This window comes from Stegastes partitus, unplaced genomic scaffold (assembly GCF_000690725.1).
Source record: "Stegastes partitus isolate 25-593 unplaced genomic scaffold, Stegastes_partitus-1.0.2 Scaffold955, whole genome shotgun sequence".
NCBI lineage: Eukaryota > Metazoa > Chordata > Actinopteri > Pomacentridae > Stegastes > Stegastes partitus.
In genome coordinates this window covers 130,358-192,524 of record NW_007578686.1, presented here as the reverse complement: position 1 = coordinate 192,524, position 62,167 = coordinate 130,358, and the positions used below count along the sequence as shown (strand labels likewise).

Here is a 62,167-nt window from a genome sequence, read left to right as displayed (position 1 = left end):
CTTTCATGACATAAAGTCAAAGACTGTTCAAAGTGAAACAGAAGGTTAAGAAGTGTCCAGAAGTTAGAGGAGCACTCACCAGACGGTAAATGTTCCAGGCCCGGTAGTGGGTTTCCAGAACCACCCTTCACCCTGTAAAGATGTAAAATAAATAAATAAATGTATGTTTGAAATATTTATTTTACAGCTTTAGTCAGTATTTTTAAAATACTAGTAAATATGAATTAAATTACAGAAATAAACTGTGAATTTACATCAATTCCCATTTTTACAAAACATAAATAATAAATAAAAAGACTTTAAAATACATTCACAAATTCATCGTAATTTCATGTATTCCAGTTTTATTTAATAGATAAAACCTTATATTCAAGTTTACTGTCAATATGTTTCTAAAAGTAGATACAACCAGTGACAATAGAAAATAATATATTTTCTATCAGTGTGTTAGATGACAGACATGTTTTCTAATTCCAGATGTTTCACTACAGCTGTTCATCATCACAGATGACTGCATTACATTCTGCAGTATTATTGCTGTTTATGGTACATTCTACATTTAACAGCACGTTGTCAGTTTGGAACCTGGTTTCACTGCAGTAAACAGGATCTTGTTCAGGATGCACGTCTACATAAATGTTCACAATAAAACCAGCTGATGACGACACTTCTCTACAGGGATTATCTGTATTATAGTATTAGAGGTCACTGCAGGCCACAGCTGACTGAGACATACCAAAGCAGAGGCTTATGGGTAAAGGAGGTACATGTAGACCAGCGTGGTTATGAAGCTGGAGAAGCAGCAACAGCTGGACTGTACTATCTGCTCGTGTTCTCACCAAGTGTAATAAATGGTTGAACTCCTTGGAATGAGTGTGTACGCTTCATGACAGTTCTGCTGTTTACAGCATGTGTCTGGCCTCCCAGCTGGTTCCTCCTCCTTCTGCTTCAGTAGTGAGCAGCAGTAATCCAGTATTTTCAAACACAAACTACAGAATGTTCTTGGTCAGAAGCAGCCAGCAGGTTGCTCCACTGAAAGCAGCTAAAAGGTCTGAAGCCACGAAGTCCAATCAGACGGCTGCAGCACAACCTGCAGCTCCTGCAGCAGAAGCAGCTGCAGGACAAACAGCTGATGCAATGTGACGTCATCAACGCTGCACATCAGTCTGATGCATCTGTGAGGAACGTGGTCAGAAACTCTCTCTACCAACCAGCAGACGTTTGTCTGTGTGCAGCTGTGTTTGTGAAGTCACATTAAGGCAGACATCACGCTTCCTACGGGTCGGCTCAAGGCCGCCTGAAAGCTGAAGCACAAAGAGGAAGTGAGCCCCAGATTACAGTCAGGACAAAGGCAGCGCCTCAGACTGAGTCACAGACACAGTTCAGATGTTAATGACAGGAGATGAAGCTCACTGACAGACTGGACNGGTCTCCAAGCAGGAGCTGCTGAGGACGGCTGGCTTATCGGTGAGTGTCACAGAGTGGAGATGTTTCAGCTGGACTTAGTCTGGTTATTAAACATGTCATCTGCAGTGATCAGGGTTATCCACTGGGTGGACGTTGGCATGAACTCGTCCTCCTCCAGTTGCATCAGTTCTCTTTTATGGGCTATGATGCGTTTTTTGGCGCTGAGCTTAACGTCAAAGCACTTTTTTTTTTTTTATGTCTGCCAGCGATCTGTCCTCTGACCAACAGAAATAACTGCGGTGGTTTTCTGGTCTGCAATATTCTTTCTTTCGCTGCGCATCACAACATTTCACGCACCAAACAATATTTTCTGGTTTGCTTCAACCTCGCTGACGAGTACCTCGATCTCAGTTTCATAAAAGTTCCTCTTTTTTTGCCCTTTTTGCCACGATGATGACGACAGGTGAGGAAAATAAACCTTCACTTGCTTATAAAGAGGCGTGTTGTTGCCCTATGTGGTGATGTGGAGGCGTTCCTGAAGGCAACGTGCTCGAGCACGGAGGTTAAGAACAAGTAGGATTTATCAGCACTGATGTACATACGACCCCCGTACGCATGTTTGATAAATAGGGATTTGTTTGTACTTATACACACTCTAAATGTCATTCGTACGACAGAATTTAGAACCTTTTCTACACACTGATGATAAATGAGGCCCCTGGAGTCACATCAGGTGAGAACTTTCCTCCTCAGCTCTCACTGATGATGTTACTTCTTCAACTTGTTCATTAATGGTCTCCCGACTTTTATACTAATTTCTGTGAAACAACAACGTACTTCACTGCTGCTCTGGTTCCTTCATCCATCATTCTCTTCATCTCCTCCAGCTTCTGGACCTTCTCTGTGTCTCCTTTCTCCTTCATCTTCTCAATCAGGAAGTCCAGGTGGACATGAGTGGACACTGAATCAGCTTCCAGAGCGATCTCCTTCAGTCTGACAACATGTTGGTAGGCCTTCTCCAGCCACCGTGTTTTATCTGCTGTCAGCTGGTCCATTTCTTTCTTCAGATTTTCCAAAAGACTCGACTTCTTCTGGTTTTCTGTCTGATTCTCTTCATACTTCAGTTTCATGTCTATCAGAGTCTTCTTCACTCTCCTTGTCTTGGTCACATATCTCCACTTTTCTTTCACATGATCTGATGCAGGACACTTGTTGGTACATGAGGTGCAGCGTCCACCTTTCATGACCTCACAGTCTTCAGGTTTCCAGACCATTGTACATCCAGGATAGTGACAGTTCTCTTCACAGACTGTACAGCAGACAGCTCCTTCATAAAACACCAACCCCCACATCCCACCATCAATAGGTTCTTTATCTTTGTAGGGTTCATCAACTTCCACAGTGAACTTCTGGTTCTTCTTCATCTCTTCTTCATGTTCCTTCAGAGCTTCTTCAGTCTGATTGATTTCTGTCTGCTTTGCTTCAATAAACATGATTCTCTCCTGCAGGTTTTGGATGCAGGCTTCCAGTCTGACTCGTTTATTCAACACTTCAACTGTTGTCACCAGCTTCTGAGGTCCGGTTCTGTTCAGGAAGGCTGTGAACTCACTCATTCCTTCCTTTGTTATGTCCCATGAATGCTTTAAAGCAACTTTAGTTTTCTCTTCTGTGCCTCTCTGTTTTTTCTGTTGGTTATTAAACAGGAAGTAAACAGGCTGATCCTTCTCATTTCTGGCGCATTTGATTTTTGCAGCATCAAGAGCCTCAAGAGCGTTTACAGGTGGCATTCCATCTGAGTGTGTGATCAGAGCTACGATGTTTTCCTCCAGGTTTTTTCCAAACAGAGACATCACTGAACTGAAGACGTACATCAGTCGGTCACTCAGTCGATTAACACTCGCCTTCAGCACCAGACCCACTGCATTGACTTCATGAACTCCATCTTCTGATCTAAACAAGTCCAACAACCTTTTACTGATGACGTCATCTTTTTCAGCTCCTCTGGTGTCTCCAAATCCAGGAGTATCGATGATGGTCAGAGAGTAGGGCAGAGTTTCATCTTCAAAACCAAAAACCTGGTATACGATCACATCTGATGTCTGACTTTCTGTCTGACTTCTTCTCTCCTCCTTCTCATCTACGATCTGAAACCAGACCTCATCCTCCCACTTCACTCCCACGGCGTAGTTGACCAGAGCATTGATCAGAGAAGATTTTCCTGCTCCTGTTTCTCCCACAACTAAGATGGTTTTATTTATCTTGTTCACATTTCTTTCTCCAACAGTTTTTCTTGTCAGAGTTCCAAGGATCTTTTTCTTTGGTCTCAGCTGGTAGACATCAGGAGATCCTTGATGCAGCAGAACACTTCTGGAGATGATGCCCACGTATTTAGATGAGACGTTTGTGTTACTGCAGAGAAAGGGACAGAAATTGTTCAATAAACTGTTAAATACGTTTATTGTGTTGTTATAAATCTTCTTCATCCATCACTGACTTTGTTGAGGTTTTAGAGAGAATCCACCANTGCTGGGGAAACCCCGTTAGAGGAGAGTTGTACGGAGCCCGACAGGTAGCATGGTACTGTTAGTTAGCAGCAGTTCAATAAAAGACTGAAGATCAGCAATCACGCCTCGCCTGCTTATTCTAAGAATAAGCAAGACAACACATGGTGTCAGAAGTGGCCATGAGCAGATTCGGAAGAAAGATTTGTCACAGGGGAGCCACAGGAAAAAATGAGAAGTCTGTGGTCGCGTGAGTGAAACGTGCTAAAAGAGCAACATGCTAACAGACTTCGTTATGGCATGTGATGGCTACGAGCGTCAGTGGAAGTGAGACGGGGGACGAATTGAACACTTAGAAGAGGATTTTGTGCACGGATTGGGGGACAACCAGCGACAGCAGAGGGCTGTGGAAGCCCCCGTACCACGACGTACAGCTATGGATAAGCTAAGTCCGCCCACTTCAATGCAACTGACTGGTAATCTTGCTGAGGACTGGAAACATTTTAAGCAAAGATTCAATATATATCTAACAGCAAGTGGAGCAGGGGGGTGATGATGAAAAGCTGAAAGCTCACATCCTTTTACATGTTATAGGAGAAGATGCTCTGGACATATATAATAGCTTTCAGTTAGATGAAGCTAATCTGATTTTGGCAGAGCTGATGACAAAGTTGAGGAGTACTTTGTGCCTAGTCAGAATGTGACCTTTGAGAGGTAAGTTCTTCACCCATGACCAAAAGCAAGGAGTACCTTTTGATCAGTACCTAGCGGAGTTACACACATTTAGTAAAACATGTGAGTTTGGCATGCTGAGAGACTTGCTTGTAAGAGACAAGATTGTTTGTGGTGCGATGGACAATGCACTCAGAGATAGACTGCTCAGAGAGACTGGACTTACACTGGACAAGTGTGTCAGTATGTGCAGAGCAGCAGAAACCACCCGAGCACAAGCAAAACAGCTTCGGAGAGGTGAAACTACAGTGCCCGCAACACATAAAGAAGGAAAGAAAAACAGAACATTTACCAAACAAAAAGAGAAATCTGCAGAGTTTAAATGTGGTAAATGTGGAGGCAGCCATAAGCCAAAATCATGTCCTGCATTTGGAAAATACTGTAACAGCTGTGGAAAGAGCAGCTACTATGCTAAATGTTGCAAAGCTGCGTCAAAACAGAAAGTTTACACAGTAGACGAGGACAAAGAGGATGATGATGAGTTCATTGTGGATGGGGTGCAGGCTTGTAAAACTGAAAAAGAGGAATGGATTGTGCCAATCCAAGTGAACGAGACTGTGATACCGTTCAAGTTAGATACAGGTGCCCACGTAAACCTGCTATCTTTTGAAGACTATAAAATACTGACTGTAAAGAGCAAAATCCATCCTGTAAAAACAAAAGTGACTTGATACACTGGAGATTGTGTTCCTCTTAAAGGAGGATGCATCGCAACCTTCAAACACAAAGGTCGGCAGATAAGAGCACAGCTACTGATCGTGGATATGAGTGTACAACCAATCCTAGGACTCAGTGCATGTACAAAGCTCGATTTGGTCAAAAGAGTGTTCATAGTGACATCACCAGGTACTGCAAAAGATCAAGACTCACTCACGGAGGAGTATAAAGACTGTTTTGAAGGACTTGGATGTCTGCCTGGAAAACACAAAATACATGTGTATAAAACTGTCCCTCCTGTTGTGCATCCTTGCAGGAAAATCCCATTTGCACTGCCGGACAAACTGAAAGATGAACTGGAAAAATTAGAGGTCATCAAGAAAATAGATGAGCCAACTGAATGGGTCAGCTCGCTAGTTATTCTGCAAAAGAAAACTGGTGCTCTGAGAACATGCTTGGACCCAAGGGACTTAAACAAAGCAACCAAAGAGAACATTTCAAGTTACCAACCAGAGAAGAAATCATGGTACAGTTTGCTGGAGCTAAATGGTTTAGCAAACTAGATGCTTCATCAGGTTTCTGGCAGCTGGCTCGACAAGGAGAGTTCGAGGCTGTGCACGTTCAACACACCTGAGGGCAGGTAGAGGTTTCTTCGTCTGATATATGGTATTTTGTCAGCGCCTGAAGTCTACCATAAGACCATTCACATGATTTTTGAGCACATATCAGGAGTAGAGACAATGATGGATGACATTATAGTCTGGGGGACTACTCGAGAAGAACATGACGAAAGACTGAGACAAGTGCTATAGACAAGACACGAGAGGTGAATCTGAAACTTAATAAAGACAAATGTGAGTTTGGAGTGAAAACACTTACCTTTGTGGGAGATGTTGTCAGTGAAGAAGGGGTGAAGCCAGACCTGAGAAAAAGGTCAGCGATCAACAACATGGAAAGACCAAAGAACAAAGACGAGGTCAGATGATTCCTAGGTATGGTCACTTATCTCGCTAAGTTTGTCCCACAGCTGTCAGCCCAATCAGCACCTCTCAGGAGTCTTCTCGAACAAAAGAATTAATGGATCTGGTCCCATGAGCAAAAACAACGTTTTCTGAAACTGAAAGAGATTCTTACACAAGAGCCTGTGTTAAAGTTCTACGACCCAGAGAAGAGTGCCAGGATATCAGCACATGCACCCCAGTATGGCCTGGGAGCTGTGCTATTGCAGCTACATGACAAGCAGTGGCTTCTTGTAGCCTATGCATCCAGAGCCTTGACAAGCGCCCAATCCAGGTACGCTCAAATTGAAAAGGAACTGCTAGCCAGCATGTATGCATGTGAGCGTTTCCATCAATACATCTATGGCCGAACTTTTGAAGTAGAAACCGACCATAAACCTTTGGTCTCCATCATGTCCAAACCTCTGAATGACTGTCCTGTACGAATACAGTGCATGTTAATCCGGCTGCAAAAGTACAATGTGCACATGATATACACACAAGGAAAATACATGTACACAGCCGATACCTTGTCTAGAGCAGTGGATAAGGAGGAATATGAGGACAGCGAGAAAAGCGCAGAAATACAGGCGTATGTCGACATGATTGTGACATCTCTGCCAGTAACTGCTGACAGAACAGAACAAATACGGAGAGAGACAAACACAGATGAAACAATGAAAGAACTCAAGCACACAATACAGGTAGGATGGCCTGAAAACAAAACGGACTGCCCAGTGAAAATACAAGACTACTGGAATTGCAGAGCAGAGCTCACCGTGGTGGATGGCATAGTGTTGAAGGGGAGCAAATTTGTTATTCCATCCTGACTACGTAAAGAAAGGCTTCAAAAAATACATGGAGGCCACCTCGGAGAACTCAAGTGTAAACGTAGGGCGAGAGAAGTAATGTACTGGCCAAGAATTAATCAAGACATCAGCCAGACAGCAGCGTCATGTGAACTATGTCGCACCCACAGGCCCAAACAACAAGCTGAGCCACTGATGACTCATCCAGTGCCCCACAGACCTTACTACAAGGTAGGAACTGATCTATTTGACTATGAGGGAAAGAGTTACATAGTGGTCACCGACTACTTTTCAAACTATCCTGAAGTTGGAGCACTTCAGTCAACATCTAGCAAAGCAGTCATAAGCTACCTCAAGACTGACTTGGCAAGACATGGCGCTCCATGTGAACTGTTTTCAGACAACGGACCACAGTTTTCCAGCTGTGAGTTTGCTGCCTTTGCCAAAGAGTGGGGGTTTAAACACCTTACATCGAGTCCAACCTATCCAAAGTCCAATGGCTTGGCAGAAAGCTCTGTGAAAACAGTGAAAAACATGATGAAAAAAGCAAAGGACAGAGATGACTTTCAGAAAAGCTCACTGATCTACCGGAGTGCACCTCTACAGAACGGACTGTCACCAGCCCAAATGCTGATGGGTAGGCGCATTCGATCCAACCTACCAGTAAATGAGGACTTGCTGACACCTAAAGGGGCACACAAAGTCAGAAAAGCAAAGAAGGAACAAAAGGTGAAACAAAAACAGCTGTATGACCGAATGGTAAAACACCTGCCTACGCTTAAGCCTGGAGACATCAGGGACAGCAGGGGCAGGTGGAGGAAGAAGTTGCTCCATGCTCCTATAGGATCCAAATGGAGAATGGATTATCTCTGAGGAGAAATCGCACAGATCTTCAGCTACAGCTGGCTGAGAAGGACACTGCAGCTCAGGAGATGGTTCAGCAAGAATCAGCTGATTTCAAAGAGCTACCTAGCAGCAAACCTGATAACACTGACTATGGTCTGACAGCAGCGTCTGTGTCACCAGTTGCTGCTAGACTTTCCAAACTGTCTAAATCTCCAGCTGTTGAAAAACTGTCTAGATCCAAGAGACATGTTCAGCCACCTAAGAGGCGGATTGAGAGTTGTTAAAAACTTTTTGATTTTATAAATGTGTTTATGTACAGGAAAAATGTTGACACGATTTTAAGTTTTATGATGTTCACAAAGATTGCACATTATTGTTTTCCAGACAAGAATTTAAACGATAATTGTTTACAAATTTACAGTGCTTGAAAGAAAAGGCAAAGTTGAAGTAAAAAACACCAAACAAAACAAACATTTTAATATGGCTTAGTTTTAAAGGAGTAAATATTATTTCTTTATAGGGGGAAAGATGTGATGTTATGAGTGTTCTGTGTTTAGAACTTCATTACCCAGAATGCCACAGTAACGGGGGTTGCTGGGGAAACCCCGTTCGAGGAGAGTTGTACGGAGCCCGACAGGTAGCATGGTACTGTTAGTTAGCAGCAGTTCAATAAAAGACTGTAGATCAGCAATCACGCCTCGCCTGCTTATTCTAAGAATAAGCAAGACAACACAGGGATGTAAACACACATCGCGATCCCGTGACTGAACTCTCGTGGCAAGTAATATGGCCGCAGGCTAACAGCTAACAGTTCTAAATCCCGACAACACAGAACCACCTTGACAGAAACGTTTCTTGGGTTACACCAGCGGTTGTTCACGTACATGATGACACCCCCACCTCTGCTTTTTCCACATGCTTTCGTATCTCACTGTAGCGAAGCCCGGCAGGTCCACGTTAGCGTCCGGTGTTAGCTGGGTTAGCCACGATTCCGAGAGGATGAACAAACTGCATTCCCGGTAGACACGCTGGTTGATCAGCACCGACAGCTCGTCCATCTTGTTCTGCAAGGCATTTACGTTTCCCATAATAACCGTCGGGATTGATGGTTTGAAACGCCTCCGGTCTGTAAGCCTATGTCACAGCATGTCTGCACATGTCCTATAGGCAGCCACACAAAGTATGAGCCGAGGCTGCTAGAGCTCATCAACTTTCACGGCTCGCCATTCGAAAACCAGCTGAGAAACGCCAAATCCCTTCAGAACTTTTGTACATCAAGGCCTTGTCTGTCTCTTGTGCGATTTTCAAGTTGGTACGATTTACAGTGTCAGACAAGATAATTTTTTTCCCAAAAGATGTTTTCACAGATTTTCTTACTTTGAAAGGCAAATTGCAGACTTCCTGTTTGAGATAGGTCAGAGGTGTCAGCGTGAGATTTGTGGGTCTCATCGAGACGAACGTTTTGGTGTTGGTTTGATCTCTGTACGACATTCCTACTGGGTGCTAGGACCATTTTAGTGTGTTTTTCTGTAACTAGGTGGCGCTAGAGAGCTTGTTTGTGGTTTTTTTCATTTTATCAAATTTTTCGCCGATTCGGACATACGCATGTCCGAATCGGCCAATTTTGGTGAGTTTTTGAGCGTGTTAAGGGGCGTCAAATTAAGGGTTTTGCGTTCGTCAGAAAAATTAAAGCTGCAAGAAGTGTTGTCGGGTCCTCGGTCTGCGTTGGACCCTCATGCCCGTCTGACCTCCATTTTGACACAATTTAAACCGGCTTTCAGTTGAAGGAGTCATTTTTCTCTCTCTTGTCAGCCTCAGCCTGTCAGTGAGTCACATGACCAGCTGCACTGAGCTGCCAATCAGGATCGAAGCTGCAGGTGATGATGTCATCCTTCTTCATGCCCCTGGCTGAGAGACCTGAGAGTCTTACTCAGTTTCACTCGCTTTCACTCTCCCATACAGCCACAATTTTGACCAAATGTGTGTAAAAACAGCATATTTTTGTGGTAAATCTTGTTTGAAAGCCCTCAATGTCATTTTTTAAAGCTGTAGGTCCTTTGGTTTTTTGTGTAGATGACCAAATGACACAGCATGTCTGCACATGTCCATATACAGCCATACAAAGTATGAGCTGAGGCTGCGACAGCTCATCAACTTTAATGGCAAATCAAAGTCTCCTGCAGCGCCCATTAGAATGTATATTATTAGCCTGTTAGAATGAAAACAAGGGGGGTCTAATAATTTTTTCCATGACTGTATATATTGATTTTTTAAGGTGGGGCTGCATGGCGGTTAGCACCGTCACCTCTCAGCTAGAAGGTTGCCGGGTCACATCCTGGTTAGGACGCTAGGGATCTTTCTGTCTTTCTGTTTTAGTTTGCATGTTCTCCCCGTGCAGCGTGGGTTCTCTCCAGGTTCTCTGGTTCTTCCTCCCACAGTCCAAAAAACATGCTGAGGTTAATTGGTGATTCTAAATTGTCCGTAGGTGTGAATGTGAGTGTGCTTGGTTGTCTGTCTCCAAGTGTAGCCCTGTGATAGACTGGTGACCTGTCCAGGGTTCCTTCGCCCTAAGTCAGCTGGGATAGACTCCAGCCCCCCCGCGACCCTAGTGAGGATTAAGTGGTGTTTTATTCTACATGTGTGGTTAATGTTTATTAGCCAGAGAATCTGAATACATTAAATCAAACATCATAAACTACAGACAATATGTAGTCCTAGTATCTTAACACTGGGCTGATTTAGTTCTTTAGGTATTTAACAACAAACAACAATTCTGCTAAGGACAATGAAGATTGTTAAATTAACATCTATACAGAAATTTCAGCCCTGACAGTCTGAATATCTGATGGATCCGTGGTAAAAGCTGTTGTTCTGTATTTACTACGATTATTTGCCTTTTTAGCGCTGTTTTGTCTGTGTTTACGTAGTTTGAGAGGCACAAGTTTGGTCTCCTGATTTATGTACAATGCCAAAATGATCTGATGCTGATTTGCAAAAGAATTCATGATAAACACGATAAACAGATATCACAGATTACCTGTACAGCATTTTTGAAGGCTGCCCTGTCATACTAAAAACTATTGCAGACTGTGTGAAACACATGTATTCATCTGAGAATATTTTAATAAATCAGTTTGTTTCTATCAGTTCCTGTACAGACTGAAATTTGCTGAAAACTACCTGTCTTTACTGTCGACTTTCAACTCTGAGCCTCCTGCTGCTGTGTACTCTCAGCCACTTTCCAGGCGAGGTGCAGTTCACCTTGAACAAGCCTAACAAAAGTTGACTCTCATGATACCCATTAGCACTGCCTGGGGTTTTAGTTTTTGTCAAGTCATCTAGCTATGCATCCATTTTCTATACACAACTTAATCCTCTGTAGGGTATCAGTCAATCCCAGCTGATTTAGGACAAAGACAATGCACACCCTGGACAGGTCACTGATCCATCACAGTGCTTTTTGAGGCGACTTACTCAAACAAAGTCTGGCTATGTCAGACTTTCTGGTATTTTCCCTAGATTATCCAGCTGTGTCATGTTTTCTCCCCTGCCTTTGTTTACCCTGTTAGGTTTTGGTTAAACTTATATTTTATTACTTTCACCTGCCGACTTGTGGTGTTCACACTTGGGTCCTTATCCGAACGCTATATGATAGTTTTTTGCTGGATCATCAGCAAATAAGTGGCTAAATCAGAACTTTGGGGTCTCTTAATCCCTTTGCTTTTATTAATGATATTGTCTCTTTTGTTTTTCCTGATACACTCAGATGAAAGACATGAATCAAAGGACTTCCATCTCTTGTGATGACATCTCATCTCTATTTAGAGATGAAGCCTGGGACAGTGATCTTGCCCGTAAATCAAGGAGTTTGAACCTAACCATACAGTTCAAGGATCAAAACAAAAAAAACCTGCAAAATGAGTTTGACATTTTGAAAAACTCGACCAAGTTTCCAACTAAATATCACCAACACTCATTCCCTGCTGGAGACACAGGACTTTGCAGGACAAATCACAGCTCAGAAGAGACAGACCAGGTAAGTTTACTTCACATATATAAATACATATAACAGTTTCACATTCGCATAAAAAGGGACCAATACCTAGTTGGACATATTGTATTACAGGAAATAAACTCTGATTTAATCAAACCTTGTGTGTAATTTTGTTTTATTTGTTTTTCCTTTATTTAACCAGGTGGGTTAATTTAGAACAGATTCTTATTTACACTAACGACCTGGCCAAGACGCAGCACAGAGCAGAAAATACAATACATCCATAAAAAACAATACACAAACAAAACATAACAATAAAAGGCTTTGAAGATAAAATACACTAAAAGCAGGTAGAGGACTCAATAAATAGTTCCTTCACCATATTTTTAAAAGAAGATAAAGGTATAAAGACACTGAGTTTGAGTGTTTTTTGTAACTGGTTCCAGTCGAGAGCTGTAGAAAACTGAAACGAATAGCGGCCAAAGACAGTGTGGGCTTTGGGGATGAGGAGGTGGATGAGGTTGCTGTTGCGAAGTGAGCGGCTGATGTGACAGGTGATGAGTAGTGAACGTAGGTATGCCGGAGTTTGACCTATGATAGTTTTATAAATGAACAAATACCAATGGGTTTGCCTGCGGGAGTGAAGAGAGGGCCAGTTAACTAGGCTGTACAGAGTGCAGTGGTGAGTTGTGAAGGGGGCACCATTGACAAAACGGATGTCAGTGTGGTAGATAGTGTCCAGTTTATGGAGGAGGGATTTGGATGTGGATCTATAAAGTATGTCACCATAGTCAAACATCGGAAGTACTGTCATTTTGACCAGGAAGTGTTTGTGTTTGTGTAAATGAGGATTTATTACGATACAGAAAACCAATTCTATTTTTGACTTTAGCGAGCAGAGAGTTGATGTGGGTTTCAAAAGAGAGGCAGGGGTCGAGCCAGATACCTAAATATTTGTAGTTATTGATGAATTCGATTATAGATCCATCCAAGGAGATGATGTTAATTGGGGACTGGATCTGTGGAAGGTTTTTATTGAAGATCATACATTTTGTTTTTTTGTGTTTAGTGATAACAGAAGGTCTGGGAAGGCATGTTGGATGTTACTGAATGCAGTTTGCAGATTGGACAATGCATCATTGAGAGAGGGGCTAGATGTATAAACAATGGTATCGTCGGCTTACAGATGAATGTGGGCGTTGTCTACAGCATGGGTTATGTTGATAATGTAAATGTTGAATAGTGTTGGGCCCAGTATGGAACCTTGGGGGACACCTTTGTGAAGAGGTAGTGGGGCCGAGAGAAGAAGAATATCTCTAATTCATTGATATTTATTGCATTTTAGATTCTAAGAAATGGGTCATTAATACATCTGATAATAGTTAAACATTTGCTTTTATTTCTTAAACTATTAAACTAAATGACTCACCCCCTTCCATGATCCACTCACTGCTCTCCTAATATGATTAATATTCATTTCTTGTTTGCTGCTCAAGACAAAAAACAAAAAAACAAAACTGTGCTGTAATGAGTGTGTGATAGCACATTTTGAGTACATAGAAAAATATTTTTTTGGTCGAGGAAATGAGTGAGTATAAAAATGTAATTTGAAAAACAAACAAACAAAAAACCCAAAACTAATGACATGAAAATAATAGTCTATTTGTTGCTGTTTTTTTTTTTTTTTTTTAAATTAGACTTGCTAACATTGACATGATAAAAGACAACACAATAGCTTGCAACCTTGCTATTTTGAGAGGTGGTTTGTTAAGCTTTGTCAGATTACCAATAGTGAACCAAGCTATAACTTCTTAATTGAAGCTTCACAGTTAAAGTAAATTCCTAAACAATAACAATTGCTAATGCCTTTACATTAAAATACATCTAAATCTAAGATTTGTAGGAAAGACACTTCTACATTTCAGTTTGTAAAAATGCTATAAGATGATTTATGTAAGTACAAAATTAGGTAAACTAGTTATTCTCAAATATTAGTATTAAATCAAGTCTCAGCGCTCTTTGCGACTATTTACATGCAAAGTTAAAATTATGTTTTCAAAAGAACTGCAGGAATAATTATTATGCATTAGCTGAGTAGAAATGATCAAAACTGTGAAGCTTGTTACTGCATGTAAAGCATGACCTACAAACAAAATCTAATGATATTTTTAGAAATTACATCAAGTGAATTGAATAAACTACTTATGGGGTGCAAAAAAGTTGATTACACCTGTTTGGATGTTAACCTCCACATTTTGTCATATGATAATACTGCCCGCAAACTAACTGGGCTACAATGATTGCTTTTTAATAGAAGCAAATCATAAAGTGAGTGAGCCAGGTAAAGCAAAGATCACCAAGTCAGTCATCAACAAGCACCTACAGGCAGTTGGTTCATCTGTGACTGCAGTGTTTCTAATCTGAGAGACACTCATCAGGTCTGTGTACCAGCCTCCATTACAGAACTGTAGAGACTGGAAGACAATTGAAAGAGTCCAGTCCTCGTAGAAAACTCTGCCATGTGAACTTGTGATTGTCAATGAACACAAAACAACTGCAGTTATATTCATGTTACACAGACGTTAAAATCTGTCTCTTACAAAAAAAACTTATCAACAAACAGCTTGTAGGCCATCTAGAAACCTACAAAGCCTTCAACCCTCAACAGTCTGGCTTGAGATCAGGCCACAGTTGCATCATTGCCACAGTGAAAGTGGTTAACCTTGACAACAAGGAATACTGTGCTGCTGTGTTTGTTGATCTATCTAAAGCTTCTGATTCTGTTGACCACCCCATCTTGCTAGAAATGCTAAGAAATATTGGTCTTTCTGAAACCTGTGTCTCCTGGTTCAGTAGCTACTGTTCTGGGCGCTTACAGTCTATAAGGATGGAGGGTCACACACACACACACACACACTCACATACATACATACATACATACATACATACATACATACATACTAAAAGTACCACTTTTCCGCAATATTTGTTTACAGTATAGAATGTTTTGGGTTTCATATGACCTCCTGACTATTGGTCAATGTATTCTTTGCTGAATGGTTTGTTTTTCTACATAGTCCAGTTTTGTGATTATAACCCAAAAGGACAGAAGCAGCACTAGTGATTTAAAAAAAAAAAAAAAAAAANTTTAAACATCAAGATTTGCAATTTCTCAGGTCTGTAAGCCAGCCCTAACACAAGCACACTGAGAAAAATATCTTACAATATATCCAGTCATTTCAGAAAATCTTCAAATGCTTTAACTTTCTTCCAGACTTTACATTTATCTGGATTTATTTTAAACTGAACAAAACTAGCCCCTCCCCCATTAATCTACAGTCACCTACAAAGACAAAGAAGAAACAGTTTTTGTAAATTTTCCACATGTTTACAGAAAATGAAATGTTGAAATCTATCATTTATAAAAGTAAGTAAAACACATCCTGAAATAAGGAGATGATCTCTTAAAAGTATTAGAATTTTTTTCTGCTTTGAACAACAAATATCTGGAATGTGTCTCTGAATCTCGTCGAAATTATTTGATTGCGACAGAGCCACATAAAGAAAACATTGCAAAAAATATATATATATAAAAAACACATGGCTCAGAGCATCTCCCATTGGAAGGCCTTGTGAGTTGATCTTGGTATGACAGGATGCAATAGGTGAAACACTGATAGGGTCATGTCATTAAAGGCTGCTTTGACAACATGAGGGGGACAAACAAAAATATTAGACAGGTGCTTTAAGTTTAGTGGCTGATGGGTGGACATAGCATATGTATAAATATGTATATATGGAAAAATAAATACAGTAGAATGAAGGAATGTTTTAGGAAAGTGACTATACAAAAACAAAAATAATAAATAAAAATGCGTAACTGCAAGAATAAGACTTTATTCTCTCTCTCTCTCTATCTCACCAGAACACCACTGAAACCAGCCAGTCCACAACCTCTGACCAAGCAGACAATGAGTCCAATGATACCACAGTGAATAAGTTTGGAAATGAACTTTGATCTTTTGCTTTCTTCAGTTGCCTGAGATTGATTTGTTTTTGCTCTTGGTTGGAGTATTTTTTTAATCTTTCATTTTCAGTTTTACAAATGTATTGATGGATTATAATCATTTAACATCTAATCAAATATCATATGTTGATATGTCATATATAAAATAACCTGTTACCTATGATTTAATGCATCTTTACAGTTTTATTACATCTATTCAATATCAGAGTATGGTTGTTAAACATTTTATCAAAATGTATGTGAATTTCTGAACATGTTATCCTTAGTCTTAGGTTTGGCAACTTTAATTCATATTTAATCAGATTTGGAAACTTGTTTTTAACTCTTATTTTTAACATCAAGACATGCAGGATTTAATACAATTTTGAAATCAGTATTTGTATTAAAAGACTAAATGCTAAAGTCAAAAATCCTGACAGGTATTGAATGGGAATTAAATTTTGTACATGTATGCAGCTGCTACGTTTTTAATTTTTGTTTCGCCATGTAATGGAATAACTTGGTTTTTTCAATCATCCGGGGTCCGTTTCACAAAGCAGGTTTTGTGAAAACTCTGAGTCTGTTAACCCTGAAATGAGGAAAAGTCAGAGTTTCCTGTTTCTGAGTAGATCAACAGTTTGTTGAACCTGCTTTGTGAAACTGACCCCTGCATTGGTGGCTGGAGATTCTCAATCTTGTTCTTGTTCGTAATTTTTGTTTTTTATATGCCTTTTGTAGTTATTGTGATTTAAGTTTTGATCATATCACGTCTCTACACCATCTCTGTCTGCTTTGCTTTGATTAAATAAAATACACAGCAAACACTCTATTGTTTTTTTTGTTGTTGTTTTTTTTTTTTTTACCTCAATACAAGCAGGTTTACGTAATAGGTTCACAACTGTGTCTGCAACTGGTGTGAAAGTAGATTTGTGTGACTAGGCCATGTCCATCAATGGACAAAAAAGACATCTTATTTAATCTAAACTGGTAAAGACCGTTGAGGTTGGTAAATTCTTTTTCCATGGAAATCTGAGGGCGTGGCTATTTAGCAAAACCTGGTCTTCAGACTCTGTGTACCAGGTTAGTTGTGCAGCATAAAGTACTATAATTTTTAATATAGTATTTATTTTATATTATATTGCTATTTTATTATTTATATCATTTTTAAAACTTTTTTCTTGTGACCATGTTAGCTGCTGCAAAGATAGTGACACACAAAATTTCAATGTAATTTTTGTACAATGACAAAAAAGCTTCTTCTTCTATCGTGATGTCGCAGGTTAAAAAATACTGAAAACTCTGGTTTTAACATACTTTGCTAAACCACTTTTCTTGCTTCATTGTCCACTTCTTAGGTCAAACTTCAGACAAAAAGACACAAAATCAGGCTATAATGAATACCAAAAAACACAAAACTAGGTGATCTTCTAATGATGTAATTGAGGCTCCATCTGGTTTGACTGAGCTACTAACTGGAGCACAGTTGTATTTAGTATTTTAGAAATGTTGAGGCCAGTCTAAAGCCTCCATANTATTTCTCACAAAATGAGCTAATTAACACAGGACTGTTTGTACACTTTTCTTTCACCTGGAATTTTCTTCAAACTTTCAAGTTTTCTGAACCATAATATTGGAGTGTTGAACTTTGTATTGATTGAGTTCAGCTATTATTTCAATGAAAAGCTGTGGGGATGTTGTAAACAGCTGAACATGTTGTAAATGTAGCATGCATTAGTTATTGCTTTCATTTTGTGATGAGAGGACTGTACCTCTCTGGAGGCTCTGTGTTGGATTAGATGATAAAAGCCTCTTCAAACTGATCAGCCATTGCTTGTTCGCCTAAAAATCCCAAATAACAATTTATCAGCTGTGTTTATGCACATATTAATAGAACTCAGAATTTAGAAGTAGTAAAATCTAGCTGTGATACAAAATCATATTTATTTGTGTTGTACAGTGAAACATTTTTACATCAAATGTAAATCTGACATCAGTGGTGTTTCACATTACGTCTCACTAATCCTGTGCCTCTTCCTGAAGGTTCCTCCTACTGTGAAGGCCTGGTCACGCTTCGTTAGAAACATTCGTCGCTTTTTTCACAGTATGTCATTACAACACACTATAATTTGTACAATTTAGGTTGTTTCCCACACTCCATCTCCTTTGTAACTATTTACTGACAGTCAAACAACTACTGTGTGAATGTTAAAGTCACTTGAGCAGGAGTTGTCATTAATCTGACACTGTAGTGTGAGCTGTGGACAAATCTACAACACACTGGAGGGTCACTGTGAAAAGCTGCCAGAAATGTTGGTTTGATTAACAATGTGTCTTTAAAAGAAACACATCAGAAAGTGAGTGAGTTAGGTTTAGCAAAGATCAACATGCAGCTGCAAACAGTCAGCTCATCTGTGACTGCAGTGTTTCTAATCTGAGAGACACCCATCAGGTCTGTGTACCAGCCTCCAATACAGAACTGTAGAATCACTGATTGGATGTCTGGCAGTCAAGGTTGACAGTCTTTTGGGTCTTTAGGAGAAAAATCAGGATTATGTACTTTAAAGTGTAAAAACAAAACTTTAAACTGAAAAATTAGAATGTGATTGTCTCATTCAATGAATCACAAGTAGGATGTTTAAACATCAAGATTTGCAATTTCTCAGGTCTGTAAGTCAGCCCTAACACAAGCACACTGAGAAAAATATCTTACAATATATCCAGTCATTTCAGAAAATCTTCAAATGCTTTAACTTTCTTCCAGACTTTACATTTATCTGGATTTATTTTAAACTGAACAAAACTAGCCCCTCCCCCATTAATCTACAGTCACCTACAAAGACAAAGAAGAAACAGTTTTTGTAAATTTTCCACATGTTTACAGAAAATGAAATGTTGAAATCTATCATTTATAAAAGTAAGTAAAACACATCCTGAAATAAGGAGATGATCTCTTAAAAGTATTAGAATTTTTTTCTGCTTTGAACAACAAATATCTGGAATGTGTCTCTGAATCTCGTCGAAATTATTTGATTGCGACAGAGCCACATAAAGAAAACATTGCAAAAAATATATATATATAAAAAACACATGGCTCAGAGCATCTCCCATTGGAAGGCCTTGTGAGTTGATCTTGGTATGACAGGATGCAATAGGTGAAACACTGATAGGGTCATGTCATTAAAGGCTGCTTTGACAACATGAGGGGGACAAACAAAAATATTAGACAGGTGCTTTAAGTTTAGTGGCTGATGGGTGGACATAGCATATGTATAAATATGTATATATGGAAAAATAAATACAGTAGAATGAAGGAATGTTTTAGGAAAGTGACTATACAAAAACAAAAATAATAAATAAAAATGCGTAACTGCAAGAATAAGACTTTATTCTCTCTCTCTCTCTATCTCACCAGAACACCACTGAAACCAGCCAGTCCACAACCTCTGACCAAGCAGACAATGAGTCCAATGATACCACAGTGAATAAGTTTGGAAATGAACTTTGATCTTTTGCTTTCTTCAGTTGCCTGAGATTGATTTGTTTTTGCTCTTGGTTGGAGTATTTTTTTAATCTTTCATTTTCAGTTTTACAAATGTATTGATGGATTATAATCATTTAACATCTAATCAAATATCATATGTTGATATGTCATATATAAAATAACCTGTTACCTATGATTTAATGCATCTTTACAGTTTTATTACATCTATTCAATATCAGAGTATGGTTGTTAAACATTTTATCAAAATGTATGTGAATTTCTGAACATGTTATCCTTAGTCTTAGGTTTGGCAACTTTAATTCATATTTAATCAGATTTGGAAACTTGTTTTTAACTCTTATTTTTAACATCAAGACATGCAGGATTTAATACAATTTTGAAATCAGTATTTGTATTAAAAGACTAAATGCTAAAGTCAAAAATCCTGACAGGTATTGAATGGGAATTAAATTTTGTACATGTATGCAGCTGCTACGTTTTTAATTTTTGTTTCGCCATGTAATGGAATAACTTGGTTTTTTCAATCATCCGGGGTCCGTTTCACAAAGCAGGTGAGTCTGTTAACCCTGAAATGAAGGAAACTCAGAGTTTCCTGTTTCTGAGTAGATTAACAGTTTATTGAACCTGCTTTGTGAAACTGACCCCTGCATTGGTGGCTGGAGATTCTCAATCTTGTTCTTGTTTGCAATTTTTGTGTTTTATATGCCTTTTGTAGTTATTGTGATTTGAGTTTTGATCATATCACATCTGTACACCATCTCTGTCTGCTTTGCTTTGATTAAATGAAATATACAGTGAACACTCTCAGGTTGACTTAAAAGGTTCACAACGGTGTCTGTGACACAGAAAGTAATTTTATGTGACTAGGACATGCCCATCAATGGACAAAAAATACATCCTATTTAATCTAAACTAAATCTAAAGACCGTTGAGGTTGGTAAATTCTTGTTCCACGGAAATCTGAGGGCATGGCTATTTAGCAAAACCTGGTCTTCAGACTCTGTGTACCAGGTTAGTTGTGCAGCACAAAGTACTATCGTGATGTTGCAGGTCAAAAGATAGAGAGAACTCTGGTTTTAACATACTTTGCTNAGTATTTTAGAAATGTTGAGGCCAGTCTAAAGCCTCCATAAAACTATTATATCCATCTATCTGTGTAACTATATTTTTTTGTAAATAATTCTCCACAGATGAAATTCTGATGTCACTCATGAATATACAGGATATCTTAATGTAATGCTTTCACAAAGAGGACATCTTGTGGACAACTGAAAGTACTCTAGATGTTTTTTGACTTCTGTTTTTATGTCTAACTTTGCCAAGTGTCTGGTTACACTATGATGGTTTCTCAAAGTTAAACTGACTACAGTATCTCAGTAGTGCTAAAATAAAATAAAAGCAAAAGACAGATGAGCTAAAGGCCAAAGCAACCTGGACTTCTGTAACACCTCAGCAGTGCTACAGGCTGACCGTCTCCATGCCACACCGCACTGTATTGTATTTTTTTTTATTTATTTTTTTTTTTAAAGTGATTTTAAGAAATGTTTTAATATTTTTAGAGTCTGGATTTCAAATTTTCATGAGCTAGAAGTCATATTCATCAAAATCAGAGCAAAAAACGGTTTAAAATATTTCACATTATGTGTAATGACAGAAGAATATATTGAATTTTCACTTTATTAAATAACTGATATAAAAATTTAAGTTTCAACTACAAAAAAGAGAACTAAACAAATAAAGACTTGTAAAGCAACTGCACCAATCTCCAGCAAGTTTTCCCTTTTCATTGTCCACAATATTATCAGTAACCAACAAACTCCTTTTGTCAGTTGGTGCTACGTTGCATCACTAGGTTTCACTGAGCATTACCATGGAAACACAGCTCCGCGTTAGCGCTAAGTTAGCCTCAGTGGCTCACTTTTTTACTTTTGAAGCAAATTTAAAGATTATTTCTGTGAAACTGTCTAACCTTCTAACCTTAGAGCAAATTTCATAGTGGTGTAACACTACAGAGCAGTCTAAAACGTCTCGTGAAACCATGCAGCCTATCTGGTTAAATGTTACCTAGCAACACAAACAGCAGACATTTCAAGATTGGATACTTAACTATTTAAAGGAAGAGCAAGATCAAAATTGATTATGTGAGCAAATAAAAACATAAGGCTAAGAAGCCCTAACTTTGTCTTACAGAGCTCATCCAGTAAATGGATCTGCATTCATGCATTATAACTGATTTTAACACATGGTTATTTAAAAGTGACAAGATGGCGGTCAAACGTAAAGAAGAAATGCAAGTAATATTTGTTGTTTTTTTATTTCAGAAAAGCTCACATGCTACATGATTTGGACTCTCTGTAATATAATNGTAAAGAAGAAATGCAAGTAATATTTGTTGTTTTTTTATTTCAGAAAAGCTCACATGCTACATGATTTGGACTCTCTGTAATATAATGCATCCAGCCTTCTTCAGACTAACGCAGCACAGTTCCTTGCATGACCCGACCCGACCACCCCAAACCAGACATTAGCTCCAGAGGTGATGGCTGTTTGTGATTGTGTCAGCTGGCTCGTCTATAAAGCATTTTGCATGGCTAGTTACACCAAACCTACTAGGACCATACCCAACACAGACAGGCGATATGAGGTCACGCTGAAAGGTTTGATCAAAACACAGAATCTGATGCTTTCAGACAGTACAGGTTCACTTCGGAGATTTTCCTCTAGTAATTTGGAGTTGGGTGTGATTTTACAGAGCAGATCTGCAACCGAATAAAGGCACAAATTAAAGAGTACAAGAAGCTCCTCGTTTAGCCATACCACACCCTTACTGACTAAAATTATTCACGGGTATGTGTTAACTTCCTCACGTGATCTCACTTTAATGAGCTCTGCAGGATTATACAGACACAAATAAATGACAAGACCTTCTGAAGACTTCAACACAAAACTCCTTTGATTTCCTAAACCCTCCACCACAGCACGACTCCGAGGAGACAGGAAAACATCAGGTAAACACACAAATTGATTCCCATCTTCAATTTAACTTCTCTCTGTGGCCCAGCTGCTTTAAAATGTGTCTGAAGTGCATGTTTCTCATTTACAGATCTGACACCAGTCAAATGTGTAACCTGTCAGGCCAGTTCAGTAGAATACAGTGTTGTATGTGCAAAGTAAAGTCAACACATTTGTCATTTCTTGCCATGAAGCCTTTTGAAAGGCCACAAAAATACACAGGTGCATGCATGGACTGATTTTACATCTTAAATCTGTAAGTGACAGCTGAACTAAAACATTCGTATCCACTGTGTGAGTGCCTGTGTGTGTGTGTGTGTGTGTGTGTGTGTGTGTGTGTGTGTGTGCATACAGTATGTACTGAAAAACATTCAGTATAATAAGTTTGATTCAGAACAACTAATATATAGATTTCTCCTTTTTTAAAAAAAGTGTCATTTCTGTTAAGACAAGATGCACCAGTTATATACATTTACTTTACAACGGCAACTTTATGAGTTATGAATAAAAAAACAAAACAAAACAAAAAAAGGGACATTTTGTCAAATCAGTCAGGCCTCTGCTGCTCTGTGGTGCTTCATGTCTCTTCTGGATTTTCTCCCACCTGTCAGTTCTTTAATAAAGAAAGAGAAAATCCCAAACCCAAGAGTCATCTACTGACCAACAGCAACATTTTCCTCTGCTCAGCCACAGAGCTTCCTCCATTACAGGGACTGTTCAGTTTTCTTCACTGCTTTTCTTCCTGGTCCTTTACTCGTGGAATGTCAATCCTCCATCTGCTGCTCTGTTCAGTCACAGAGGTCCATGTTCCTCCCTCTCCAGCTCCACCCTCCTCAGTCTAGCTTGCGTGCACCCAGTTTGAGAGGACCTTTAGCAGCTTTACGCTCAGCTCGTTTTGCTTCCAGCTCTTTCCTTCTCTCCTCTCGTTTCTTTTTGGACAGCTCTGCCTTGCTGAGACCTGGGCAACAACAAACAGGTGGTTCAGTGATTTCGTATTACACTTTTATACGATCATATTTAATTTGTGTCCAGCTAACATTACATCACGGTCAATAAAGAAGTTGAAACTATAGATTTTGGTACAGAGAACTGAAAACAAAGTGATGCAGAATGTCTTGATATTACACAGTAAAACATACACAGAACGTTGGATTTGTTTGCTGTGCACGCTGAACAAACAAAGAAATTAGTTTCTGATGAAGTAACCCATCTGAAGGACTTACTCTGGCCTCCATCTACTGACTCCCAGCTCTCCTCAGCTCCCCAGTCTCCTGTTGCCTCTGCACTCCAGCCATCTCCAGCCTGTCAGGGAGTAAATGTAACACAATCATCACTGAACAGGCCTCTGTTCTTCAAAACTAGCTTGGCAATTTTAGGCCAGTGTGCTGTTATTAAGTTTGCATAATCTTGTTTATTACTATAAAGCTAATTTAATTCTTAAAAAGCCATTTGAGGATCGATTTCACCGTTCATGTGAGTGGAGCTAGGTGGTGGAAGCAGAAGACACTGAGTTGTTCTATGGATTCCAGCATTGTTCATTTTGTGCTGCACTGCAGTCCACAATGTGTCCACTGTTCAACAGTCAGACATTACACAGAGTACAAGTAATGCTGGTGTATGAATGGTGTAGTTCTCTCCAATGGATGTGTTAAGATGTCCTGATATTTCATGAAAGGTTTTTCTCTACCTCTAGCCATGGTTGTGCTGTTACAAAGAGGTGAAGGACATTATATTGCAATGGAAATTGAACCCACAGTGAGAAGTAACTGCCCAGATGCTTGAAGTTTTACTGTGAAAATGAAACCTCAATTAAATCTTCCTCAAAAAACAGCTGTCACTTCAAGCAAAACAAGTTTAAGTGATCAAATGAAAAGTAGCCTTTTAAGCAACAAATGAAATGCCATTATGTTCTATTCAAATTTAAAAGTCAGTCTCAGTTGAGTTTTTGTTTTGCTCACTGCGTCTCCAGATCTAGATTGGTTCTAGTTTAGGTTTTAACTTTATTTAGTTTTATCATATTTGATAGGGTCTGAGGATAGGAAGGAAATGGTGATAAACAAATCAAAATGATTCCTGGGTGACCTGAATGTTCTCAACTAAAATCATAATCATAACTACTTTTTCAAACTTAAGGCAGGGAGTCATTCGTATTTTACATTAATCTATGGATTAGATTCACCCAAAAACCTCTTGGTCATGATGGTCAACGCGCATGTACATGTACAGGTTTACAATTAAGGAATTGCTGGTCTAACAACAGCTAGAGATAATACTTTAAATCAGCTTAGAAGAACTAAAAAATCCAGACTCAAAAGAAATCATCAACACTCTAATTGACAGAGACCTGAACGTCTGGTACTTCTAACATATGCCTGACTCTTGCTGACATTTCATCTTCATGTTTGCTTGACCGATAGATCAACTTCTCACAAATAGAACACAGTATTATTCTTGCCCTCACTAGCGTTGACTGCTCTAGAAAGAAAAGCCTCTGTATGTAGAGTTATCACCACTGTTGACTTTTCACAGTGAACAATTGGGCTTGTCAAAGCAAGGAGGTGAACTTAATCATGTCTTAGTTCCATCAAGTGCTCCAATAATGACAGTGAAACACCATGCGCAAAAGCAGACCTCCACTAAGTGGAATGCAGCAATCATCAATACACCTGTGCTTCCACCCGTCTGCAGTGAAAAACATCTATTTCCTCCTTATATATTCCTTAATTTTGTAAATGCGATGGTAACCTGATGTTTAAGTATGCCACATTTTTCACCTCTGTGATGTGTGTTATCACTTTTAAGATTCTTGACACTCCTTTTGTTTCAAATCTAATCAATGCAAACTGGACCCATCTATCTCTTGCTCCTCTGTAGTCTTGCCCCCCTGCTCTCTCACCGTGGCGGCAGCAGTGTTAGCTGTGTTTCTCTGGGACACGCTGGCAAACAGATCGTTCTGACCGGCCCCCTTCGCTGTGTTGCTGCTGTCCCAGTTGTACTCGCTGGCTAATCGCACGCCCTCGGGTAGCGGGAGTGTGTTGTTGGCGGAGGTTGTGTCCGTCTCCTCCTCCCCCCAGTCGTTGCCCCAGCCTTCCTCGCCCGCAGAGCTCTGGCCCTGGCCTTCCTTCTCGTTGGACCAGCTGTCATCGGCGTCCCAGCCTGAGCTGCTCCAGTCAGAGCTCTGTGCCTTCATCGCCATGGAGGTGGACGACCGGCCGACCTACATGTCGAACAAAAAAAAAGGGAAATTAGGACTAATTCCTTTTGTGTCGCTTTTAATATTGTACATAAATCTTAGTGTGTAATGAAAATTTCAAGCCATTAGTATACTAGTAAGAGCAATAGTCAACTAATTAAATAGTGCAATAAACACAAAAAAACAGCATTACATAATGGACTCAAAACAAAGGGATCGTACTCCTCTGTCACTGGCCTTCTTTTTAGATGATGCCATTCCTGACCAGTCGGTGCTCCAGTCATCTGGCTCAGTGGCAGCTTTCTCTGGCTCCTTTCAGGGAAAGAGGCAACAGTTTATAAGATCTAGAATTTCAATTTTGTAAGAACATAATCTCACGTTTGTGACCCATCTGCACAAAATCAGTCACATTGCGCCTGACAGTATTTGACAGCAATATAGAGTGTAATATTATTATGCTCTGTAATATCACATGCTACCTACATGTAGAAAACAACTAAATGGACCGGTCTAAGTAATAAACTCAAAATCAATATTTTATCATGTGTTAACATAATTCGGGCTGTATCTCGGATATAGCCCAAGGCGCAATGCGACTGATGTCGTGCAGATGGGTCACATTTATGTAAATAACAATTCTACCTCCAAACTTCCCCAGTCCTCCTCGTCATCCCAGCGGTCTCCTATTGGCTCATCATTATTTTCTGTTACTTCAAGAGTCTGTGATTGGTTGGCACGACTAGAGGCAGCATGGTGAGGCAGAGAGTCTTGTGGAGTCTTATCTTCAGATCCTGAGATGGAAAGAAATAAGAGATAACGTTTCAGATAGCCTATCTAGAACTTTCTCAGGGCCTTATTTAATAGCAATGAATTTGAATTCCAGACCAATGTAAAGACACGCCGAGTAAAAACAGCGTTTCATACATTTCTGCTTAAAATACGATAATCCTACCAGGTACAAGTGCTCCATCAGGGTCACTCGTGGGGCTGGCGGTGTTGGCAAGCCCGCTATCTTCAGCCGCTGCGCCTCCCTCAGTCCCTGGAGCGTTGCGGATCAGCTTTGAAGTAAGTGAGGACATGCCAGTCACAGCCCAGCCGGCCCAACTCGAAGAGGCGCCTGCAGGCTGAGCACACGACGCTACGTCCTTTTCTGTAGGACGGACAGATAGTGTGTTTACAGTTTGAGGGTTTCCTCTGAAGTCAATCGCAAAAGCATTTATTTCTTTTGCTCAGAAATTTAGCACATTATGGAAAACAAATAAATACATAACATGCAATCACACAGTGGCATGTTTCTTGCAGTCACATTGTCCCTTATGTCAAACAGAAAAACACACAGGGCATGTTTACAGGATACAGCAGCCACTTCACTGTGTCAGTGAATTTTTCCTAAGGAGTGCTGAGCGCAGTGGGCAGACATTGCACAGGATTTCAGGTGAATTAAGAACTGCTCACTGTGTTTTAGGCCCATTCCTTGAAAGCATGTATGATTCAAATCACCTTTGAAGTTCTGCAGTGACTCCTTTAGTGTAACTTTGCTAATGGTGAATTATAGAGGTGTGGATGGTTGAGAATCTCCTCATACATTCTCTGCTCATACCAAACATTTCTTTAAAGCACCACTTGTTTTTCTGGCTCATGCAGTCGGCGCACTTGCAGTGTGGACAGTCTGCAGTTGCAAATTTTGGGATGCACATGGACGGTTCGCCCTGAACCTTGTGGATTTGGGTGGTGGATGAAATTTACATCATGCTTACCACAGCTGCATACACAGAAACCCTAACTTTGGTCTCAGGATATGGATGTTGAAAAGCCACTTGGCAGCTTAGTGACATTACCCACCTATCTCTGCCAGCTTGGTTGGGTCTTCTGACACAGTCTCCAGCTTGGAAAGGAAACTCTTGATGGCTTTGAATGCCTAACAGGAAAAGGCAAAAGAGTACATCCTGATTAAAAAATACATTTCCAGTGACTGCAAAACGTGACAAAACTTTGCCAAGCTGTCAGGGTCATGGGTCAATAATGGCCCACTTCCTTTTTTACGAAAAACATCTTTTTGTTCTTACATATGTTTACTTACAGGTTTTTTATCACTGCTTCAATTGAGCAATAAAATAAAAGTAAATATCTTTTCCTTTTGACTAGTCGTAGCCTGCAACGTAGCAGACAAGGTGGCAGGTGTGTCTCATACAGTGTTCAAATCCTATGTTACGACGAGAGAGCAGTCATATTACTTCTGTATGAGCTATTACTTTGCTGTTGCATGTACTCCACCACTTGTAATAACCTGTCAAACCAGCTTTAGACTGTCTGTCCTCATTACTTTCACAAAAAATAGACACAAAGACAGCCTCTCCTAGTCTTCAACAATGACTTAGCAGTTAAGAGCAAAGGCCCTAAGAAACACCATGAAGTCAGAAATCTCCTGTTGTCATGTACCTGGTCTCTGACGCTCTTATCAGGGTCAACAGTGATGGCACAGAGGGTGGGCAGGATTCGGGCAGCGATCTCCGTTAAGCTGTAGAAGTTGTGTGTAGCGGCGAAGCCCAGCACACCAGCAGAGCGTGAAGCGGGGAAGGGGTCTTTTGTGGCTCGTGAGAAGGCAGAAATCAGAACGCGCTGTCGAGTCTGTGAAGGGAGAGAAATCAAAGTGTTCACTGAAATTTGGTTTCAGAGGTTTGTACATTAAAATATTGCACAGGAATGTAGGTGTGCGTTACCCCAGCGTTGAGGTAGGAGGCAATTTTTCCCAGGCAGACGGTGGTGTTGCACCGTATCGGGCCTTGTTCGTCTCTGGCCTGCAGTCGAGCAAAGTGACGCATCAGTTCCTGATTCAGGTTGGTTTCATTCAGCTTGGGAGCCAGCAGCAACATAGACTGGAGGGGGGGGAGAAAGAGACAGATGATAGTTTTATGTGTACAGCAAGCTCACAACAGCCAGTCCACGAGTCATATATAATAACATCTTCTGACGAGTGGTTACGTTTAAGTGCGCAAACTACCTTAACAGTCTGCTCTCTGATGGCCGGGTTGGTGTCTGTGAAGCCGTGAACAACGTGAGGGAAAATCTGAGAATTGACTGCTGCCTCGTTTAGATACTGAATGAACTGCTCCATCTGATAAAGAGAAATAAGAACAAAGAGAAGAAACATCACAAGAATTAATACAGGTTTTTATCTTTCACCACAGACTTAAAAATAGTTGTGAGAGATATAAACAAATGATTGTCTATTTTGTTTGATCCTACTTTAAGGATAAAACTGGCTATAAAACAGGTGCCTGGAAATTTTAAAAATCAACATAAAGGAAGAATAAATAATTAACAAACATAACAGGAAATTCCTATAGGCATGACTGTGTCTTCTCTTCTCCAAATCACATTCTTTGTAATGAAAAACTTTGCTTCCAGGTGTTTTGGAAATCCAATTCAAGCCCTGCACATGAGGTAAAAGGGTACCTCCTCAAAGATAGATGAAATACAACTACAGCGACAGACCTGCTGCAAAAGTCGTATCCTCATAGCTCGATCTGTGGAGGAAAACATCTTCACGATGACAGGGATGATCTTCTGTTGGTATTCTTCTGCTGACAGGAACTTTCCCACCTTGAAGACAGACAACGAGCAACAAGATCAGTGAGATCAAAATGGGTAAAGATGTAACTTCCAAATAAGGCCTAAGATGAAACGCATACTAAGACATTAACACCAGTACATCTATGTCTTGCTTTTACTTTGTCTGGAGAAGGAGGAGTTAGAAGGATGTTTACTAATGAAATTTACCAGACCGCCCTGTCGTCTCTCTGTAGTATGCTCCCTGATATTTAATAAGGTGTGAGAGTTGCCCAGTGAGGTAAGGATTTACCTTGAAGAGTGGTGTGAGGACGACAGCTCCTGCATTGCCAAACTCAAAAGCAGTGAGCAGTTGAGGGAGAACCTTGTGTTTACAGAAGTCTTCAGGGAAGGAGTCCAGATGGTCACTCAGATCCTGGAAGAATTGCTGCTTCTCTGCAGGCTCCTTGATCTAGAGAGGGCAGTTTTAGGGAGATACATAACATTCTAGGGTAGTTATATCATCTGTTGTACGTTCTAATCATTTATTCTGCTGTAACATTATGGTTTGATTTTCAGAAATGTGTTGTTTGAATAAATGCTGGGGTTGAAGTATAGCATCGTTTCCTTTGCTGTAAGACAGCAAAGGCTGGGTCTTGCTGAACCACATTAAACCACATTCACCCAGGATAGCAGCACAAGATCATTTTTAGGTTCTATTTTGTTACTTAGTACTTTAGGCTGTGACTTCATTAGTGGAGTGTCATTGTAGAACTCTATGAGAGTCTGCGAACCTGGATCTCTTCTAGGAAAAGGTTGCTCTCCACAAAGCTGTTACTGAGGAATCCACCAGGGGCCCTACAGTTCTGGAGAAAGCGGGCTGGGTTTGGTCGAGCACGGGGGTTGGCTCCAACCAGCTCACAGTAATGAGGGACCAGGGCCTTGGGAATCTGTGGGCACCGAGAGGACAAGGGAGAAACACAAATCTGAATAACAGTTTTTCATTCCATAGACAAAGATTCATTTAAGCTGTAATGTATTCATGAAGCATCTATAGACTAAAGTCTTCCCTTGTCAGGAACTTGGCAAGAACATATGTGTCATTTCACTTTTGCTAATTCTTCCCAACTTTAATTTGACTATGCTTCGTCTTACATACCCATATTATTTGCCTTTGATTCAAAATAATAATAGTATAATATAAATAATTCTTATTTCCAGTATTCCTCACTTTCAGTAAATGTTTAAGTAAAAACATGCTACAGCATCACTGATGATTACACAACCGAACTGCCTGGGAGACGTACCTTTCCTAAGGAACGGAGGGAGGAAGTGCGAGGTAGTGGCCCATTAAACACCTCCCAAATCAAACAGCCTAGTCGCCACACCTCCCCTGCCCTGCAACAAGAATACATGCAGTTCAAGGCAAAGGCCTCAGCAGAAAACTGGACAGTGTTTTTAAACATCCCTCTCTCACCATTTCTCTCCACTGCTGTTGGACATCTCTGGTGGGTCATATTTCTCCATGTCTGGGTAAACAGCCTTAGGGGCGGGTAGTGGGACCCCGCTGGGGTCACCCTGCTCAGGGGCCACATGGTCGAGTGCCCCTATCTTCCACTCTCCAGCTCGATCCACAAAAACCGCCCACACGCCAAAGTTGTTATGAAGCAGGTGACAGTCGTTGACAAGAAAACTCAGAGCTTTCTGTAGAAAGAGGCAAACAGCACGACTGAAGACAGGGAGAAAGTGCTTACAAAGGATTAGTAACAGAAATGGCTGAACTAGGCTCCTTTTAAAATATGAGATGGTGCACTGTCTTGTCCTTACCACTATCTGGTGCAGCCCCCAGGAGACCTCCAGTTCTCCAGCACCACCCTTCTCTGCCTGGGCCTTCAGGTGGACTGCCAGAGGTGTCACCTGTTCAGTGACCAGGTACAGGCTCTTGTCTGTCTGTAACAACCACAAGCAAGATCAACTATTACCACAATTCTAATTTTTAAAAAAAAACAAAAACAAAAAAAACTTTTTTCCCACATTTTACGACCCAGTACTATATCAGTATATCAAGGTACTGTGTTCACAAATGATAACATTTGTGAACACAGTACCTTGATATACAGTTAAACAATCTTTTGATACAGATTCTAGTGTTCACTTTTGTTTATTTAACATATACACAATTTGTTTGTGCAAGATAACAGTATTTTTTCATCACCACAGATTTCTATTAAAAGGCAATGCAATTTAACACTGAATTACAAGCCAGACCTACTCAACTATAGCAAACAAAGCAAAACACAGCCTTGAGGATACAAGAACATTTTAAAGGGCTGTATGGTAGGAATCATTCTAATTCAAGGAGCTGAAAGACTTTCTAGTTGATCAACATCTTCAGAAATAGGAATATGCAACCAACAAACAACACAGACAAGGTGGCCGACAGTTAATGCACTAGGCTTTGCTGGTAATCCACTATCATGTTTAACTTGTGAGGTGTCATTTAAAACTCTTTCTTTTGGCATGCCATGTTATAGAAGCTCCAATTATAAGTATATAGTATAGTCATAGAACAGCATAACTGGACAAATCTGAGGTATTATAATCTATAATAGAATACAATCTGCGATCTAAACATACTCTTACTAAGCACAAAAAGCTGAGAAAATCGTGCAAGACTCTCCTAAAACATACATAAAATAAACTAATGTTAAAAGCCTACAACAGCCCATTCTCACTCACCTCTATCTGAGCATGAACATGTAGAGAAAAGCAGATGGTGGAGATGAGACACAGCTAATTATATAATTGTTACAACAACATGTTTGTGACATATTCCTAAGCAAGTTCAATGACATCTTCTACACATTTAAGGACAATGGCAGTGTGTGTGGAGCAAATTAGCTCACATAAAACACTTACCTCCAATCCATCAACATAGGCCAGGATGTTCGGGTGACGCAGCGTCTTCATACGCTTGAAGGCAGCCTTGGCTAGCTGGGTCTGCTGCTCTGTTCCCTGAGCCACCTCGTACACAAACACAGACACTGGCTCGCCATTGGCCTGAGAACACAGATTGAGGCGAAATTAATCACTCACATCAAGTCAAAGTTTACTTCATTTACATAGCTCGATTTGAAACAACCCGGGCTGACCATAGTGCTGTACGTGTAACCAGACAATCAATAACAAAAACATGTGCAAAAAGTAAGCCAAGATAAAACTACAGAAATATAGCTTAAGATTTTTCTTAAAATTGCCAATGATGGAGGCACATATGATTAAAAGACGAACAACAATCCAAAGCTTTGGACCTGCCACTGCAAAGGCACAATCTGCCATACCTATCAGGCTCGACCATGGAACAGTTAACAGCAGCTGTACTGAGGATCTGGCGTTTGGAACAAACAATAACACCTTAAAAGCAATTCTGTATTCAACAGAGCCAGTGCAAGGATGCTAGTACAGGTGTAATGCTTTCCATATTTTTGGTACTGGTTAAGAGGCTTGCAGCAGTGGCAGACAGCACCAGGCACTACAAGTTACAGTGATTTAGCTTTGAGGAAATAAATGCAGTCATCATAGCCTTCATTTCATTTATACACAGGATGGATTTCAGTTCACAATGTTCTGCAATTGTAAGTAGCACTCTGTCCCCAATGAGTTAATCTGTTAAAGTGCTGAGTAGAAGGTGACACCAAGATCTCTGTCATGGGCATGTCTGTGGCTGGTGATGGTTGTTTTTTTTGCTGAGAGGACCAAAAAACTATCACTTCTGTCTCATTCGTTTAGCTGAAGACAGTTTTAGAGTAGTAGAGGAGAAGCTAGCCCATATCTTAACTGAAAAGGACCTGTCTGCTAAGTAGGAGGCAAACCTAGTCTTTAAGACATAGCTGCCATGTGTTTTATTTTATATCTTAATGCATACTTGTCTGGAGTTAAAAAACCAAAGACTACTACATTACAATAAACATGACTAAGGGCGATGAAAGTAGGAAGTTGGTGCTTAGCTGTCATCTGATCCTACAGTCAATATGATGACACTGAGGGTACAGCTTCTGCCCCCCCGGTGATAATAACGAAGACAGTGGGTTCTGTTCGGTGCTGTCAGCAACAAGAACCGAAATCTTAATTAACACGATGAAACATTAGCTTGGAAACGAGTCAAGTAGGGGTTGTTAACTGGGCTAAAACAAGGTGACGTGGCGAGAAATACGTGGAGTAAACACAAAGCCTGAGCTCAGCCCGTCAGCGAAAACTGACACACAGGCAGAGCAAATAAAATACATTCCCACTGACGTTGAAACACCACGAAGACAGTAAAACGCCTGTCACGTAGTCGAAAGGCTAAATTTAAGCAGGGAATAAACTCGTTAGCCTGTCGGCTAAGACGCGGGCCTCCATACCCCACCGAGCTACCGCTAACCGCTAGCGGAGGATCTGCAGCCGTTTGCCGCTTTTACCTTCCGCTTTCCCCGATGTAGAGTCCATATTCCAGACTTCTCTTGGCTGTCTGGGAGAATTTCATAAGCGAAGTCTTTGACAGGATCCCTGGCAAAAAAGGACCACATCTCCCTTCACCTCCACACCTCATTAAACACACACAGACACACACACCAGCGACAGCAGAACTAAACAGACTGCTGGAGGAGGCGAGCGAGCAAACGGCACGGATGTAAAATGGCTCCGTGGGAACTTTGTTTCTGCTCATTGGTTCCACTATTGTTGAACTCAAAACAACAACAACAACAACAGCAAAAGGTTTAGATCAACTTTAACCCTCTTAGTGCCTTTGTAAAGTCACGACTGTGTCCAAGTCTGTTTTGGTGAGTTCCAACATGATCTTAATGAGGAGGAATCAGCTTCTCTTCAGAAAACCTTTTTTTTTTTCAGCATCACACAGGAGAATTTATTGTCCACCTCATGGAAGTTCAAGTCAATATCAAATAATAATGCCAGGCCACTGGGCAAGAGTTGAATTACCAACAAGCTCCAAAGGCATATTTGTGTGCCAGAATAGTGATTTGATTTATTACAAATGTGCTTTGGAGCAAGCAGCACCTGTAGCACAACATAAACTCAAATGGCTTTAAGGCAGGTCCTGCATCATCATCATCATCATCATCATCAGTCCGGTGCAGCAGTCCTGCAGAAAAAAAAAATCAAAATTTGTCACAAATCTCTTTATAAAGTCCTTCCACTCATTAATTAAAACCCCTAAAAATAATCTGTGTCAAAATAACATATTTAGATATTGTCATAAAAATAAAAAATAATCCCTCTCTGCCTTAAAGTGGCTTAGATGTAACTACACTGTTGCTTCCATTTTCCCTCTCTCCTCACTGCAGTTGGTGCACACCAGCTCACCTGTGACTTTGCTCAAATACTGCGAAATTGCTTTATGCTCCACAATGGTAAGTTTTGATATTCTTTTTCTAAAGAAGAATAATGACACAAAGCCCCACCCTGCAAGAAGCCACAGCAGTCTGAATCCATGTTTTTGAGACTGTTCGCTGTAGTTTTAAGGTGAAAACGCTCAGCCATGGTTGTTGACTGCTCATTTTGCTGCTAATGTGTTTAATAGCATGTAAAAAAGCACCTTATAGACATGTTAACAAGGCATTAAACAGATTGCTTCTCACTGAAGAGGGTCTTTAATTTTATATCCTCAAATTACCACAAGCATGTGTCATTTAGGACAGATACTAAAAGCCTCTCTTTCTATTTTACTGTATGACTGCCCTTAAAGCAGATGTTTTTTCACCCGGAAATTTCCCATCCGCTGAATTTACCATGAAGAAAATGTCAACAGTTAGAATATTATTAACCAGTGTGAACTAGAAAACCTAAAACGTCACCTCTATGTATGAGGATGTGGAGGGGAACTTCAGATGACCTCCACATTTCCCTCGGAGTACCTGTCAAATACAGTCATATTATTTAAGACTATTTTCTGGCATTTTTTCTACACTTGGAAAAAAAAAGACAACCTAAGCTCAAAGCTCCAGTAGAAATAGCCTGTTCTGAAATTAAGGTCTTTTTTGTTTTACAGACATACCTGCATACTAATGTGCAAATTCATTGGGCCCTGAGAGTCTGGGGTTCTGCTATGTCCGTTCCTCTTCTATCACACAATGGTCTGGTTGGTCCACAATAACTTTCACTTCATCCTCATGCAGTTCTTCATAACAGACAGCAAACTGCAGCTTTTTACCAGATTGTAATGCAGCAGACCTCCACTGTCAAGATGGCAGCTACTATACAGAAGAATGCACAGTGGTGATATGTTTAAGGAACGGTTTTCAGGTTAGTACAACATGTTTATTGACTTCCGTGCTTTAGTGTTTAGTTAAATTTTGTTTCCAAGAGATAGGATGTTATTAAAATTCAGTTTGTTTTCCTCTTTACAAACACACATTACAAATGAAAAGCCAGAAAGGCGAGGGACATGAATAAGCTGGTGTTTCCAAGCAGGTGTGTTGCAAAATACAATTAACATCCAATCAATCAAAAAGTTATTGATGCACATTGAAGCTGTTCTGGCTTTTTTTTTTTTCATGCATATTTCATATTTGTGGTCAGTTTGACAATGAAATGAATGAAATGGTATCAAGAACAGGGGCCTGGATTGTAAGGAAAAGGTAAATGCTGAACCCACGTGTCCCATACTTCCCATACTGCCTGGTTTCTGTGTCATCAAAGCGCATGACATTCATGGTGGCTGGAAATATTGCCCTTCCAGTGTCAGCAGCCCAAAGGCTTGGTGTTGCTTCACTTTTTGATTTGTGCACTCCTGCCAAAATGAGCACATCCAAGTCTTTACAACTGTCCCCATATACACACCTCCCCTTTAAATTTGTCATCAAGAACGTCCTTATCGATCAACCATAAATGTGGTGTTATGAAGATCTCATATGCAGATTTTATGTCTTGGACATGGTTGGCAGCATATCTGGTGGGGCCTGGAACCATTTTGATGACATTACCAGCACTGTGTACCCTGCTGTTCAAGTGTGGAGAGGGACCATGATAATGTTCCATTCTTCTCTAGTGTGTTTGCTGGTGGTGGAGAAACAACAGCAGGATAAACATTGAGGCTCTCATTGTCAACAGGACTCCTCAAAATCAGGGTCCTCCTCAACAACCTGTCTCACTTTCTCCTCTTGTCACTTTCATGGTCAAAGAGATGTGACAACACCTCACTGACAGAAACCTTTGATAACAAGTCCTTTTCATTTGACAGAGCAGGAAGAGAGCACACAGAGCCCCAAGAGAAATGGTTTAGAAGGCTGCTGTGCAAGTTTTAATGTTTGCTCCACCCCCTTCACGTGAACCATCTGGTTCTTGCACTACTACAGTTATGGCTACATTAGGGCCCTACAGCTTTTTGAAGATTATAAAAGTGCATTTTATTGTGACCTCAACATCATCCAAAACAAGCGTGTGTGCAAAATATTGATATTTTGTTTTATACAGCTAAAATAGCCTAGAGTCAAACTGGCCCCAAAGAACATTGATGTGTATAGGACATTGAAAACATGTCATGTTAATTTTATGTTATTTTATGTTTATGTTAGTTGTCCCAATTAAATTAGGAAGTCATGAAGCACAAAAAAAATATAAAAAAGTCAGTCATTTATATAGAGATGTTGAATGGAGTCAAATTGACTCCAAAGATAAGAGGGTTAAAACTCATGTCGCCACATTTGACAGGGAAAACAGATGTCTTTATTAGAAGTTAATACTTCACATAAAATAGGTCCAACATATTTGCAAACATCAATGACAATTAACCTTTAAATAACAAAGTAGTCATTTACATTGATAGTCTGTTTACTTTTACAACTTAATTTTATGAATGACCAACATTTCAGAAATGTTTTGCTACATAATGAAACCTCAGTTGTATTGAGCCTTCGCACATCAAGCTACAAACTTTCCTTAAGTTTTTCCCCACATAGCAAACAGAAAAAGCAAGACACCGCAGGGAATTGAACCCTGTCCCGACAAAGTCAGGAGTGCCACCACCGGGGTCTTTTGCTTTTTTGTTGTTGCTATAGTACGGGCAAAAGCAAAACCTGAAGGAACAAGGAGTTTGTTCCTCCAGGAAAAGAAAACCCCTCAACACCTGGCTGCTCTATTATCCTGTCACCACATGGGGATTTCTCTTGGTTCACGAGGCTGAAACTAGAAGAAAGAGACAACTGGTTTCCCCGATCCCCGGCATCCCCACAACGACACTGTATTGGCGTATGACTGATTCCATGAAATCCGGTTATCCATATTAACAAGGCCACAATACCAGCGTCCCGTGCGATACTCAACGCCTTTTCGGGAGGATTCGCGGGTCAAATGAACAGTGAAGGCTTTCTTGCCAAGTTTACGGCTGTAATGGAGAGAAGACAGACAATTTAAACCTCCCCACCCCACCCCACCCCCGACATAAACCCCACACTTTGACCAATGTGACAAATCATGTCAATAAGGTTGTCGTTTACCGCGACGAAGTAGCAGCATTTACCACAGCTATTCTTCCTCAGTGATGCGCAATTCCTCAACGTATTAAAGATTGAACCCTAGAAGCTGGTTGTACCAAGTCATCCCATGACTCCCCGCAGACGTAAAAGTTGCCTGGCTCAGTTGTAAATTAAGCTGAATGAGAAATCTGAAAAGGGAGAGAGAAGAGTGTTGCCCCCCCAAACACCCCTGACCATACACTACTGCAATGTTTGACAACGACTTCATGAACATTATGTTGTGTATTACAAATAAAATGTTATGCAGAGCTGATGTGCATGCAACATTTTGAGTTACACATTAAAGCCATGATGTTAAAGAAAAATCAAGGGAACCGAAATTACTTAACTTAGCACCCACGAGACTGAAGTGATGCAGTATTAGCGAAACAAGCTTGCAGCTCTTGATCTTAATATGACAGGATTCTCAGTGTTCCATCACAGGTTAGGCCATCCCAGATGACAAATAAAGACAATTTTAGGCAATTTGACCTGAGAAACCAAAGGGGGGAAAGAAAAAGGCACACACAAACACACAGAGAGCGGGGCTTCTGCGAAGGACGTCAGGGGTTCAGATTTAAGCTCAAGCGCACAAGGGGTTGGTACTTCATTCAGGGGCCACACTCATATTCGCTGACAGCGTCCACAGATGGCTTTGCATTCAGAGGCAGGCGAGATCGAAGTGGACAGACGAAAATGATCTGAAACAAAGAGTGATCTACACAACACACCCACCACACAATACTCAAAGATTCGAGTTCTACTCATCTTATGGTCTTAAGATGCAAAGCAATAGGGCCCCAAGGCCAAAGAGGAATATGCTAGTAAAGCATTGTTACTGATGATTTGAGGTTAACATAAAGCCAGTTCCAAGATGTCATTTTGTCAACTACAACATTGCAGAAGTTTTGACAAGTTAAGCCAACATCTTACTACATGCTCCAGGTTAGAGGACTTCACTCGTGCTTGAACCAGTCTTGCACTGTGATTTCTGTGAAGAGAAGTGTAGGGATACGCCTATCCAAAACCAATGCACAATATAAACTAAAGGCAACACATTTGCGCTGCATTTCAGACCAAATTAAAGCTGCACCATGCACAGCTTTCCTCAGCTACTTCAGTTTTGAAACTTCGCACAGTTGCGCGTTACCGAGATGAATGTGACCAACCTGCCACCTGCACAGTTGCACAAGGGCAAGCAGCTGAGGGCTAATTGCTCTATCAATGTAAGGACACATCAAAAACAACCTGACTCCTTTTGTTCAAACTGCATGTTGGTTGAATTCAAATGGCAGGATGATTCCTGTGTTGTCCTAGGTAGACTGCATTCTTCCTTTGGACTGTTCTGTAAGATCAAAAAGGCAGAAAAGAAACACCCTATGCCCCTCCCCACAGTATCGTAGAACTGACTATTGTTATCCTTACCCAAATGCTTTACTGCAGATAACGTCAGAATCAATGAAGGTCCATCAAATCTTCCCATTATCACAAGAGACTTTTGTTGAGAAAGCACACCAGTGCTATTTCTACTGTCAAGTATAGCAAGTTGCTTTCGTTTCAAGAATAATGCGGACAGTTATGTCCATTCAAGATAAGTAAACCCTATAGGGCTGAGAATTTTCTGCTTTCCAACATCAATATTTGATGGATTCAACTTATCTGCCTTCAATTTCCACTTTGAAAAGGATGTCATTCGCGCCCAGGTCACATCCGTGCTCTACAAAGCTCCAAGCTTTAGTCATACCTGAAAAAGCACAAGAAAAGCTCCCCCACACAAGCCCCCAAAAAGAACAAATGCATACCAAAACTGTATTCAATCACAACAAGCTATGCATTTATTATGCAATAAGAAAATCCTTTACAGATAGTTGACTCATTGTATTGTCAATACAAGGCACAGTAACTAATTGCAAAGGAATTGCAATGGAGGCACTTAGCCAAACAATGAATGTTAAGGTAAATGTGAACACATTTAGTGACCTTACGTGATGCTCGATGCGCAAGGAAACTTGTACATACAATGAGTTAGGAGAGTTCCTGATGGTCTCGGGTATTGGAAAGCGCACAGGACACAGCACACTGAAAAATGCAAAAGGAAAAAGCCTCTCTCCCCACAATACCCCTACCCTAATACAATGAAGCAGTACAGACTTACTGAACAATTACTGGCATTACAGCAATGACAAGTACAACTGCCTTAGCAAGAAGAACTGTAAGACTATGAACACAATTCACAAAAAGATTGAAGCCATTTTTCAAAAGAATCATTTAAATACCGCAGGCCTGAGCACGAGGGATTCCTTCCTGAACTGTAGAGACGGACTTTGGATTTTTGATGGGTGGGCCATACTACTTAATCTGAAAAAGTCAAAAATACACAGCCCCCTCCCGACCCAACAAAGCATCTTGAAGCCTTACAGAATTACAATGACGTCTAATAAAGAGACTTGTTACCACACTCCCTGGGGGAAAGAGCTTCTTGCTACATCAGGAGACTAGTTTTGAGGTTGCTATCCTGCGTGGCAAAGTGTCCACTTGAATCTTGTTGGGTGCGCCTCGATGTTTCCTATTCAAGCCACTTGTTTTGGGCAAAGGGGAGCTGTGAAGTCTAGGAAGAGACTGATTAACGCCCCACATCCCACCCTCCCATCATCCCAAAGTAGTGCATGAAAGCCCATTAACAACATGTTCCAAATAATGCAAAAATTAATTTGTAAAAATCTAAAAGATTTATTGAACAATACCAAATACCTTCCTACATCTCGTTAAACCACAGTGGATGCACATGATCCCGATCCATAGCACTATTGTAAATAAGATGAGCTCAACTTGTACCAAGCGGCTAGCACAGGGGGGATTCTTTCGATGATCACCTTTTAGGGGGCCAGGCCTGTGAAAAGAAAAACTCCAAACACGTTTTAAATACCCCCTCCCCCCCTCATAACCCATAAATTTTTACTGTCTAGGACCAACTACAAGTTCAGTACACGTTACTGTATACTTTACAGCAAAGGTATTGAATTAATGTACAGGATAGTTACACCCACATGTACATTTCATGCATTCACTCACTGCTTGGGTTAAGAGGTAGCTGTAGGTGATCTGTACCAATGAGACGCAGCTGAAGTACTGAAGGGTCGTATACGCGTCAACTGGCCGCACAGGAGACCATCCACTTTCACACTCCAATGCCGAAACCTTCTTTGGGGGAAGACCTATCGAACAACAGAGGACTGCCTCTCCCTCCGGCTGGGGGAACTACTCCTGATCGCAGGGGGTAGAGAAGTCCGATAAGAGGGTCCTCTCGCCAGAACACTACCAAGGCATTCATCACAGCAGACACCACCACACTCATGTCCGCGCACAACAGGAGGAGTGACCACGGTACAAAACGCTCGAAACGGTACATGGCTTGCCTGAAAAGAGGAAGAGAAAGCTGTGCGAGAAATTGTGTACGACAACAGTTGTGTCTAGAAAGTAGAAAATAGTAAAAAATCTAACTAAATGCCTGAGAATTTTACAGATACCTCTACCCAACATACAAACCAATGCTTGCTTTACACTTGTGAAGCTAGACGACCTGTCCCACCCTCAGCACTGGCTGGCTTGCTCTGGAACTGCTGCAACTGCGTCAGCGCTGGCCACTCTGCTTCTACACTGCCCTGTCCCTTTGGCTCCCTCTGGTGTGCACCCGCCGACAGCTCCTGTTGCTGTTGTTGCTGCTGCTGCTGCTGCTGCTGCTGCTGCTTCCTGCTCTTTGGAGACCCCTCTGCTCATCCCTCCATGCCCTCTGGTCCTGTCCTGCCTGGCTCCACTCTGGTCCTCCCACGCCCTCTGGTCCTGTCCTGCCTGGCTCCATTCTGGTCCTCCCCGTGTCCCATGGCCTCGCTCCACGCTGGTCCTGTGATCTTCATCTAATTACTAAGTCCATTCTTCCTGACAATAACTAAGTCCATTCCTCCCCTCGATAACTCAGTCCATATCCCCCCCAGAAAAAAAAAAAAAAAAAAAATCTTCTGTCTTCTCTATGCAACAACACATGTTTAAAAAAAAGCTGATAAAGTCCAAATAGAATCACCTAGGCCTGTGATTCCTAGAGGTACAGCTAGAGCTCTAGTAATACAAGCTTTGAATCCTTCCAAGCTGCTTTAAAAACTTCTGTTTCCTCGGTTATCTCTGGTTAACGCAAAAACATTGACTTGACACTTTAAAAGCCAAACTCGTAATGACTGATAAAGCCATTTTAGTAAAAGGAATAAAAACAAAACAACAAAAATAAATTGCATTGCAAGATGCTTGCCCAAACAATGGCATAGACTGAAAAGACTTTGTACAGCTCAGCACAGAAAAAAAATGATTGTCTTGATTGCTTCTTTGGTGTCAAAATACAATATTTTCTCCTATTTAAAAAATCAGATTATATGCAGTAGATTTTACTGCCCGTTCTTTCTCCTACTGCAATGCCCTGTAGTCCGAGACTATCGCTTTAGTCGTTTAGACATGGTAAATCTATTTTAAAACCACATTTCTTATGTTATTCAGTTTCCTATTTATAGCTGAGCTGCCCTGTGGAAACGTCAATTGAATGACTGCATCATCTGCTTCAGATCTGCCTTTGACACTGTTACCAGTCTGACCCTTCTATTCTGAGCCTGCTTTATGACCAAGTCAGTTGACTAGTCTGACACTGAGTAAGCATTTCACCTCACTGCCTTGATAATCTCAAAGTAACCTTGTCACTTAAGAGCACAACTGCTAAAACAGTTCATTTTGATATTAAAGGCTGATTTTACACCTTCAGATTCGAAAGGTGAAAAAAAAATGCAGTGGCTCTGTTTAGCTTTGAAGTCGTTAGTCTGGTAAAACCCTGACCACGCCCTTAGAAAAACGTCATTACGTTATTCGAATAGACCAATAGACAACGTTTACGTGATTCTACGTTACGGCTCCTACGTTGGACACATTTAAAGTACTAATTAATAATCTATTGTTATAAAAAAACATCATCGTCACCTGTTTTGTCGATAGTTACAACACTTAATTCAATTAAATATGAAGGACGACGAGACGACTGTCGAGGAATAACGATCTAACCACGTCAGTCATATTTGGCTCGATTAGCCTAGCGTTAGCTCAATGGCTGTCGACGGAAAAAAAAAAAGTAAAGCTGAGGTTTCAAAACAAGAGCGACTTTCAGTGTCCTCCGCCCGTAATTAAAAACAAAAGACCGTAAAATCTACACTCCGTATCTTTAAGTTGAAGCTATTTGCCTTCGAAACAGGGCCTCACATTCGTTAACGCTTATCAAACCATAATAAATGCCAACTCTTCCTAGTTATAAAACAATTTAGAGCAAATCTACAGTATTTCGTAAGTATTGACCGAATCTCGAAGCATTAAAAGGACAAAAACAAGATTGGTTTAACCTGCGACGCCCGAAAACGCGACGAAACCGTATCGCTGCAGTGTGAGCTGAGATGGCGTCGCTATCGGTATTTATATCGTCTGGGGTGATTTGGCCGAGGTATTTATCCGACAAGAAAGTAGTCCCTCTTGGACACACATCTAATATTAAAAAGATTGATTGTAGCGTTACAGCCGAATTCTAAACATGAAGGTAAAAGAGGAACCAAGGTGCGACAGTAAACGAGGCACTCATTAACACAGTTTTGGTACAAAACGAATAAAAACGCATTATTACAGCAAAGTGAGTGATGTGACGTTGTGTCCATATTTACACGTATGTCACTATCTGGAAATATATGAAGCCCAGATTCGTGGTACAAGTTGTATTAAAAAGGCATATTTCAACCTATTATGCCGTTAAAACCAGTGTATGATTTTGAATCAAAACAGCAGACGTCACACCACGGCTGGGCGGATTGATCCTTACTTGTGTGTAACGAGGTCCTACAAACCGGATCAAACTAGAACGTGGCTGAGTTGTCGGATCTACTTCCCCTTTACTGCAATGATATGCTGTTTTTGATTGAAGAACAATACAAAACAGCCAACTCATCTGCTTTAACTCAGATGGCACATGTTCAATAAAGAGGTTTTCTTTCATGGTGAGCACCACCAGCGTTTACAGCGACAACTGGGCAATCTTCGTAGTCGCTGTAAAAGCTGTTGGTGCTTGCAACATTTTCTTTATGAAAAATATGATGTAGTTCTGCTTACAAGCCTCCAGTCTAGGCCAGAGCAACCTATGATTCTTGAATTTAAGTGTTATATGAATAGGGTATTCGTGCAGACTGAAGATAGTACGTGATATAACTAGAAATAACCAGAAACATCCAGTGCCAGAAAGTGTGTTGCTGTGGAAATTTACCAGGACTTCAAGGCCAAATCGGGAGTTACTCGTGTTCACCAGCAGAGGGTGCAGTGAAAGTACGTGTCATTTGTCACATCTCTCAGTATTGAAAACTCCTTGCGCCACCCTTTGTGTTTCGAACTAGAGAACTGGTTTTCAGCATTGATTACAGTCACATAGACAAGTCTGGGCAACTTCCCTTATGCAACTATGTATATTAGTGTGGCTCACAGTGATGATCTGCAGCCGACTGAGGGGAGTAGTCCTTTGGATGAGTCCCAGCCCCTCCTAAGCCCAATGAATTGATCTCTTTCAGTCACTGAGCAGGATATAGTCAGTGCCATGCTAAGAAAGAGAGGCATTCATATGATAACCAAGCGAAACAATAGGGCAATCAAGTTGATTTAATTGGTGATTAAAGCCACTGAGGAAGTCTCCTCTAATTTGCATTGAGTGAATCATAGATCGGAACAAATGATTTTTTAATAATAATAATTTGGAAATGTCTGGAAATAGAGAGGGCATTTGTATTAGAGGAGGAAATTTTACAATACAGAAAATTATAGTCCTATGTGATGATGTTAGCATATTGATCATAATGAAGATTTTGTGTACAACCAGCTCACAAACCTTATTTGGCTCATCAGACAAATGTCAAAGTGGTCACTTACTGTTTTACAACTTTGTCAGTAATGAATAAAGAAGACAGCTGCCACTGTGAAATATGATGAGATGCATTTGTAATAGCGAACAAATTCATAATGTCCCCTGACATCACCCGCCCTTAGTGAATGTAATTACGTAGGCCTCAGCTGAATGGTGGCAGGAAACCTCTTAAAATCAATGGGGAAAGAGAGGACAGTTCAATAGCTTTGATTGATCCCTATATGTGTTTTTTGTGTATTTTTAATATTAGTGGTTAAAACAACTTAAACAAAACCCCCCAAAAAGTCACACTAGATTATAGGACAGAGACAAAAAAGTGAAACACAAAGCAGCCCAAACATACAGCAAACCTATTCTGAAATCAGGAAGGTAAACGAGGCCTGTTATAGATCCTGTTCCACAGGGCTTGATTCAATTGTCTCCTGTAAGAGGACAAAGGTCTCGCTCTTTTAGCTGGTTCAATGAGCACCCAGCTGTTACATCAGGCGTGATGCAAAATCAAACCACCATCCAGGAATTCATACATTCCTGCTCACAAGTCGTGATTCTATTATTCTGCAGACAGACGCTGAGGGAGACAAACTCATTCATTTAGGTGGATGCATCAACAATCCAAACAGCTGGATACTCTCCCAAGGCACTTCTGCTTTTTGTAGACTGTTGAAGACAAATATTTTGAGGACTGGATTTCGTATAGTAACTAGATTAGACATTCATCTGTTTTTCAGAAAACCTCACCACATGCTTCACCTCTTTTTGTGGTCAGAATGGCATTTAACAACAGCTTGATGGTCTTTGCATTTGACGTCGACAGACACGTTATAGCTGTGTAGAGTAAAAAAAAGAGCAGCAAAGCAGGGGAAAACAACAGAGTACCAACACGGATCACTATCAGTGCCCCTTGTACAGTCAACCCAACCAGGACGGCATCGACAGCTTGCCACCAGGGAAGAGAGAGGTGATGGAGAAGTTTTTTAAGCCCGTTCACAGCCCTTCTGCACCAGATGAGATCAAGCCACGTAAGAGCCATCACCACCACCAAGACTCTCAGTCACACAGGTAGGATGGCTTATTTTAAGCTTTAACATTTATATATTATAAAATAACTTAAGCATATATATCTTAACCCTCCTAGTATCTTTGGGGTCAATTTGATCCCATTCAATGTTTCACATCTCGAAATAAGTCATTGACATATTTTTCCCAGTTTTATTTAAAGGGCCATGTACACATAAACTTGGGTAACAATTTTAATTTAAATAACAATATATTTTAAATTGCTGGGGTCGAATTGAACCTGTCATTACATTTGAAGGTAATAGAAGGGTTAAGTAAGTTCCTTTTCTAATCTAATTTGTTTTGTTGTCATTGCAATGAGTACAACAAAAAGTAAGGTGCAGGCCTTTTTGTGCAAAAGCAAAATATTAAAACTTTGTGAAAACTTTGTAGTCAACTATATACAATATAATATATAAATATATAACTTTATATAAAAAGGTGAAATTAAATAATAAGCATGAGCACAGTGTATATTGCACACAGTGGATATTGGACAGAGGTAGTGGCAGTTGTATATTTACAATATTTTGCACTTATTGCGACAAGGAAGCATTTATGGCTCTGACAGCAGTTTGAAAAAAGCTGTTTTTCAGTCTATTTGTCCTGGTTTTGATGACCCTGCACCGTCTGCTCGACGGCAGTAGCTCGAACAGGAAATATCCTGGGTGGCAAGATAAGGTTCCTCTCGTACTGGGCAGGATTGCTATTGCAACAACACATCATCAGCAGGGTAAAACTGATCCATCTCATGACAGTCTAAACCCAGCTCATGTTCCCTATTAGTGGGTGAACAATCCAACGCTTGGTGAATTCTGCTTCACAATGATAGGAAAAGCTGATATCAAAGGATTTTAATTATTATTTTTTTAATTCAATATAGTTAGTACAGCTATATGTACACATTTACATACTTTTCCTTTGCTGTAGGTACACAAGGTTTGATGACACTGACAGAAACGTTGATGACAGTCGAGGGAACCATCGCCACCATCACCACAGTCACTACATCCACGACAGCTCTCCCCATGATGCCCACTATCCTCATCAGTTTCACCATAGCGAGGAAGATGAGATACTTTATGACCACCGCACCCCTGTAACTTTCTCCAGGGCCTCTTCCTCTTCTCTCTCCTCCTCTTCCTCCTCTTCTTCCTCCTGGTACACAGAGCCAAACGATCCCTTCTCTCTTCGTCATGCTGAGCGGCCAGCGCACTCCTTGTCCTGTTCCAACATCCCAGATGTGCGCATAGGTTTCCAGGAAGACGACAGTAGCGAGCCCGTTGTCTTTGCTACCATTCACCATGGCAAAAAAGACAGTGTTTGTAGCGAGTTACAGGAAGGCTCAAAACAGAGGAGAAAGCATGGTTTCTCTTCACTTGACCGAGGTCACAGTCGGAGTGATGAAGGTTTTCTGCAGGGTAATGACGAAGGAGAACAACCCAGAGCATCGCACATTAACTATGGGCCTTTGTATAAGACAGCTAGTTTGAACCGAAGCCTGGCTTTCAGTGAGGAGGACATTCTGTTAGGGGTCTCCAGAGGTCCCAAGAGGGCAGTGTCTTCCAGCCAGCTACCCAGCAAAGGAATCCTCAAGAACAAGGACAATCAACCTGACATTCGCAAGGCTAAGTCGATGGAGGTGCTGTCCCCGAGAGTTTCCAAAGGGCAAAGTCAGAGTGGGCAGAAGGGTAAAGGGATGACACCAGCTGAGATACAGGAAGCGAGGGCCAAGTTTGTACAAGGAAAGGTACAATTCTCTGCTTTTCTAGATGAGATTACTAAACAGGTTATAAGTCCATCGGATCTCAACATCTTGGGTGTGAGCAAAATTAAAACTACTGAAAAGACATCTGCCCCAGCCCCAACACCTGTCCCAGTCAAGCCTCAACTTCCACCCAAGAAGCACAGAGAGAGTACAGGTAGTGAGACGGAGCAACATCGTAAACATACCAGTAGAAAGGAGAAAGGAGCTTCCAGCAGCTCTGGAAGACACTCAGACTGCTCCAATCCTGACAAACTGATCTCATATTCAGCCAGGAACCACCACGGTAGCCCTCCGCCTCGTCACTACCCCCATTCTGCCAACCACAACACCCATCATGCAAGCAGCCGTAAAGACCGGAGACCCTCGCCCACTGGAGGCTCCGTGTCGGAAGACAGATATGGCAGAAGTGGTCCTCACCTCACGGATGGAACCAGCACCAGCCCTGAACCCACTCAGCCCAAACAACGGCACCACCGCAAACAGCAGCCCAGCACCTTCCACGCCCAGCATACCCAGCACTTCCCTCAGCTGGCGCACACAGGCGCTGGGCAACAGGGGCCAAACGTCTCCCCTCCATCCGCAGCCCAGGGTGCAGGGCCAGGTGTTGGATCTGAGTCTTCATCCACAAAATCTGACTCATCCAGGGCCAGAGACACAGCCTCCACAGCTACCAGCCACAGCTCAGAGCAGAGTGGTCGACACCAGTCACAGCATGCGGGGCACCCTAAACAGCACAGAGTGAGTCCACTTTAACGGTGTTTTTAGTCTTTTGGTAGGATAAAATGAAATGAGATGTTAGTGAAAAGAGAGAAATCTGGCTTCAGATTATGAAAAGAAATGTCAGGAGCTTGGGTGTCTGTATCTTTAATATCATCGATCACGTGTACCACTAGGCTACCGTTGATATGTGCAGGCTGCCTTGCTATCACCACTGAAATGTGGTGGTGCCATGGCATAAACTTCTTTCACTTTAACTTTAAGAAAAAAATAAACCCCCCAACTTTCTCAGTTTGAACCACCATAAAACAATACAGAAAAACAAATCCAACCATCTGTGGTACTGAAAGCAGGCAGCAGCAGTGGCTTTTCATCTGCTTTATTATTCTTAGTGTTCATATTCTTATTATTAGTAGTAATGATAAATAAAAGCTAAGTGAAGTGCTTTAAAAATGTATCTGTCACATCTGACCACAATAAAAGTGAGCTCCCCTGAAAGCCATGTTGTAGATCACACACTGCTTATGTCAGAAAGTCTGAAACATGTTTTGGTTGAAACATAATCACAATATATACACAATAATCTTAATGCAGGCCAGGTAACAAAAAAAGAAAATCAACTTGTCTTCTGTCATTCATCACATAAGCCTAAAGGCCCAAAAGTAATAAGTCATAATAAGAGACTCATAAGTCATTAACTAGTTAATGTCATTTTTGTAAGTTTTCATTTTAAGATTAAATTACTCAGCGTGAGCAAAACACTGGAGACACACACAAGTGTTCTTCAGATGTGGCATTTGTGAGTCAAATTGAGATATATAAGGAAATATGGAAATAAACCAAAAGCAAGAACAAACTGCAGCTGCTCTATATAACATTTTAAACCACTATGACGTCTATATTCTGCGTATAGTCACATTAGTCGTATCTTATCATGACAGACTGCTGAAAAAAACCCTGTGTACTGGATGAATAGTGATAATGAAAAACATTTGTAAGCAGAGCCAATGCTTAAGCTCCTGAAGGCGTTGTTCCTGATTAGAAAAAGAAAACGAGTGTAGCAAATGTAGGGTTGCTTCTCTCTTGCAGAGGCAGCGTAGCTGAGTCACAGGCTGTGTGGGCCGAGTCAAACACTACGCATTGCAAGCTGAGTCATTCTTCAGCAATGCAGCAGATATCTGTGCTGTGCGTCAAGGGAAAAATCCTTTTGAAAGTACCTGACAAATCCGTTTAGATGGCTCATTGCTTCTTTTCAAGGCTTTGCTCTTTATATTCTATGGACTGACTGTGCAGACATATAATGTTACAACACACATCCACTGAGACAAATACTCACACCAGCAACCAGCACTGTACAAAATGTAAGTGTGAGTCACTTGGATAGTATCATGTCACTCTTATGTAAGAATGTACTCAGACTTACACTCTTGTGTACTGATAAATACACACAACATTACATAACATTGCCTTTTTCCATGTGGTAGCAGTGTAGAATCTGGTCCCACTTGGTTTGCTGGGTTTAGTGAACTCACACATACACACACACGTACATAATCACACATGTACAAAGAGGAAAATCCTGACAACTGATCGATGCTTGTAGTGTGTTTCCTGCACGAGTCTACCATAACTCAATAGTTCATTCAGTTTGTTAGTAATGGAGTGGCAACCTGTCCTGGGTACACAATGTCTGCTGGGGAGGCTCCAGCTATAAATTAATGGATCATGTCCTTACTCCTACCTTTATATCTCTATTAGTTTATCATTCAAGGTCAAGCCTCGAATCAGTCTTGAACTGCTAATGGTGCTTATATCTCCCTGTAGCTACTTTAGAAGTTTTTTAGTTTGTGCCTGTTTTTCTTTAAATGGCTGTGTTAGAAAGCTGCAGTGCACATTGTAAAATATCCCCAGAGCACATTATATTTGGCTTGTGATATGTTTTTCATTGTATTGGAGCTCGTCCAAACCACTGGAATTCAAATGCAACAATGACTGAGAGGGTGAAGTAGGTCTGACTTTAGGGGGTAGTGCTCAGGGAGTGTTCACAATCACAGTGAAATAGTAAAGTATTGCATTTGCAAATTAAAGCTGAGGGTCGTTGTACACAGTCATCATCTCATTTTAAATTCAGTCTGTAGGAATACAAAACAAGACTGTCCACATACTTATGATAAGTGAATTACAATTAGACTGTATCCTAAATCATGTCGTATTTAATTGATAACCTCACCCACTGTCTTCTCACCCTTGTGCTATTCTTATTCCAGGACATAATGTGTGATGCCGACCATGTTCAGTAAGTGTCTGTTATACTTTGCACTTCACATTTAAGTACAGATTTTCATAATGTTTCTTTCTGGCTCATTGTGTTCTCTCTGCGTCTGGCTCATGATGGGTCAGTGGTTATTGATCACACTAATGAGCCTCCTCTCTCCCTTCACTCCTGTTTAAACAGGAAGAGGTGTCGTTATGGAACTCATTTATATAACCACCTCTGTGTTGTCAGTAATATGCATATGCGACAGGAAAACTAAAGTGAAGATGAAAAAAACATTGCTGAATGAATTTTAAAATAACTTTAAAACTGCTAGATCTTAGCACTAATAATTGCCACCCTGCTATATGTGATGTATAGTTCACAAGTCCAGTATTTTAATTGTTTTGATGGATTCATCTGTACAATGGGTGCAATTTGAAATCTTTGTTTGTTGTTTTGTTTAAAAAAAAAAAAAAAGCACACATACTGATTTACTCATTGCCAAACCTCTATAGCTTGATCAAATGCCATAAAGTGCCATACAGCATATAAAGCAGAGAGCTTTATGACTTTATCCACATCATTTCCCACCCTTAATTTCACATCTACTGTGTATTCATGTAAAATAGCAAACTATTGCATGATTATGATCTGGATCCAAAAGCAACAATTCAGAACAGTCCTTGGTAATTATGCTTTGAATGTGTGTTCCATGGATTCTCTGTGTTCAGGGCACTGCAGGAGGAGAATGCAGATCTTCATCAGAACTTGCTGCAGACAGTGGTTTGCATAGAAAGCCTGGAGGGAGAGTTACAGAGAACCAGGGACGAGCTTGGCCATGTCAAGGAGAAATATAAAAGGTTTGCCAACTTGAATAGAACAAAACTCAACATGCAAGATGGATTAATGTTGCGTATGCCCTGTGGCTTGTATGCACAGTTAAATACTGACGATTACATGAACTAGACTTTCACGTGTAGCACTATGATTCAACAAATAAAGGACAGCTTGCCTCTATATGTGAGGGCATGAATCTATGGTCAATCCATCAAGTGAATCTATGGCTTTACATAATAGTTTCTATAGATTAATTGATCCATGGAACATACTGGATGAACAACATAGGCAACGGATGCATTTCCTGCTGTACATTTCTGTAGGTCTTTTGATCGTGCAGGGACTCCCTTTTCCTGCCTAACGGAGCCAGAGGGTCTCAGGGCATCTGTTCTTCCCCTTCACACTCACCCATTCACTGTCAGGCCTGTATTTATCAGCAAACAACTGCTGCTGCCCAGCAGGCACATACCAAACATTGCTCAACAGAGTGGAGTGAATGGTCACCTCACACTGGGCTCCAGTTTAGTGTCAGTTGTTGCATATTCAACAGGAGAGTTTGTGGTTGCCAGTTGCCTATGAAACAGCTGCAATTACTCCTCCTTACAGATAACAACATTGTAAAGACTTCTATACGCAGAAACAATAGGTATAATTGACCTGTATTTCAAAGGTCTTGCGGTTTGAGTGACTTTTCTTGCATTTTGTCATGTAGCCTTCTGCAGACACATACTGGGACCAAGCAGGCCAATAACCTGCTGGGGGAGCACTTGCATATAGCGGTGAGAAAAATGATTAAAGAGTTAGCTCATCTTGTACTTCACTCATTGCATTTACAACCCGCCTGCCTACTTTCATGCATTCATTCTTTGTTGTTTTGTGTGTGTCTGTAGTCAGAGAGCCTGAGCAGTGAGAGAAAGTATCTGCTTAACCGTGTGTCCCAGCTGAACTCTGAGCTGGAGGACGCCCATAGGACCATCGCAGCCCTGGAGAACATCAATGTGAGCACACTGACATCTACTGGACACCTGAGCACACTTCCACACACAGCACACATCTTCAGATAGCAAACATTTCAGCCTGACTCACACTTTGGTGCAACATTATGAAACCTTGTCTTATTTTCACCAGTTCCTAATATTTAAATACACACATGTTTGCAGTTGCAACATGCAGTTTTCTCAATTTGATCCTGATCACACCATGTCAAGTCCATAAAGTATGAAATCTTGCTCTGTGCATTCAGAACTCTCTACAAATAACTTTAATGCTATGGCCTTTTTCCAAACCAGACTGAAAGAGAGACATTAAAAAAATATTCTACAACTGCCTGTCAGTACAGCTTTTTAAAAAGCTTTTTATAATGAGCCCTCCCTTTGTTTCAAGCCTGTACTGGGAAATTTTTAACAGCAATTGATTATCTGATTTGAGTGGCCTAGCTGCAGAGCTGCAGAACAAATGGATTAATAGCTCTGAAATAAAGCACAGAGTCATACCATGAAGAGATTTAAAGGTATTCAACAGAATCTTAAACTGAATACAGCAAAGACTGGAGAAACGTGTTCCTTGTGTCACATGTTGGTGAGTAGTCTTTCTGCTGTGTTTTAATCCAACTGTAACGGGCAACTACTGTATCACTGAGACCTGTGAATATTGAGTTGTAATATTCCAGGTGGGAGAAAATGAGGATCTGTTTGATCTTGTTTGGTTGAGCACTGGTTTAACTTTGGCAATATTTGCAATTTGCCTATCGCAGAACTGAATGTGTGTCATAATGTGCTGATGAAAATAACATATCGATCAAAATCAACTCCCATGTTTCTGGCTGACCGCTTCGTGTTGGTTATTAGTGGTCCAAGGTGGGCAGAGATACTGTTAGAAACATGATCAGGAACAGTAATGCATCCTTCAGTCTTAACTGGGTTTAGTTGCAAGAAATTAGAAACCATCTAGTAAAGCACGGCAGTAGTGCAGAGAATCTAGATTGTGATGTTTTTCTGAACCAAGCAAGTCTTTCCTCTGGGAGTTGTCAGTGTGACAGGTTTAGGACACAGGGGTGAAATGGCAGCAGGGACAACAGCAGATATAAACTAAACAAAATACTGGGTGCAAGCATGGAGGAATTATCGAATGTGACTGTTGCACCAAGTCATCAGAGGGTCCCCAAGGTCACTATATACAAATGTAATCTAAACATAATCTACTATTTAGCATGCTCCCTCATTTGACACAAGCTGGAATAACACAATATGTACTTAATCTTCTGCTTTGCAAAAGCACTGCCAATTAAACAATGTCACTAAGCTTCTCCTAAGAATTAATACTTTTTTGGAGCTGTTTCACATCCATTTTCAATTTGTTTAAATTGTTTGCCAGTCGTGAGCAGCTCCTCCATTTCTTTGCATTCTGCGTGATGCATTATGAGAGGAAAAATAAGTACAATATAGATTGCCTGTAGTTAGATTTTTGCATACTTTATTTAGTCACTTTTCAGAACAGATGCACCACACACTAAAAACCTGCTTAGGAGGAGCATCCTGGAACACGCTGGGAACTCTGTTAAAGATGGCTGATAGGAACATTTTTCAATGGAAAGTGGAAAAGCTCAGCAAAAGTAGGACCGTCAATCATACATTTGGTATTCTCCTGTTTTTTTCTTTTTACTTTTCTTACTTGAATATTTGCATACATAATCTGATTTATTTGAAATATTAAAAAAAAAAAAAATTTTTTTTCCCCTTTTTTAAAAAACACAATTCAGGTGTACAATGTCTATTTAAGCCACTATAAGCCTATTTTCACATTTCTAAAGTAATTTAAATATGTCCGCTTGCAGACTATATTACATTTTAGGTAAATAGAAAGTAATATGCACCACAAGCTTCTTATAATAGTTTGTGTAGTAACTTGTATTAATAACTGCAGTGATCACTGTCAATGTAAATCTTCTGTGGCAGGATTTTTTTTTTTTTAAAGTAGACAAATAGTGAAGTTATTGTTTAAAGTAGAAGTGCAGTTTTCACCCAAAAGCGTCACTTCTGTGTGCAAATGGGTGAACTGTAGGCCGAGAAGACATTTTAAAATAGAGGCAATCAAAGAAAATGCTTTACAGACAATCTGTGGAAATTAGAAAATGCTATTTATCCTTTTTTTAAAAAAAACATTCAGTGTTTATGTTTGATGTTTTCTTTTAAAAAATTATTATTTTTTTTTACCTCAGGTACCATGTTTGATAAAGGATTTGTTGGAGAAGCACTTTGACTCAACTGAGGCCATACAGAAGTTTCTCACAACTCCTGCTCCAGTTAGCCTTTTGGCCACGGCCCTACAAACAGATGGCCAATCACGTCCTCCTAAAGTGGAGGGGGTAGCACATGATTGGTTGACAAAATCAGAAGCAAGTCCAGAGAGGGTCACAGCGTTCATGCCATTTAAGCAGGGCATCCTGCCGACAGGAAATGAAGGCAGTCTTTCAGGCCAAGATGAACCGAGTCACAGCCCCCCATTCTCTGTGGCTGACATCAGCACTGCTATCTATAAGAAAATGGCTGCCAGTTATGCTGCCAGACCACAGCCTCTCTACCCCCAAAGCCAGCAGCAACTTTCCCCTGTTGGCTCTAACCACGCTGACACCTCTCCAGACCCCCGGCGGCCACGTGTGGGTGTTGATAGCTGGAATGGAAAGGGAGGGTTAAAGGTAAAGCCTTTGGAGCAGGATGCTGAGGATGTGAACTCCATGTCCGCCCAGCAGATCCTGGATGATTTCATGCAGCAGCTGCAGGCTCACAAGGAGGCTGGTGGAGGGAAGAAGCAGCAGAGTGGGCAGGAGTGGGCGAGTGGAGTGGAACAAACAGGCAAAGTAGCTGACTGAAAATGTCATCATCAAAGGACATGGCAGGATGAATGTATATTCTCATCTCATTCCATCTAAATAGGAATTTATTTATGTTTTTGTGAAAAGGTGCCACATGCAAACACTGCTTTTCCAACATGCTGTTTGCTTGTAGATTATGTACTTTGAGGTAATCCATGAAGAAGACAGGGGCTCATAATGTTGAAACAAGAAAATTGCACAGTATAATACAAAATTTCACACTCAAAGACTCAAAGATCAATATTTGAAAGGAAAAACTTGCAGCAGCTGCATCAATACAATGAACAACAAAGTATAATTCCAAAATATTAAAGAATGATTATTCTATAACAGTGATATTTCAAAGTATAATTTAGAAATGTACGCCCATTTAAGTGGTAAATTTTAGAATAATGTGTCTTTCATAGCCTGTACCCCCCCTTTTTTTTTGTAATTTTCTCCCAAATTAACAGAGAGGATGTTGGTAATATAAAATGTAATCTGTCACGTAGAGGATGAAGTCACTATTAACAATGTCTGGTTTTTATGTTTCACAGCACCCAGGGTAGAGAGAAAGCACGTCTTACATTGTCTACGAATAGTAGATATTACTAGATATTATTGTCAGCCATGTGAAAAATGTGAAAATGTACCCGTTAACAAGTGTAGAAGCTTATCATGATTTTAGATTGCCAGCTTTTCAGTCCAGTAGTAAGCTTAACAGCTACGGTTGGCCTTTAAGACACATTACTGCAATGAATGCAAGGTTTGTAAAAGTTGTTTGTGACTTATGCTAATTGTGTGCTTAAGGATAATAAACTCAATTCAATAAATGACTTTTGAGTGTCAAAGGCTGAGATAGCTACCTGAGGAATGAAGCTTACGATCTTTAGAAATCCATCTCTTCAAATAAGTCTTTCAGACATATTTCAGCTGCAGATTGTTGTACTGTAGGTGTCAACTAAAACAATCTTGTTTCAACTTTTATTCATAATAATTTAAACAGGCACAATTACCTCTTGATTTTTATGCAGAAATACTTGAGTTTATACTGTATATTTGTGAATAGGAGCTCTTAACCTTGAGGGTTATAGTCAGAACAGAATAAAGAAAACTGTCATTAAACTAATACATTTGTAAATCATTTACTGTATTGTATAAAATATAATTTGGATTTTACTGTGCATGCAGATGTTTGTGGAAATAATTAGTGATTTTGTGCTTGTGTCAACATGATACGTGAAATAGCCGACCTTTCCTTTTTGAAATAATATGATGTCTGGTGTAGATGGGCATGAAAAAAAAATGGTACAGTTAAGACACAAAGTTGTGATTGTGTTCAGGTATTGTGAAGATGTAGATTAGGTGAAGTACAGCAGCTTATTACTGTTATTTTAATCTTTTTATCCCTAATCTTTCTCTGTATCTTGTCATGAAAACTTCTAGTCTGTGTCATTGCAGCTATTCAAACAATAAAGGTAATCATGTTAAATCAGTGCAGTGTCTCAGATTACAAATACATTCATCATTCATGATTTCATGTTCTCTTTCCTCTTGTCCACCATTACAAGTTGTTATGTAGTAAACAACATAAACACAGTTTTGCCTTTCACAAGGTCTGGTGGGTAATTGCTGAGCTACGGTGCCTGTAAAATGTAAAAAGTTTGCTTTTTAACATTAAATCATTGTCAATTTAATTTGGCTTTACTGACATGAATTTACAAAAAAATAATTCTTTCATACCAAAGTGAAACTGTATTTTGACAAAGTAATATCAATTAATTAAAAATCTAAAATGAACAATATTTGATTGCATACGTATTCACCCCCTTTAAAGTGACTTACATAAGTGAACACAAGTGCAGCCAGTTGGTGCTAGAAGTCACACAGTTAGTGAAAAGAAGATCATCTGAGTGCAATGAATGTGTCTGAAGTGATTGTAGTATAAAGACACCTGTATTTTGAAGGTCCAGTCACTGGTAAATGAGTACTCGTAGCTATAATACACCACGAAGGCAAAAGAACATTCCAATCAACTTTGTGAAAAGGGTATTTAAGAGCATTGGTCCATGGATGGATACAAGAACATTTCCAAGTAGCTAAATATCCCTTGGAGTACTGTTAAATCTATCATTAAGAAATGGATGAAATGTGATACATGCATAAATCTGGCACACTCAACAACTCAGTGACTGTGCAAGAAAACTATCAAAGAAAGCCACCAAGACACCTATGACTGAAGAAGTTACAAGCTTCAGCACCTGAGATGGAAGAGACTGTACACACAACAACCGTTAAGTGTTCCTCACTAGTCACAGCAACTGTTTCGTGTTCCTCACCAGTCAAAGCTTTGTAGGAGAGTGGCAAAGAGAAAGCTTTTATTGAAAAAACCCCATCAGATAAAAGAGCCTTCTTCCAGAGTCTTCACGTGCCCTCTGGTGAACTCTCGTCAAGATTTAATAGGAGCTTTTTCCGATTTAGTTTAACTGTACCAATTCTGTCGAGGGGAGGTCAAAGATGCAACCAGAAGCTTGTAGACGGCTACCGAGAGTGTCTAGTTGAGGTGAAAATGGCCAGAGGATGTTTGAACTGAATATTAGCAGTGATGTTGCTGCTGTTTTTTGATCCAACAGATTTTGTCATATTTCCTAAACATCTAAATAAATCTATGAAAGAATCAAAATGCATTTTTCGTTTTCTTTTTTCTTTTTTAAAATAAAGATGCATAGATTTCAATGATTCCATCACAGAACATTCAGACCTGTAGGAGTCTTTACTCTTATTCTTTACACATGTATGTAACTTTTGCTCAAGACTGTATATGCAGTCTTTTGTTTATCTTTTAATTTTACTATATACTTTTAAGTAATTTTTATTACTTTGTAAAAATCTCTTCATTTTGACATTAAAGTCTGTTTGTCTTTTGGTAAATTCTCAAATAAAGCTAAATTATATTGACTGAAATTTGAAATTTGAAGTGATTCAGTGTTGAAACGCAATAAAAAAGGGAAAATGTCATCGGGGTACTTTTTTTAGGCACTGTATCTGACCAACATTGCAGTCTTGGCCACTAGAGGGCTAAACAGGTTTACTTATGATGTGAATATGAGCACATCTCTCCATCAGTTTCATTGTTTAAAGACATCAGTGGAAAGGTGATTATTGGTGAACAGCAATGAAGTGAGATTTTATCTTTGTTATCTGTGTTTTAAGAGCGTGAGTCTGGCTTCAACTAAACTGTAGCTCTGATTCAAGCTGTCATAAATACCTTTAATAACATTTTAATCCTATTGATCCAGCCCCACCAACCTCCCTCCCTATTGCATTGCATCCATAATCCCCTACAAGCACAGCTCTTGTCTTACTTTCACTTTGCCTGTGAACTGGCCTCTGACCGACCTCCCTCAATAAAGTCCCTAAGGTCTTTCTGGGAACAATATTCACTTTATTTCAGTCTGTAAATTAATCTGTGGATATGTCATCTGGCTTCATCTAACCATCACACATAACTTAGAAAGTTATGACCTTTTCTCTCATTTCTCCAAAGCAATTTACTGCGGGTTGCTGGTCATTATAGTGCCGCATCATGCATGAATACAGAGTTTCTTTAACACTAAGTAATTTGGAAGGAGTAAGTTTGACGCACGTAAAGATAGTTAGGCTCAGGTTAAAACTAGAAGTGGGAAAAATGGGTTTCAGTGGGAAGAAAGCAAAGAGTTGAACAAAAGTTAACTGTTGCTTGTATTTAAAGCAAACTATGATAGGAGATGTCTTTCCTTTAACTAAATATTATATGTTAGCCTAACAATACATGAAAACACTGAATGGCACTGAACACTACATTTAGCTACACAGTCTCAGATATCATGATACACCAACACTAGGATATATTCTGAAACATGCATAGTGCCCAGCCTGTGCTGATGGGTTCAGGTACCTGTCATAATAGTCCAATAGGCCCTCCCATACTATGTGTCTATCAGAACAAGTTTGCTGATCAGACACTGGCCTGCTTTCCCATTGGCCCCTGGGCTTTAATAGGATCCCAGAGACTCTGTTGGGGGGATTACGATTCCAAACTCTCGACTTTGGCCAGTCTCTGTGTCCTCCAGCCATGGGTACAGCGGTTTAGGGGGGCGCCGGACACGGACAGAGGGGCGCCATCAAAAGACACCATCACATCAACAGGAAGAAATCGTTGGTTTCAGGGGGGGCTTTCAAGGGGGAGGCTGTGACGGTACGACCAACTGCTTTAGGGGGAAACCTGTCATCTCCAGGAAAAGGAATATCTCTTTTCTTCTATATTTTATTAATCATCATTTTTCCTACAATTCTCCCATGCTCTGGCTGCACTCATCTGGATTATAAAGAATCTTTTTGGGACAATTTCAGCAACCAAGTGCAAGCTTTTGGATTATCCTCTGAGGTTGACTGTGTCCTTTACCATCCCAGGGATCTACCTGCTTATCCCCTCCACCTGGAACAAATTAGATGAGCTCAACCTGATAATAACTCGCCAAACAACAAGCGCAAGGCCTGCACTGACCACTGGCCATTCCAGCAGCACAATTTTTGCAACGCTGAAAACACCTTCTTGTGAGCTTGTTTGCCTCTTTACATGCAGCTGGCCACCTCTGGATAGAATCCATTTCTGATCAGAACTGACTCCCTCCTCTTCTGTCCAGCTGATTGGTGCATAGCGGTAAACCATGACGTTGCTAAAGATGAAGTTCAACCAGCAGAGGCGGGTGCGTCTGGCCCAGGGCCTGTGGCTGCTGTCCTGGCTGGCAGTCATGTGCGGGGCCTTCATCTTCTGTCTGGGGGTTTACCTTAAGACAGAGCTGCTTCGTAGGTCCGAGGTAGAGAGAGAGACGTTTACACTCACATGGACACAAATATACATGTTAATGCTATGTCAACTAGAAGTCCAAGTGGTGCTGAAGTGGAAAAGCACTGCATGAATTTATTCAAAGTTGAACAAACATGGGGATGTATGCTCAGACTTTTGCTGTTGCTTGTGGTTGTTTACTGAGCCTGCTGTGTTCTCGCTTATCTGTCCCTTTCATTTAAACTTATCTCTACAGTTTAATCCACAAATACAAACATGCAGCGCACAAAATATTAGTGTAAACATATACATTCCTGCATGTTAAGTTGTGTGGGTGCAGTACGCTGAAAAGCCTCTCTGAAATATCAGCACTTCTACCTCAAAAATCATTAGTGCACAGTGTGTATTGAATGTGGGTAATGTGACCAGCAGGTGGAGGTCATAACCTCAGTAAGATTGGTGCATTTGTTCAAGCCCACTAGTCATTGGGCTTTATTGATCAGTGATTGATTTGGATAGGTTGGAAGAATTGATATGCAGTTGGCTACACAGGAAAGCTGCAGGCCATGAGTGCATGCCTTCAGATATTTATTGATCTGCAATGAGAGAATTTGTTTTTTTTTTTAAGTCCTTAGTTGTGCAGCAGCTAGCTTGCTCTATGATGAGTGAAATAAAAAAAATAACACTTGCATTGTGACCAATAAAATGGTGACAGGAAGCTCATAGATCTTACAGAATGATTCACAAGAGCTTGATCTTCTATACTTGGTGGACAAATACATCATTTACACAGTTTGTTTTGGGCTTTATTGCATTTTATTGTTGACAAAACTGATTATTCCACATGGAGCGGAAATTATTTCTTCTCAATAGCATCCACAGGCTGAAATCATTTGTCATAAACCACAGCTGGCTGGACAGATATTAAAGGATGATTGTAGTAGGTGGAAGTACTGAGCTTTAATTGTAAGGGTTTTAATGGTAATTTTAAAACAACAATGGGGTAAAGGTGTTTTGTGGCTGGCAGGCTTTTGAAAACTCAGCCAATCATAAACTCAGTACATAACTGACTTTTGCAGGAACAGGGGCAATGAATTTAATTTATCATCATATTGCCATGTAGCTGTTGTATCCAGCATATCAGCAGCTAATTGAATCTCTTGGCTGCCAAGGTCATTTTTAGAATAGATAAGGCAAATTGAATGCAGGATTATTACGAGCTAAAGTGGGAAGAGGAAATGACAAAGTGACCTGCGGTTGCCTGCTGCTCTTATCAACTATTATCTTTGACTGTGCTCTTCTTCTCTCGAGGTGATGGACAACACAGAGATCCACGTGGTGCCCAACATCCTGATGATGGTGGGCCTGGCCTCCATCGGCACCAACTGGGTTGCCAGTCGTGTTTGCCAGGACTCCTTGGATGCGAGCCGCTTCCCCCGTTGGAAGGTTCTCCTGCTGGCCTGGTTTGCTGTAGCCGCGCTGCTCTGTTGTCTGCTTATCGCCGTGGTGGTGCTCAGCTACGCCCTGCAGGGACGCCTGGAGGAGTCCCTGAAGGTGAGGTCACTGGGTTTGGGGATGATTTCGAGGGGGACAGGTCAAGCGGTAATGTAGACACCAGTATGGCCTTAAGAGAGGACACACTAGTTAAGGAGAGCTTTCTCTAGCAAAACACAAGACAAAACCTACCCCCGCCCCCCAAGGCCGCTATGGCTGCAAGAGTCAGCATGTAAGATGAAACTGGCAGCCTTGGCTAGAAAACACGTCTGATGCATGATGCAGACAGAACAAAACATCTATTAAAACCTTGTGTTCCTCATGTCTCCTTTAAATACAGGAGAATATTTATTCTTCATTTCTGAAAACATAAACAAACAATATGCAGGGGGATTAGAGCTCTCATCCTTCTATCGACTGTCACCCAACATGAAATCTTTAAGCGTTGTCAGGAAATTAATTTAAAGCCGACCAACAACAGATGTTAAATTACACTGAAAATCTGTTTATCTGTCAGAGAACAGCTGCATTATACACATACCGTACAGTAAAACCATTCTTTCGAATAAAACACCTGCTTCTTCCTCCTTCACTTTTCTCTCTGCACTGTCAGGTCGGCCTGAGGAATGGAATTCGCTTCTACAAGGACACAGATGTACCTG

The 62,167-nt window shown here is 40.5% G+C and overlaps 3 protein-coding genes across 3 annotated transcripts in view; 1 reads left to right on the top strand and 2 right to left on the bottom strand.

The window, feature by feature from the left end:
* Nucleotides 1–2,155: 2,155 nt before the first annotated feature.
* Nucleotides 2,156–12,086, bottom strand: LOC103366588 (uncharacterized). The gene is made up of 2 exons (XM_008294357.1): nt 12,080–12,086; nt 2,156–3,054 (listed from the first exon to the last, which is right to left on the bottom strand). Exon 2 carries the CDS (start codon nt 3,018–3,020, stop codon nt 2,214–2,216), a length of 807 nt encoding a protein of 268 aa, XP_008292579.1. The 5' UTR covers nt 3,021–3,054; nt 12,080–12,086; the 3' UTR covers nt 2,156–2,213.
* Nucleotides 12,087–21,835: 9,749 nt separating this feature from the next.
* On the bottom strand, nt 21,836–33,851 carry scyl1 (SCY1-like, kinase-like 1). Its single transcript, XM_008294356.1, has 18 exons — nt 33,667–33,851; nt 32,126–32,266; nt 31,034–31,156; nt 30,684–30,910; nt 30,514–30,604; nt 30,001–30,156; nt 29,520–29,678; nt 29,153–29,260; nt 28,659–28,772; nt 28,378–28,533; nt 28,097–28,285; nt 27,500–27,575; nt 26,610–26,807; nt 26,300–26,448; nt 25,880–25,969; nt 25,361–25,681; nt 23,688–23,766; nt 21,836–23,422 (listed from the first exon to the last, which is right to left on the bottom strand). The coding sequence occupies exons 1-18, from the start codon at nt 33,772–33,774 to the stop codon at nt 23,298–23,300; spliced, it is 2,610 nt and encodes an 869-aa protein (XP_008292578.1). The 5' UTR covers nt 33,775–33,851; the 3' UTR covers nt 21,836–23,297.
* Nucleotides 33,852–59,892: 26,041 nt separating this feature from the next.
* The window catches only part of LOC103366586 (peripherin-2-like), a 4,880-nt gene continuing 2,605 nt past the window's right edge, over nt 59,893–62,167 (top strand). Inside the window, exons 1-3 of the mRNA XM_008294355.1 lie at nt 59,893–60,042; nt 61,323–61,565; nt 62,119–62,167. The exon at nt 62,119–62,167 is cut by the window's right edge and continues 139 nt beyond it. Of these exons, the coding sequence (XP_008292577.1) occupies nt 59,893–60,042; nt 61,323–61,565; nt 62,119–62,167 (442 nt within the window). The remainder of the gene's footprint in view (nt 60,043–61,322; nt 61,566–62,118) is intronic.

Coding starts and splice junctions, on each gene's coding strand:
- scyl1 (XM_008294356.1), bottom strand. CDS start 33,774: ATGTGGTCCTTTTTTGCCAGGGATCCTGTCAAAGACTTCGCTTATGAA. Junction 27,576..28,096: donor ATAAGAGCGTCAGAGACCAG/GTACATGACAAC, acceptor TTTTCCTGTTAG/GCATTCAAAGCCATCAAGAG. Junction 23,767..25,360: donor CTAACACTGCTGCCGCCACG/GTGAGAGAGCAG, acceptor ACTCCCTGACAG/GCTGGAGATGGCTGGAGTGC.
- LOC103366588 (XM_008294357.1), bottom strand. CDS start 3,020: ATGAGTGAGTTCACAGCCTTCCTGAACAGAACCGGACCTCAGAAGCTG.